Below are 64,989 nucleotides of genomic sequence, written 5' to 3' on the forward strand. Positions count from 1 at the left end.
CTCAGGACCTTTCTCCTCTGATCTTCATTTTCCTGAGTATCCTACAAGGGAATCTGTGCTGTGTTCTTCCTATACCTGTTTTTAACCTTTTCCTCCAGCCCACAGTGACAGATCTGTTTCACACTACATCTGTGGCTGGTTTTGTCTTGCTGATTGTAGCAAGTGGAATTTCTATTATGATTGGAAAGTGAAATTTCTTGTGGTTGCTATTTAACAGATGAGAATGTAGAGAAAAAGGGATGCACTGTAATTGAAGTGTTGGTTTCTGAATATATTTATTCTGTGATTTCTGAATATATTTTATGTTTACTGGTAGGATGTGCATGAAGAGGTGATGGGAACAAGTAGCAAATAAATACTGTGCCAACTCTAGTGGTTTATCAGTGAGCTAGCTGCGTGATACTTGGTGTTCTTTGAGCCTCAGCTCCTGAAGTCAGAATTTGAATATTCTTAAAACACAAGCTTCTGTCCTTCAAGGCTGCAGAACATAGCCTGCATGTATGAAAATTCAAGGTTAAAAATTGTTGGGGAGAATCTTTTTAAAAACCAACAAAAACAAAAACCTACCAAAAACAAACAAACAAACCCAAAACCCACAAGAACCCCCAGGCTTTTCTAGATTAATTTTGAATGCTTCTATTTTACTCCTTTTTTTAATATTTGGAATTGATGGACTCTGGGTGATGTGGAAATGAAAGGGGAAAACAGGAGAGAAATGAGGACAGGGCTGCAAGAGTAAGACAAGTTCCTTCCCTTCCAAGTCCTTCAGTCAGATAAAATTGTCAGAATGTGTAGAAAAGCATTAGTGCAGAATGTGAAACTGAAAGTCAGTGCTGAGTTTACAACTGTTTGGAGAGTCATAACCTAGACTGGTTTTACTCTCTTGCCTTTCATGCTGTCAGGCAGAGGCTCTGTGGAGCCTAGTGTCTTCCCATATACCTTAGAATTTTCCAAAACGTAGCCTCTAACACTTAGTCTGCTCCATTGAAGGGTGCAACTGCTGCTTGGTTTGAGTGAAACTAAGTGAAAGAGAGAAAAAGAAATGATACTGATAAGAATTCCTTTCTTCTTTCTTTCTTGCCTGAAGCCTTTCAGAAGAGCAAAGCTCGTTTTTACGTGGTCGTGGCAATCTCTTTTTTGATGACTGTTTCTTACTTTTAAAACTGGAATTGCAAACACTTCTAGTCAGCTTCATGCTGATGGTGACTATAATTGATGTAAAATTACGTTTGTTGTAAAGTTACAATTGTAAAACTATGCAGTTGAAAATTTGGTGTTCTGAAGGGTTTTCAAAACTGAGTGGTAGAATACAGATCTGAGCAAAAGTGTCACCGTTGAACGTCTGGTGCCAAGCTTGAAACTGTTATTTTTTTAATTACCAGATACCTGTACAGCTCAGTTACTTGATATGCTTTGTTCTTGCTTCATGATGTGGACGACAGATTTTTGATTTTTTTTTTTTGTGTTGGGGTAGAACTGTTCTGTGGATGTGTTCGTAGAATATCTAACACTTGGCCTGACTTGATTTTTAGTCCCTTTGCCTTAGTTCACTTGCAACTTCAGGGGATTTAATTCAAATTTTAAGGAGTTTAGTGGAAAGATGAATTGGTGTTTGGAGATGACTTTCCGTTCTCTTACCAGACTGATGGGTACTAGCCCAGTTGCTAACAAAGGAGTAGTTTGACTTAACTCTTTGGAGATTCACTGAAAGCTTGGAATCAAATATATATGATCTTTACTTTGTATTAATTCAGTACTTAAGACTATATTTTAATCACAAAATGATGCAAGACCGAGAATTATAGAAGGTACCTAAAATCAGCTAAGCATTTATTTTTAAAGGCTCAAGTGTCTTTAAACATGTATATGAAAGTGGTAGGCGTGAGAAACCAACTTTTTATGGTTTCTGTAAGCAATATTGGTATGGTTAGATATTTGCTGATGATAGCAGTCACAGTGGTCACTTTATTTATAACTAGCAACATGCTATTTGGCTGTTGGCTCTAGAGTTCAGCAGTCATTCTGCCTGTTCATATCATTGGAAATAATAGGGTGCCAATCTAACAGTCCCCTCCTGTTAACAAGGGAAATACATCGCCAGTCTGTACTCTTCCCCTGCGTGTGGGCTTGTATTGGCACTTCTTGGGTTCCTCTTTTAGCCAGCTCAATTTGCTAGAGACGAATTCAGGCTCCCCCTCAGCCACCAAAAAATAGCTTCCTGCTGTACTAGGGAATGGAATTGCCCCTCCGGAGCGTGCGGGGGACGGTTACCGCGGCGGAGAAAGGAGAGGAAGACCTCTTTCCGGTAGGTGGCAGCAGCAGTCTGTTCAGCTGGGTGCGATGGCGGGGGGGGGGGGGGGGGACGGACGACACGGACAGAAGAATGAGGACAAGTATACCATAAACAGATGAAGAAAGTTCACTTAAGAGAACTTGCTGGCTTTTAATAAATGATGTGTCGTTAAAGGATTTATCTCAGAACTCTGTCTGCGAAAGTTGTGATGCAGAATGCTTAACTTGAGGGTACTTGCCAAAAGAGCTCTTCTGTAGTATTTAGAAAGGAACCCCTTCAAGTGACAGCAAGATGATGTTGTTTGCGCAACTAGCTGTTGTAGGATCTTCTGAGAAGGTATATTAATTTAGGTGCATCTATGTTACCGTAATGATATGGTAAGACTTATGTAAGAGGAAACATACATTTTTAAATAATACCGTTTACTTTTTGTGCATAAACAGGTAATACTTGTGTTGAGTGATGTATTCGGGCACATCAAAATTCATGACTCTCACCTGGTCTTATACAACTGTGATAAGATGCTAGAACAAGTACCTAAATAAAACTTTATGTTCATGGGCTCCCACAGACTACAGTTTAGTTTAACTGTGAGTTTATCAGAATTTGCACTGTAACGGAGTAGTGCAGTGAAACCTGACCCCTGAAGAGGTGCGTTCAGACCAGATGAGAAGCCAGCCTACTGTCTCAGGACTTCAGTGTGGTGTTTTCTTTACAATATAGACTACTGTGGAGTTACACTGCAGGACGATCAGTAGTTTGAGATCGTTTGGTGTAGGTCTGAGAAATACACTGCTTATCATTACTTTGTGCCTCTTAACTGCTGAAGAAGTGCACACTTCTGGCTAGTATTTTTATCTGAATAGATTTGGAATTGTACAACCTTAACGCCTAGGAGGATAAGCATCTATGGTACGATAAGCTGTATTCAAGATAGAGGGTAACTCTGTCTTAATCTGAATTAAGCCTGTATCAGTATTTCACACTAAATTCCTTCCTGCCTGAGGTTTAAAAAAAAGTCCCAAGTCAACAGGTGTTCATGTATTATTATTACTGGTTTGTTATGTTGTAATATCTGTTGGAAGTTTGTTAAAAGATCAAAATACTAAACAAGATTGGTTGCTCATGATACATCTCTGAGAAGTGCCCTCTTGCCCAGTGATGGCTGGAAAGAGTACAGTGTATTCTTAGCATTAATATTGATGCAGAATAATTTTTGTAAGACTCTAATTACAGTATTCCTCCCTTGAAATTCTAAACTGTGCTTTGAATTAAATCTGATGATAAACAGCTGAAGTTAACAGGTGAAAAAATGTTTATTCCCTTATTCTCTAAGTTGATAGCATTAAAATGTCTCATGAATGCTTTGAAGCAAATTCATAGAAAGAAGCTACAAAAGTCAGACTTAGCTGTTTGATATTAAAGATATATTTGATTCATTAACTTTACTGAGATGTATATAGAAACTTGCCTAAGTGTGAAGCATGTATGTGTGAGTAAGATATGAACTTAAATAATAGACTGATCCCAAAACTATGGGTTTTTTCTTTTAAGTTAAAGTAAAAGCATATACTTGGGTATTAACTGCAATCCTTTCAAAAACTGTGCTGTAACCAGCAAGAAGATTATGTGCCAGGGATGCTGCTTTTGAACATGGTTGAGACACAGGTGTGTGCTCCCTGTGTCTTGCATGCCATGTTAATATGATATAAACCAGCTTCTGTCTGGAAGCCTTATCCATGTAGTGATAAACTTGAGCAGTTTGTATACCGATAACTCTTGTCCCCAAGAGTAGAAAACAATTATATCAATAGAGCACAACCAGCAAGGGTTCGTACCTTTTTGTGACCTTGTAGACATGTTTATCCAATAGTTCCTTTGGACTGAAAAACTTGAGTAAAGTAGATCACTAACAGAAAGGCTTGTCCTATTGCTGCTGAAGGTTAAAATCTTATCAAGGAGGTAGGGTGTAGCCCTTACACAAACAGGGTAGCTAGTATTGTGAGATGAGTTGTATTTTTTTAGCCCTGTTGTTACTTTATCATAGCACAGAAAATGTGCTTACATATAAAGGTGCTGTAAACATACTACTGTCCTTGCTTACAGTTTATTTTCCCCTCCTTTTCCATTGCCCAGGATTTGTTAAGAGAACAAGTGCAGTAGCATCTTGCCCATTTGCCTGAAGAGCAGAGATCCAATATCAGGTTTTGTGTGTGAACTAGTGAAAGAAACAGTACATGATAGAATACACTTGTTCGCACAAACAGGGAATGATGATGGCGAGGGGGAAGTGGGGCAGTTTGCAATTTCTATTTTAGAAGATAATAGTTTCTAAGATAATTTCTTATAACCCTTGCATAGTATTTCCTGAAAAGTGAGTGGAACCCTCCTGCGTGTTTTTTTTCTACACATTTGTGAGGTACCATTCTTCTCCTTTATTCTGCACTATTTGGATAATGCAGTTAATCAGGGAATGCCAAAACATTTAAAGACTGAGGAAGGGTGTAGTTTCATGAGCATTTCTTTCCATGTCAGCACTGGCATGAGCTGCCCTGACCTTAGCTGCTTATTCATGCCTTGCCACTCAGTTGCACTAGTATAACTAGTTAATGTTCCAGGTGGCTATGCAGCAAAGCAGATTGTGGAATTTACCATCAGAAAAATATTATTTTTAACCTGGATTGATTCCCTGTCCAGCCTCTCTGCTCAGCTGCACAAACAGTTGTGCCAGCACAGCTGAGGAATGAGGACTGCTTAAACTGGTACTGCAGTGGAAAAAGCGTTGTGAAACTATAGCCTATGGCTTAATCTGTGTATTCTAGGTGTTTTGCTGGTACAGTTATACTATGCTGGCAAAATATTCCTCACACACACAGATGCAGCTTTCACCAGTACAGTTTATTTTGATTGTGGAATGGAGAAAAGGGTAATTGTGGGGTTTGCTCTGATAGTTCTATGTTGTCAAAATGTATTATATATACAACATGTCTGTCAATTCTGTATAAAAATTATTATTTTTTACATATAAACTGATTTGAACTACTATGGATCATTAGAAAATGGAAGAACTATAAGATCAAGGCAATCCTCTGTTTATTTGTGCTGTCTACTTGGAATACATGTGATGTTGAGATAGTTGCTTCCATCTTTAACCGTGTCGGTATTCCTGCAGATGATGAAAGATTAATAGCAATCTTTATTTTTGAAGGTGAGGGCAACAGGAAGTCTTACAAGAAATTATATTCACAATTCTTGAGCAAATACAGTAAGAAGCTAAAAGCTCTAAAGAGGAGGTTTAAGATTTCGGGAGATAATATGGGATTTCTTAAGAATTCCTTTTTTTGTCACTACATGCTTAGAAAGGTGGTTATGTAGCTATAGGTCCACTTGGGAAAGAAAGCATCAAAATGTTTTGATTCTTTGTCCAGAAGCTTGGGCTCTCCTATTACTTATCAGATTTCCTGCACCCAGGCAATTAGATTCTTCAGTGTCTTTTCTGATCTGGTTCTTCTAGCGTTTTAGGTGTCAGTTTACTTCAGTTCTCAGTCTCATGCTATAAATGGGGGCAAAAAGGCAAGAATTCTCCCTTACTTAGAATAGTTAAGAATTTGAATTTTTTTTATGCTTTGCTTTTAAAATTTGTAATTCTGTATATTGCTACATATGATATACAGTGAAGAAAAATTTAAAACTGTTGTTACATTTCTTTGTATTCAGATACCATTCCGCTAAGATGAGCTTTCTTCAATCATATTTGACTAATAGCGTATTTATAGGATTTTTAAAAAATGCTACAGTATTTCATATTTTTTTACTCTCTTTAAGTTGATAAATATCTAAACTCACATGTGGCTATAGAAGAGTTTCATTTATTTCATTTGGTAATTAGTGTTTGGAATGCCTTCTGCCCAATTCAACTTCCAAATATCAGTCTGGAATGGGCTTTGTGATACAGATACAGTGAATGAGAAATTTCAGGTTTTGAAACAAAATAGTATCTAAACACTTGTGAAATTTTACTTACAATCATGTAATGTTAATGCCAAAGAATTACAAATTGAATGAGAAATGTAAGGTAGCGTTACAGCAGAAATTTGTGCTTTGCGTATTCCTTTAAGAGTTCACTATCCCAGTGGCAGCAACTGGAAAGAGTTTTTTCTAATCATGCAAAGTTTAAGGTTTCGTTAAAATGGAGGTGGGGGTGGAGGGAAAGCAGCTCCTAAACATCTACATTTTGTGGCTTGGAAAGGAAAGACAAATCTGTTCTTCATAGACAGTTTTTTTTGCTGACTCTTTGTAGCTTTCATAAGTACTGAAGAGAAATTTTAATATGTGGGTAAACTTAACTGATCTGCGCAAGAGTGAAATTGCTAAAATCACTGATATTTGAGAAAATCATGCAGTAGTTCAGAAGCTATAAAGAAAACTCATGCAGAATTTCTTCTAAAGTTGGAAAAAGACATACGGGCAACTCATTTCACCGTAATAGTACTTTCCCTTGTTCTTGCAACTATAAGAAATATATTTCTTAACTTCCAGTGTTGTTTGTAAGGGAATTTTCTTTACAGAATTTTAAGTTATGAGAAGAACTGTCTTTCATCTCTTTTTATGGTATAAATTGAGACACAAGGAATACTTTTTTCAAAAGGCAAGTTACATTTATTGTTGTAGAATTCAAGTAATTTATTGTTAGATTAGTTTTTACTATGAAAAGTTATAGTGTATAGAATATATTTTAATCTACTATTTATACATACTGATTTTACTCTTAACCCAGGCCTAGGAGCATTTCATAATTATTCACTCTGAATTCATGTAACTGAAATGGCAGTGTTCATGGTAGATTTTGTTGTTCTAGAGTATGTTGGTTTGTTTTCTTCCTGAAAGAAGGCCTGTAGCTTGCCTCTCAAATTGGTGGTATTGGAGTTAGTTTTGATTTGGCCGGAGCAATCGATCTCACTGATGGTAAAAAGAGATTGAGTTTACTGTAGCTGAAACAGTGAAGCAAGTGTGAATATTTCAGAATATGTTTTAACATTGTGAAATGGAATGGCTGTAGGTTTATTAGCTTTAAATTATCTATGATAACCTGTGTTGCATTATGGTAGATTCAGTGGATTCTGTGGAAGACTTGCTTTGCATTTTACTTGGCTTCCTTGGACACTGTCTGTGGCCAGTGTCACCAACCCTCTCTTATAGGGACTAAAATTAGTCACGTATTTTAAACCTATATATACCTCTCATTGATGTAAAAGGGGACAGTATGGTGCAAATTCATGCTGCAATGTCTTGAAAATTTGTCCAGATGTGATTTAGTTACTTAATGTTACACACCAATCAACCAAGCATCTATCCCCTGTGGCTCCCAATGAAATAGTTGAGATCTCTTGGTCAGTGTCATTAATACTGTTATATAATAATTGGGGGTGAGAGGCCTCATCATCTGCAGACTGGGCCAGGTTCCAGGGATGCCTGGAATTTTACGCTGTTTGATTCCCTCAGTCACCCAATCACTAGAACTGCTCCTTTTTTAAAAAGTGTATAAGGGTACCCTGACAGTGTCAGAATGAGGATGTGACATTTCCAATGGCAGGTTACTGACTTCTTCACAGCTTGAACATAGCTTTAAGGGTAAGGTAGAAAGACATTTAAGCTCCAAGGAGGTGTAGCCTTTCAATATTATTTCATAGCCTGTTGTCTTTGCTTTTGTTCTGAGGACTGATGTAATGACCAAAAGTGGTTGCATGTCTGTCTGTCTTGAGATTAATCAGTAGGCTTTCTGGAAGATCGGTAGGATAAGAGGAAGCCACAGCATTTCAAAATATTTTTAATTGGGTTTTTTCCACATAAGGAATTAACTATACCACCTCATTTCAAATAACTAGCCATTCATTTGCAACATGGTGGTAACTTTTATTTCATGGAAAGTGTAGCAGTTTCCATTCCTTCTGGGAAACAAACTGCTTTTCAAGGCAGTGGCAGGGGGGAATGAAATTTAAAAGTCCATCTGACACCGTTTGGTTTTGGTTTGGGTTTCTTCTTTTTCTTAGTTTCATAATATAATGACTGGTGTCAGTGACAACTCATAGTAGCCCTTTTTGATATTCTTTCACTTACAAGGCTTACTGTTCCCTTAATCAATAATAGATGGCCATCCTGCATTTAGCCACAAAGGCAGAGAAAGATCTGCCAGCTGCTCTGACATGGGAAGATGTGGGGCTTGACAATTTTTTCTGAACTTCAGTATATGATACTGAAAAAGGTTTTCCACTGTCTATGCTGGCATCTAAAACTTTCCTACTGTGAAAATACTGTTAGTAGTGGCTTTGATTTTTGGCATTAAGAAGTTTGGCATTTTAAAATTTTAATTTAAAATATTTAAATGGGTTCTCTGTGATGCCTAGAGAGGACATCTGTCTGGGTTAGAAAGAATTAAGTCTTACTCAAATGGAACTAAATTCCCCTGAAACATGTAAACATCTAGTTAGTGGAGAGGGATCTAAAGGTCTCTGGAAAAAAGAGTTGGGGCTCACATAAGCTACTGATTAAGGATCTGCATAGAGCCCAACAGTAGCAGATAAATACTTGGCACAGAGGTTTGAATTTAATTTGGGCTCAGTGTCACAAAATGCGTTGAGGCTTATAATTTTTCCTGTAGCTCTTCATCATAGCATATTCCACCCCATAACCTTCATTTTTCTCTGCATGTTTTTCCCCACTTCAGTTTCCTAAGTATGCAGCTGTCAAACTGAATGCTCTTCTTCAGGTTCTGCAGGTTATGCGTGTGTGTGTGTTCACAAAATAATCAGAAGTATGTTCAAATGTTGAAAGTATTACACATGGAAAAGTACTTCTATACTAATTAAAATATTTCTTTAGATACCTATTTTTACTTCATTTAGAATACAATTGCTGATGAAAAAGCACTGAAAAGTTTCAAGTTAAACTTGCTTTAAAAAGTATTTCAAACAGCAGCTGTGAATCTAAATGGGCTTCAAAGTACTTCCCAATGTGTCAGTCTTCTCAAAGCACAGGCAAAGGGGCTTTTCAGACTGAATGTAAGAAAGAGCATAGCCAGGATGTTGAAGGATGTGATTATTACTTCTATTCAGCACTTGTGAGGATGCATCTGACAGACTATCTTGAGCCTGCCATTGCAAGAAATGCTGACAAACCAGAGCAAGTTCAGCTGAGGGCAACTAAGATAGATGGTGATACTTGTGGAGTGGCTGAGGAAACTCAGCATCTTTAATGTGGGGAAGAGAGGGCTAAAGGTGGACTTACGTATAGTCTTAAGTTCGTTTAATAGGAATTGTAGGCAAGATGGGAGAGGCATACTCTTCTCAGGTGGTGAGCAAAATGACAAGAGATAGGTCATAGATTGCAACAAGGGAAATCCTAATTAAACGTAAGGAAAAAGTTCTTCTCAATGGGGGTGATTAAACACTGGAGGAGGTTTTCCAGAAACCTAGTGGAATCTCCATCCTTGGGGATTTTCAGAATTTGGCTGGCCAAGGCCCTGTGCACCCAGTTTAAACCTGAAGTTAGTCCTGCTTTGAATAGGTGTTTGGAGCTGTTGACCTCCAGAAGTCACTTCCAACCTAAATTTTTCAGTGATTCTATGAAAATGGAGCTGGTTTTATTGCGGAGTATTCCAGAGTTGTAGGTCCAAGTTTAGAAAACATTCCAGTTCAATAGTCTTTTAAATGGAGGTGGTTTGACACAGAGCAGTCTTAGGTTATATAAATCCAGTCTGCTTGAGGCTGCATAAATCGAGACTAGTGCTTCCTAGAATATGTTTTTACACGTTTCTTAGAAATGTTTTTGTTCTGTGTTGGTTTTTTTTTTTAGGCAGTCACTGCTCTTATGCACCTACTCTAGTTGTAGAATCAGTTTAATATGCGATCCCACAGGAAAATAATAGGAGTGGAATATACAAATGGTGTGGTCATACCGCTGATCCAATGCTGGCTGCTAAAATAATGTAATACACGGCTCATAACTCGCTACTCAAATTCAGCTTTTGGTCTAGCCGTGCTTACAGGGTCTGTAATTCAGATTCTTAATTATGGTTCTTGGAAAGCAGGTGTAATTTATGTAAGCCTCTTTCATTGTTCCTCTCAGTTTAGCATTGAAATCTTTGATTTCAGAATAATGCAATTCCAGGCTTTCTGCACAGTAGGGTCTTCCAGTGTGCCCGTGTGTCTGCTGGCTGTGATACGGGTGAATGTACCCAAGACAGTTTGAGCTTATGCAGCACCTCATTGCTGCTGAAGCATAAAGAATAATCCAACAAAAAGAAAGGTATTGTCTTTTAATAGGTTAATCGCTTGAATACGACCCAGAGAAAAGGTCAACAAATACCATGGCCAGAGCAAGAAAGATGACAGAACTGCAAGGTCTGGGAGCAGAGTGGAGGGAGAAGGAAAGATATGTTCTCTTCATGAAGCTTTCATTCTTCTCAGCTTTCTCATGTAGTTTCACCTTAAATCTCTAGGCACTTAATTAGTAAAGGAACATGCAAGGTTGGCTATTGCTGCCAGGTTATTAACTTGCAGTGCAGATCTCGCATCTCATAGGGGAGGTAGGGATCTCAAGTCTTCTGGGATCTCAAGTCTTCTCATAGGGAAGATTCACTTAACAATCTTATTCTCACAGTGAGCGAGAATAGCAATAGTGGACTTGCTGAGTATTCCTCATAAGCACCCTGGAAATTGAAGCAAAAAAACAAAAAAAACCCCAAAACAAATCAAGATGGTTCTGTCCTTTCCTGGCTAAGGTGGCTTGCACTCCGGACTTGTGCTACAGGAGGCAGCTGACAGATCTAGTAACATTAATGCTGGAGCTTCATTGTTTGTATCTGCAGCAATGAGTGGCCTTTGTACTTGGTTTGAAAAGGTTCATAGATATTTTGGGCATATATATTCAGAGGATTTTTTTTCCTACTCCTTCTCCAAAAGCAAAGCAGGCTAGATTGTTAATTCTGAAATTACTTTGAAGAGTTTAAAAATCAGAAAACTCTTAAGTGTCTGACTAGCCAGCTTTCATTTGTATTGAAGCCAGTAGATTTTAGCTAAAATATTTTGGGGGGTGGGGGTGGGGGGGTGGAGAATTATGAAAGGCCTTAAATACTTTTTTTTTAAAACTTGAGATTACTATTTTGCATTAGTACATTCAAATAAATGTTGTTACTTAATTAACAAAGAACAGGAAAGTTACGAATCTTCAGGAAGAGTGTGATGAATGTTACCTGTGGAGTCCTTCATCTGAATGAGCACAATTCTCTTTTTAGCAACTGTTTTTTTTTTCTTTTTCCATGCATAATGTTTTTGCCATAAATCATTCTCTTAGTTTGGCAGTCTGAATTATAAGAGTCCTGCTGATCAGTATTGTTACCATCCTGGACCAATAATTTACGTTTAGATTATTTTAATTTATCTGATTGGAATTATTTGTTCTTGAAATATGAATATATAAAATAAATCACTTTTTGTATACAGAGCAGGGAACTGAGAGCACTTTCTGAAAGGAGTATGTGTAAAGTAAAGGGAATACTTGGAGTTACTCTTAAACTTTTTGGATTCCTTGTGGCTTTTTGCAATACATGCATTCACTACTTGGTGAATGGCAGAGAAAGTGTAATTTGATCATTGAGCCATGTTTGGTAAATGCTAGTTTTGTGGGCACAGCCTGTTTTGTCCATAGGGAAAAAGCTCCCTGCCAAAATCTAAAAGCTTTCTCTTTTATTTGGTTCTCTATTCTTTTGCTCTAGACTACTGAAATAAAGATACATGTTACTTATGACACTAACAGCATCTGTACATGCTTTAGTTGTAGTGGTTGGTCAATAAATTTTCAAACTATACTTCCGTTGAAATCTAGCTAAATAGTTACTTTAATACACTAAAAACAATTAGCTAGTCTTCCACACATAATTTATACTGTGGGTAAGGTTGAAAATACTAGCTGAAAGCTCTTTAAGTGTTAAATTTATGTTCCTACCATTTGGATTGTAAATAAGAATAAAGTACCTGTCTTGCTAGACATACTTTTAAAAAACATTCCAAAAGCTTGTTTCTTTGGCACTAAATAATATTTTTTCCTCTAGGGAAGAACATCAGGGAAGAAGGCAAGCATTAGCATTCTGTGAAACAGTTTTTCATCTTCATATCATAGTTCTGAGAATGATTTTAGCTGACACAGCTTCTACCAGCCTCTATTACTCCAGTTGGCACAAGCATTTGATTGGCAGAGTGATAAACAAGGCTGGGAAACTGATTTAGGTTAAAATTAACCTAGCCCAAAAAACCAGGATTACTAAGTAGGATAAGATGTATTCTGAGTAAGTAATCTAGTTTTTTTCATACAAGTCAATGCTCAAGGGAGAATGGGGACGTGTCAGCCCAGGTACTAATGGAGAGAAAAGCAGGATCTTACCCTTGAGAGAACCCAGGCCTCAGACTGTCCTAAATGCCTCTTGTCCTAACCATCATACTGTGCCTGGTATAAATCTACTTAAACTACACATATGAAGGATTTTAATATTAGTGTTTCATAAGGAAACTTTGATATACAAGGAGTGATAGTTCCACAATGTAATCTTAATAGGTTGGTTAAAGATACTGAGTTGGGAATACAAGTCAAGAACTTCATTTACATCGTCATTGAAACGTGAGTGACAGGATTTGGTTTGTGGTAATGAAAGCTTAAACTGTGGATGTGAATTCAGTGGCTTGAAAAGCAAAAACTTGTGTGGCAAGGACTGTGCATGACAACTAGGAGAAGTAAAATAGCTTGTTCCTTCCTCTTCTAGCGCAGTGCACTAACAGTCCAAACACACAGCTATGGGTTGGTGATGATCCATTTTAATGCTTTGAGCAATGGCTTTCATGTAAACGGGATTACAAATGCCACCAACAGAGCTTCAAACCACAGTTGTGTGTGGCACATAACGTATGTTTTTACATACAGATAACTGCGTGTTTATACTGTATGGAAAAGAACACTGAAGGTAATATGTGATTAATTTATTTTGCTCTTAAATAACACAGTTTGTAACTTGTAATAGCTTGCAGACTTGCTCAAAATACTATTGCTCAAGCTATGCTTGGTATCTTCTTGCTTTTCTCTAAGCAGATAACCTCTCTAAAGCTGGTAGTACTGCAGAGGAATTTTCACTTCCAACACTTCTCTTTTGAGTGTTTTTTTGTATAAACCAGGCATTCTCAAAGTAGTCTGTGAATCACAGTGAAATGCTGCATGAACGTGGCTTCATCAGGCTGAGTGGGGGCTTTTTGTGCGCATTATATACCAGTGCTAACAGTTCCTGGTTGTATGACTGCCACAGATATGAGAGCCCTTGCTATAAATTTTTGCAAGATGTTAGTATTCTTCTCTAAGTGCCTGCTTAGCATATAGGGAATCAGAGGTTTTGACCCTGTGACCTGGGAAAATTCTTGTTGTTTCACAAGCTAGAATTGCTGCTATGTTTTAAAATGAGATCAGCAAAGAGACTGCGTTGATAAGACTGTTCAGAAGATATCGTAGTTCAGAAGCATGGCATTTTGCCTAGCGAAATATAAAAGAAAGATGATGAATGAGCTGGAGTATGATAAGAAAAGAGAAATTGTCTCTTTGGTTGCGTTCCGATGTGTTAAAACCGGAGTGTACAAGTCTATTCCTGGCATTACTGTGGAGTTATGGCATGATGTTAGGCAGGACTTGAGTGATGTGTGTGCGAATACACGTCATATGACTTAATTGTGATGTTACTAATTTTTTGATTCTTCTTCCCAGTGCTTGATTTTTTTTTTTTCCAAAAGGAATGTTATTTTATGTGGATGTATTTAAAGTCTTTACTGAGTTAAGTCACCATTAATATAGTATGCTCTGCAGTAGATGTGTAGTCTTCAATAGTTGATACATCAATTTACGATACAAATTAAGAATAATTAATTAAAAGCAAGATATATTTAAAGTAGGTACTATTTCTGGAGTCTGGCTGTCATGATATGACTGAATCACCCTTAAATTTATAAGTAATACAAAGTATCACAACTACATTTAATTTCCCTTGGGTACACTCATGCTTTTTTGAGGCCTTTTATTTAGTTATTGTGTTGGTCTGACTTCTCATTTGTAGAATGTGATAAGCAGTACGTAACATGGCTGCAAGGGCAAAGACCCAGCAAGGATATTCTTTATAGCAATTTTATTGTTCATAGTAGCCTTATTGTAGCAGGAAATGAGAATTTTAAAGACTTTTTTTATTGTTGTTATTCTAATATACCTACTGTCAGAAGCTCATTTTTAAAATTTGGTGATAAGAATTCCTCAAGCTAGAGACTTCTTTTGCTTACCCTGTGAAATGTTATTGCATCTCATTGGCTGAGTGAGAAACTTAATAAAATAATTTTCCCTCCTAATTGTATGGCTTGAGATCTTGGCACTGTGCCATGACAACTGCATTCAAAAGCATTAGCATCAATGTTGCCCCTGCTGCAGTAGGAACAATCCTTAGAGCAACAGAATAAATGAAGGATGGAGAGGTCTCTGGCTGGTTGACTCTATTCTAGGAACATTACAAAGAAAACAAGATTCTTAAGACGTCTTAGAGCAGAGGTGGTAGTTCCTGCCAGATCAGTTTTCCAGACCTAGCATTTTTTGTTTCTCCAGCTTCTGCTTATGGCAAAGGTTAGCCTTACATCCTTTATATTCCCTTATACCCTTACAGTTATCCTTATACTTCATCCTCAGTAAGAGGATTGAACTGTCAACCTTTAGACAGCCACTTGCCACTCTTATTGGTAACTCATAGGGGGTTGTACTAACACCTTCTGAATTTGTTTCATCTGCTTGTCTAAACCACAGTTAAAGTTACCTACTTACCTGGTTCAATCAGATTCAAGAGACATAAAGGCAACAGGGGAGGAAAAAAAAAACCAATTGAAGACCATACTTGCCGAAGGAGAACATCTTCCAAATCAGAACATGTAAGCTTTGATTTGAATTTTAAAGAACTGGAGAGAGTGTCCAAGGTGCAACTAGTCCTGAACTTGAAATGTGTGCTCACCTTTGTTTCTTTCTATAGTCATATAAACATCTGAGACTTAACAAAAAAAAAAAGCAGTGAGATGTGGAAGAAGAGGATAAATCATAGCCTGTATTTTGGAGGTCAATGGAAATACATTTTATATATTATGGCTTCACTTTTCTCCCTCTTTCCCTTCCCCTCAGCCCCATGCTGGCTATGTGAATTTCTTAAAGATGAGACTAGGTTTTGTTGGAGTAGGACTTTCAGATCTTTGCTTCGTGTATCTTTGTTTCCTGACAATGGACACCACTGTCTTACTGGGCCATGTTGCAGTGGCCACCTTGTGCCAAAGTGAGTCACTGTCTAGACTGGGGTTACACAACTAAGGAAATAGAAATTTAAGTTAATAAGTAAAAAATGGAGACTGACTTAATGAAGTCAGGGAAATAATTAGAAAAACTTCCTCATAAAACCAGGAAATAGCCTGTATATTATGTATGCCAAAGAAAGAGAGAGATGCAAATTACTTACGAATTTTTTTTTTCCATAAATTAATGTTTTCAGTCAAAGCAGCAAGAAAGCTTCATCTTAATTTTCAAAAATACTTGGGGTGAGCATTTTTTGTTTCGGAAAATCTCATTGTTGATACACTAGGTGTGCTATAACAACATCTTAGGCCAGTATTATAAGCAAGCTATTTCTTTCCTCTAAGGAAAAATACAATGCACAGATTAGAAAAAAGGATACAGCATATAATGTGAGTAAGAAAACAATTGACATACCTTCTTACTACCAGGATTTTTGTGAGTATGTTTTTCTAATGTAATTGTACGCATACAACTTATACAGCCTGACTTCAGCAACATCATCTAATTGGGGGGGGGGGCGGAATCTTAGGGCATTACTTAATGCATTGGATTTTGATGCAGTTAAAAGAATTGCAGTTATCTTTGGTTTGTATGTCACTGATATAGATTCGTAGAATGGTTTAGGTCTGAAAAGGGCCTTTAAAGATTACCTAGTCCAAGACCCCTGCTGTGGGCAGGGACGTCTTTTACAGGATCAGGTTGCTCAAAGCCCCATCCAAGCTGTACACTTCCAATGAGGGCCATCCACACCTTCTCTGAGCAACCTCTTCCAGTGTCTCACCACCCTCATCATAAAGAATTTCTTCCTTATGTCCAATCTAAATGTACACTCTTTCAGTTTAAAACCATTACCACTTCAGAGTTGTTTGTCTGTAGGTATTGGCAATTATTGATATACTTTGATTCTGGAATGTTGCCCCTAAAATGCTGTCATGTCCCTTGATCTCTGATAGCTTAATTTCTGGCTTACAGTTGTAAGATAATGGAACTTCTTAGTATTTTTTAGGGGTACTTGCTTTAGTATCAGTATGAAACACAGAAAGAAGTTTTTCAAATACCAATCTAGTCATAAGCAAAACCGCTGTAAGATTGGCTTGCATAATGGAAGCTTTGAGATTTGTAATGCTGTGGCTGACTTCTGTGTTGCACTGCTGAAGTTCGGATATTTGCCTGGGTACAGAGGCTTTCCAGAGCTTCCTGCTGTGAACTGAATAACCCAAAATACATATCAGAAATGGAACTGCTGGGCAAGCAGATAAAACATGGCACAACAGGGCTTGTCTTGTTCTCCTATGAATTTTGGAGAAATACGGTAATACTGTCAGCAGGAACATACTAAAAGGGCACAAAGTTCACTCTCAGACTTCCCACTGTTGTGAAAATGTGACAGCAGGATAATTTTACATCCAACAATTGCAGGTCACTATAAATGAGAGCAAAAGCATTCTATATCATGCATGTAACTTAGCACTTCTTCAGCCTTTTGCATTCTTTCATCTTTAAATTGACAATATAGGAAAAACAGTAATGTATTTTCAGTTATGAAATAAAATACTTTTTCCAAAACTTTTTTCATTGATAAATCTGACAGTTATTTCAGTTTCAAACCAGTTAGGTTTGAAGTGCCTCTCTGATACAGTCTTCCCACTGAGGAGGGTGCAGTAACAGTACTTTTATTTAGCTCTGAATTAAAGTGATGACATTTCTTGCTGTTCTGTTTAGAATGAGAGCTAAGATATGCAAAGATATGCAAGCTATGCATAAGTTGGATTTGTGAGAAACTTTGTAGCAATGCTGTAGTAAAGGATGATCTCTGCAATGGTTGCGTGTTAAGGCATAAATACATTGTTTCACAGAATGTGTTGGCTCCTCAGTATGAAACCCAGCAATTGTTCTTTACTTAAGTATTTCAGTGTGGATTTGATTCTCTTTGTGCTTTTTAAAATCCAATTTCAAACTGTTTCCATCTAAATTTATTTCTCTGATAAGTCGTATTTCTGTCTTCTAAAACCAAATTGCTTATGTATAATTTTGAAGAGAGCTTTACATTGAGGAAGCCTGAGATATTCCTGGTTGTGTGATCTTTTAAGAGCAAAAAGCATAATGTTCTTCCTATGTGCCGCCTCCTATACAGTGATGTCCCGTGGTGGCTTTTCAGAAGGTAATCATGTGCATCAGTCACTTCTGAAAGGTTCCTGTTCTGATTTTAAACTGGGAAATCACTATCAAAAACTACTGTGAAATATCTAGGGTTATGGCTTCCTAGAAATCATGATTCTTATTTCATCAGATGTCTGTTTCATTTAACTAAAGATTTTTAAATAAAATACAGGCTTAGCAAGCATAAGCTGAATCTTACCTGGATTCAGTGAAACCACCATGGGACTAGTGAATCTAGAGTTCAGATTGACAGCTCTGAAGCAGCCAGTCGTGCTGGACTGTGGTTTTCAGTGGTGGAGCCAGAAGTCTGAAAGCTCTGCAGCTCTAGGTCTGATTGCACAGTGGTTTCATACTATTGAGAGGGTGTTTGGAGCCAAGAGGTTTTGAGATGGGCTCCTGTGTACTTAGGCTACAGGGTAGTCCCCTTTTGGCCCAGAGTCAACTATTGCAGAGGCTCCTGAAGCTACTGAATGAACTTGTCGTTCATGTCCATTTTATTGCTGCTGTTGGCAGTAGGTTACTGGCAAGTTCCCTGAACATCTACAGCTTTTTAGGGGGCAACTTGTTCAAGGAAGACTTTGATCTGATTTGGACTGAGGTCAGATAGAAAAACTGGAACTTTACAAACTGCTCTGGAGCCAGCCCTTTTTAGATTGTTCTGTGTGTAGAATAGTGATTAAAATTCATGAAAGCAGGGGAATAGAAATAAACTAACACTTTCAGGTGCTTGTTACCCTATTTGTTACTGTCATAACCAGCATATACAACAGGCTTTGTATCACAAGCCTAACACTTTTCTGACTTTGAAGTACTAAGGACTTTGTTGACTATGACTCTGGCTCTTCTTTCTGTTGCAGCTATTACCAAGCTATCTCCTTCTCAATGAACTAGGAAGTAGTAAAACATTGGAAAACATTTTAGGCTTTCACAGCTAACGATGTTTAATGATGTTTATGGAGAAGGAAGAGCATGGCTGGGAGTGAAGGGTAGAAATATGTGATTAAAGTTCCAGTATGCAATCTTGCGGTGTGTAATAGGCCTGATGATGCTTACATGTACTGTATTAAGAACTCTCATTACAATTCAGAAGAGAGATCCCGGATTCATGGAAGTTACCTGCAACTATTGGTTCAATGTTCAGCAGCAGCCAGAAAAGCCTGCAGAGGCATTGGGCATCATCAGAAAGACACTGAGGACAGGAGAATTAGTGTCTTTTTGTTCCTGTGTAAAGCCCTGGTGAGCCCTCCTCTTGAGTACTGGGTGCTATGGTCCCCGTATTTCAGGGAGGATATATTGGTATTACAGAATGTAGCGAGAAGATTTTTTTGTTTATTTATTTTTTAAATCAAGATGATAGCTCTTGCCTTTCAAGGAGGGACTTAAGACAGACTTACTAATCTGGAGAGGCGAAGGTTGTAAGAGGACTTATGAGTGAGGCTTACAAATTCATGAAGGTGGTGAACGCAGAACTGTTACTCACCAAAGCCTGCAACCTTAGAACTATGTAACACTCCAAGCTTATAGGACACCTGGTTAGAAAGGGTCTGAGGATGATTTTTGGTCAATTTTTGTTGATTTTTTTTTTTGTTACTACTTTTAAAAGCACAGTGTAGTAAAATTCTGGAATCCTCTGCTACAGCGTATTGTAGAGGCAGGTGATTTCAGCAGGTTAAGAAAAGGAATTTGACGAATATGTTGTCAACAGGCCTCTAAAGAGAATACAGGGATCTGCTCTCTAATTTCTTTAATTACACAGTTGTATATACTGAGAGAATGGGAGGATTGTACTACAAAAAGGCTCAAGCTTACATGTTCTTCCTGAATATTGTATTTTGTTGCCCCTGTTACACACAATACTGAGCTAAAATGCCTATTTGTCTGACTCAGTGAGATATTTCTTATGTTCTTATATTAGTGAGCATTGTGATCAGAGAATCAGTAAGAGATTATAGTATTTAGTTAGATTTAAGCTAGTTGTTCTAAAATCATCACTTCATTTTAGGAAAGCTTTTAATTTTTTTCTACTTGTCAATCATCAAAAACAGATTTTAAAGGAAATCTAGTCAAGTGAGTTGAAAAGAAGAGAAAAATAGCAAGCTTAATTAAGCAGATATTGCTTCTCTGTAGATTATGTCATTGTTTTCAAACTGTTTTTTAATAAAGGCTGGTCATGTAGGTGTGTGTTTTCCTGCCTCTTTCTCCAATTGGCTTTTTTTGTCTTAAGTTTTTTTTTCCTCTTCCTCCAGATCTCAAAACAGTTGCACTAGAAATAATGCATACTCTTCGAAATAGCAATACCTACATTTGACAGTAGACTCCAGGGAGTTCATAGAGGATTATCTTTATGAAAGCTTTATGTTGCAGCCATAGTAGAAACTTGAGGGTGAGGAAGGAAAAAAAATGTGGAATATACTTTACAGCTTTCTCATGTTGTTAATCTGTGGAAGAAATCTGATACAATCACAGTTGGGGATGTGAAGGTTAATACTTGCTACTTGAACTTCCCCTGAATTAATAATGGATTTTTCATTCACTGGGAAGCTGACGAATATGTAGATGCATAAAAAGAAGGGAATAAATCTGCTTAAAGGAGAAGAGGATTGATTACCTGGGTAAAATTGACATGAAGGATGATGAGACTGGAATCTTATTACAGGCAGAATTTAGAGTTATTATGGAGTTCATTAATTAATAAAAATACCCTGACTGGGTTAAGTAATGCAATTTTTACTTTGTCTACTTCATCTCCAAATGACATCCTCCAGTTGCCATGAAACAGGTACTGCAAGACACATGCAAAACGTATGGTTGCTTCTGAGGTGGAGAAAATGCTTCATCAAGATAAATTTATAAGATTCTGAGATTTTAAAGTTTGAGTTTCATCAAGTACTGTATTTACGATACACATGGCATTCAGTCATCTTGGAGTTTTTTATCTTCACATATATTCCCATTGTAACTTAATGGGTAGAACTCCTATTTTCAGATTCATGTGAATACCTAACAAATAGTTGGTTAATTGGTAGCAATTAATTGCACTTGCACTGTATCTTTCAGGGAGTAAAAATGAAGAAAAATAGCACGCTTAGATTTTGTCCTTGTGACCTTTTCATTTCAACTTGGTGAGATTAATTTGATTCTGGGGCATGACTGGTATGTTCCCTTCTTAACCAGAAGGCTAACTTGTGATGCAAAGCTTTTAGCGGTTTTGGAAGAACTGTGTGGATAGGAGAGCACATGAGTATTGCTCTTAAATAGTTGGGTGTGCCCTTGAGAATAAGTGTAGAAAAAATTCAAAATGCCTTCTCAGCCATCTTAGAGATGCTTTTCTTTCCTCACCTCTACTTCATCTCCAGTAAAAACAAATTGAAACCCTTCTTACAAATTTCAAAGCTTTCAGAACCAGATATCTGTTGTTAACATGCTGTGCAAAGAATACAGGTCAAATTTCAAACTGTCAACTGTAACAATAGCTTGAGGCAAGCTTGATAACTGTTGTGATAGATTTTTCTCTAATGAAACCATGCTCCTGAAGAATTACTTATAGTGATCTGAGAAACCTCATTTTTAAGGTGCTCATGTATGAGGTTTGCTAACATACTGCTGAACTATAAAAAAGTCAGCTATGTTTTGGTAGAATCCACAGGATGGGGCCTGCAGTAAAGGAAGATAGCCTTGGTTTTAATGAATTCTCGAGGGGTAGGGGGGGAATCCACCAAACCCAAGTTATGTAAAATCCATTAATAGAATCCCTCAATGTGCATGGCTGACCTAGCAAGAATTAAATAATTCACAGTAAAAAAAAAACCCACAAAAAACCCCAACACTATTTTTTTTTTTATTTGCGCAACCTGAAAAAAGTACAACCCCAACTAACTAATTTTCCTTGAAAAAGAAATTGTATAAGTGCTCATAGTTTCCAAGGAAATACCTGACAGATTAAACCTCTTTAAATGTTTTATATGTATACACTTTTGCTGTGGGACCCGTTACAGTACATTGTTATTCAGGCCAGGAGTTAAAAAGGCATTATGAAATGTGTTAAATGAAAGTTTATTTCTGGAAATGAATATTTGTAATGAATTTGGGGGAAGAAAAAATACCAACTTGTGCTTCAAGGTAGGAATTGCTTCCAGGTATGGTCACTTAGAATAGATTTTTCCATAGGAACAGATTATTTCTTTGAACTGTTGTAGAGTTTAACATCTTCCTCTGATCTTGCTCGTCATTAGTTACTTGATAGAAGTCTTTCGGTGTACTCCAATAGTGTGTTTGGGGGAGAACTCCTAGTCATGCTTATTTGTAATTTTGGGTTTTCTTCAGTTTTGTGGTCATGTGATGATATCAGGTTTATATCCTTTCTGATATTCTTGTTTGGATTCAGAACAGTGCATAGTAGAGATCTGGCAAATAGTTAAATAGAAGTATCACCGTTTATTAAGTTGAGGGTAAGACCAGAAACTAACTGTAATGAGCTGAATTTTTTATTATTATTATTATTTATTTAGGAGATGGATGGTGGTGAGTGGAGGATAACTTGTGGTTTTGATAAGAAGATTATTCTGTTTTAAGTAGAGAATGGTTCAAAATAGCCATGGAAAAGCTGAGTAATGTATTAGAACAATTAAATTCTGCTAGGAATATTTAATAATCCTGTTTCCATCATCTAGTTCTCACACACTCTTTAAAAATATGGATTTAAAGCATAAGTGATGTTAGTGTGAGCTTTTATATTCTGTCAGTTCACTACTTAATCTTTTTTGCAGAGAGAATATGGGACTTTATGGTAGAATGTTCTTGTTTCTACATTTTCTCCCTTACAAAATTACTCTAGATTTTAATTTTAAGAAAAAAGTGTGTGTTCAGGCTGCCTGATATTTGACTCCGTGTAAGCATTCAGAAAAAGTGTATTAGGGTTAGATGGCGGGCAGGGAAGACTATTTCACTATATCTTGCTGTTTAATTTCTAAATGAATTTTGTAGCTTCTCAGAGAATCATACAATTTTGGTTTTATTGTTCTTGGGTTTTTCTTTTCTCTTTTTTCCTGCCTGCAAGTGGTCAGTTTTATAGTTAAAACTGTGCAGTCCTCCCTGGAGCTAGGAAGCTATTTCTTTAAGAAAAGTTGGCCTTACATGCAGTGGGATCTCTTGATTTTTTTTTTTTTTTTTCTTTCCTCCATTTGCTAGGTGCACGTAGTATGAGTTTCTAGTCTCACATTTAACAAGGACTTGCAGGTATAGGTGAGGAAGGAAAGGAAGGACTAATAGGTGTGGAAATCAGTATGTAGGAGGTTGGAGAGGCAGGTTGCAAGATGAGTGTGGCACTTACAGCACGATTTTTTTTTGTTTACTTTTTTCCCCAAAGCAATAGGCATACAAAAGTATATCCCTAACCTAATTCTAAGGGAGATTGTTGACACATAACAAGTAAGTATAAACTAGCAATGAACTTGCAATGCTTGTTACTGCCAGAGGAATGAGATCCCGCTTAGGAGGGGTGTTTTCTGGATGGAGATTCATAAGCTTATAATGTAATTACCAGTCTTAAGTAGAAACCAGGGTCATCATTATATTCTTGAAAGAAAGCTGAAAGAAATGATAGTAATGTCTATATTAGGCATACTTTATAATTTGAGCTGTTTGGTGTAAGGAAATCCTCAATGGAAAATGACCTAAGGTTGGCCTGCAGGTGAATTAGCAACTTGGAGTGATACCTTGGAATTGAGGTCTGACTGAAAAGCAGGGTCCATACAAGTGTTTTAATATTTGCTGACCTGGTGCTTGGATAGGTGTTTGGATAAGATAACAGGAAAAAAGTAGCTAAATATATGGGGAATACTGCTCAAGAAAGCATGGAGAGGGGAGGCGAGAAGACAAGTTTTCCTTTCTTGAGCTCTTCAGCGGATAGGTGAATAGTTTGGGATCATTGGGGAACTGCTTAGTCCTGCTGAAGGAACCCGAGATAAGCGTAGAGGGGTTGGGTGGTTCTTTTCAGTTTTCTGTGGGGACTTTTTTCTGTCATCTTTATAATTGCTTCTCTGTTTCTGCTGTCTTTCTGTACCTCTTGGATCCATCAGAAGAAATGCCAGAAATCCCTTGGCTGCTGTCTCAACAGGTACTTCAGCAACCTTTACTACTCTTGCATTGCAACTTGTTCATCTGATTTGCTGTCATTACAGCAGTCTTTTTATGTGCAACATTTATAATCTGCACCATTAATGCTACAAGGAAATTTCGTCTTGTTGTTTTGCATTCGCAGCACCCTTTTAATAAATATTTACAGCCAGGTTTCTAAAATAAGCTTTTTAGATGGATTGCTTTTATAGCATTTTTACCCATGTGAGTAAAAAACAGATCGGATGTGATCAGATTAAAACTACAGAAAAGCATGAGCAATTTATTTATTAGATGTAGCTGAAGTAGAAAGACAGATATAAAGGTTTCATTCATTTGATTTTGGGGAGGTGGAGGGCATGCTGTTTACTGTTGCAGTGTTCTGCGTATTTCCAAAAGCTGTTCTGTTGAACTCACAAAGGCTGTTTCCAGAGTGGTAGCTGACCATAAATGGGACTTCAGTCATTATGAGTGCATCCTAAGTTCAACTGAAATTGTTCGATGCAGCAGTTATGCTAATATTTGCACAATTACCTTTGATATTTCTTATGGCATGGACTTTATGTGAAGTTGCGGTAAGAAAAGATTAGTAATGAACAAGAAGTGCAGATAACATTCTAGACTGTCAGCTTCTTTGTTTAGATTTTGTTAGGTATAATTATTTCATAAAATCAGTTTTGGCAGAATTTACTCTGAAGAACACTTGCATTATAAGTGTTTTGTGAAAAGTTAATGTGATGCTAAGCTTAAGGTTTGTATTGAAGAATTGTCTCTGATCTGTTGAACGGGTGCTCTGTCAGAAGAAAGGAGATTTAAAAAATTATTTATTTCTTAACTAACCATTGGTCCAGCATTATAACAGCCTAGTATTTGGCATCTGAATCATATTTCACATTAAGTCATCTTTGAGTTTTTTAATAAACAAGATAAGCAGTTTATTTTGTGTCTCGTACTCATGGTTCTGAGTAGCCTTTGGGACATGACACATTGTTTACTTTCATATCAATAGTTTTCACAGAAAAAAGCTTCAACAGGAGCTCCATCATGTTCTAGTTGCCAGGCCTTTTAAGTTATCTGGGGATCTTGCCAGTAGTCTTTAAAAGAACACAGCTAATTAATTCTTCCAGTTACTTCGTATTTCTGGCATAAGTGAGCACTAGGGTCTTTGTTGTGCATGCCTGTCTTCAACAGTATAAAGTCACACTGAAGGGTTTTTTGAAATAGCTAAAAGCGGTATTTAAAAGGGTTAGTAAATGGACATTACTACAAAAATAACTTTATATTGTACTGCACTCCAGTATTTAAAAGTTTTCCTTTGTAAGTAAACTCTGCTTTTAATGGGTTTAGGAAGAGTTCTTTCTCCTAGTCACCATTGCTGGATTTCATTTCTGGTGATAATTTTCTTGAATAGATTTTTCAGTTTACTTCTGCAATGCTGTATTGCCCTCATTTTATGCCTGAGTCTCTGAATGAAGCCAAAATGTTGCTGCCAGCAGTTTCCCTTACCTCCTGTTGGTACCCTTTTCTTCTACAGTCTATTTACTGGCAGTCTTGGCTGTTCAGTCTTGCATTTGTGCCTTTTATTTTCCACTGGTATATATAACTTTCTAACAATATTCTGGATGTCCTGCTGCCAGGTTCTGAGTTCTGTGGCTGACAGCAGTGCTACATTTCTGTTCTTTAGGCATGTATCTGTCAAAATAACTTTCAGTTGCTTTAAGCTTTCCTCTAGCAAAATGGATGCTCAGTCTTTTTTATAGTTCCTTTGCAACATCAAGGATTGGGGAAAAAAACCTTTTAATCTGTCTGTACTAGAGAGGCCTCATAAAGCTTCTGGCCTGCCACTTCAGACTTCCTTAAGGTTAATTTGAGTTTATTAATAATCTTTACATATCTTTGAGCTCTACAGTAGGTTTTCCTTTTTTAAGTGATGATTGGAGTGAGATCTTAATATTCATATGATACAAGTGCATTTTTCATCTGCTATATTGTCTGTGAAGCCATATTAGTTACCTATTGTAATTGAAACTGAAGAAAAAAAACAACTCAGGTTTTTTTGTGAATGTGGTAGATATATACTCAGTCCTGTAGGCAGTATTTCTCTGTGAATGAAGATAGTGGGAGCAGAGCCTATTGTGTTTATTTTCTCCCATACTACAGTAAATATAATCATGTTCCACCATGTTGACACATTTGATGCATGTGTACAAAAGTTCTTAGTACCTTCGGTAAAATGATAGAGTAGATGATAATTCTAGCTCTTCCTGCACTAACTGCATACATCTTCTTGGTGCTAAGCCACTGAAACTTAAAAGTACAGTAGTAAAATAAAAATAAGTGGTCTTCCAAGTATTGCATGTTACCAACAAGTAATTGGAATTTACAAACATTGGATGATGCCCCATAAGTCATTTTATGCTTCATGAAGATGCAGAAGAGCTTCTCTGCAGCACTTCTTTGAATTTTAAGGTAGTAATTATAATACTTTGCCATTTCAGAGTAATAAATGGAAATTGTGGTCATTCTGTGTTTTATCAAGACTACAGACACTGAAAAATGAGCTAGAATACAAAGTATTTTATTGAAATGAAGCACTGGGCTGGTGATGTGGAATGTTTGCCTTGTTTTAAATGTTTTAAATAATATTTTTTAATCTATTCTCTGTTTTTCATTAAACGAGTGGATGCATCAAACTTTTTCCATGCAGTTTTTGCTGTAAGAGCTGTGAAGGCGCTGTTTTGCCAATCTGATACATCAGACAAAAGATGGAAATTTATGTAAAGAGGAAATACAATTTTTTTAGTACTGTAGAGGGAATTTGAGATGGAGAGTATAGAATTTACTGTTCTGGTAATGATATAGTGTATTGTGGTATGGGTTACTTCAATGTAGGTTAGAGAAATTGGAAAAAAAAATTAAGAGATCTTAGGAGGATTGAGGTGGGGTTAACTGTTTATTTAGCAGTAAGTTTAATGGGCTGCTCAGTATAAAAGGGGTGGGGAAATGGCATTTGATACTGAACTAAGGTAAACCAGTTTCCTTCTTGTTTATAGAATCCTGTATTTTTCTGGACTTGCTGTGATGTTGCCAGCTTTGAATTTTAATTAGAGAAGCATTGGAGTACAGTTATCATTGTTAAGCAATTGAATTACTTAATTGCTTAATTTGTTGGGTTTTTTCCTCTTCTGAACAGTGTTTTTCTTAATAGTTGCTTAAAAGAAAGTGTAAGATCAATAGTGTTTTGTCACTGCTCAGATTTGTCTAGCATTCTAAACCATTGAAGAAATAACAGGGGTGTGTTTTTAGTGAGGCATGGATTCATTCATTTTTAAAATTGCACTACCACAGAGTTGACTTTTTCAGAGTTTAAGAATGTAAGATTTCAGAGTAGTGTCAACCCAGCTCATGGTTTCTTGTCTGAGGGCATGTATTTTAAACGATTGGGAGCAGGATATCCAGTCACTGTTAATCCAAGCTGAGGGCAGATAGCTGCTAAAGCTGCTTTCAGGGGAGTGTGTGCAGCCACGCGCTCAAGGGCCTGTTCTCTGGTCTGGCTGAAGCTTGTGCACTCTGCCTGGATCGCCAGCTCTTCCGTCGGGTCTGCTGTAGTGAACAGCCATTTGCTCCAAGACTTCAGGGACTCCTACAGTATTCTTTGTTCCCAAACCCTTATGAATTGCTTGCTTTAAACCTGAGTAAATGTAAACAGGCTTTAGCATTGTTTTAACAGTATATGTACATATTGAACATTGTGTTAGCCGATGCATGGGAGGGAAAGGAACTCTCTAGAACTTGGATTTGTGTTTAGAGACTGTTTCATGACTTCATTTTAACTTTTGCAATTCTTATCCTTTATTTTAACCATATTAATGTTATGTTTAATGTAGCTTTTCTCTATAACAGAGTAAAAGCCTGACAATTTTTGTGGTAGAAAATACATTACCGCTTTTTGTTTCAGTTGAGGTATTTACTTGTGTTTCTCTCTCTGGCCAGGGTGATTTTTCTCAATTGTGTAAGCCAAGATATGCTGCTTCAGTTGGCTTTTGAACATGGTTGTTTTTCAGATGTATAGCTTGAGTTGTTCAAAACTAAGTATTTTGATTCTCTGCTTGTCCAGTGTTGCAGTTTGAGGCCTCTTAGGTGTGTCTAAACTTCAGGCTAAAGTGTGACCACAGCTTGTTTAGGCATGTCCATGCTACCTTTAAATTAGTGATCTTGTGTACTGATAACAGCAGCCACAAGGTGCCTTACGTAGCAGATGTCTTCAATATTTCTCTACTGCTTTGAAATAGCACTCCTGGTATATGCGGAGTAAATTTGTGCAGGATTAGTGCAGATGTATATCTAATTAAACTGTAATCATACTGTGACTGTTAGTGTTAAATGTGTGCTCACTACTTTTAATTTACTTGTGTAGGGCTCACAAATCCTGTCTTGCCTGCTGTTTTCGCAGATCTTCGTACTGGTCACCTCTTTTCAGATTGGGTTTTTTGTTTTGTTTGTTTCTGGTTTTTTAATCATACAGGTCTGAAGGGAACTAGACTTCCTAGCTCCTGAAGAGTTGGGCTGCTCTGGCTCCGTAATAAAGTGCACAAAGAGAAGGGAAGCTGAACTTGCACAGTTGGATAAACAGAATGTGTATTCTGGGAAGGAATACCATAACCTGAGTTTCCAGTTCTTGCAGTCATGGCTGGTACTTGTCATATGTTAAGGTTTTTTGAAGTTGTGGTACTGTTTTCAGTAGTGGAGTATTGTGTTATGTATACTAAACGCTGTGGGTAGGATTGTGATCTAAGTTTTATCAAAACATCTCTGACTGTTCTAACAAACATTTCTGTTCTTGCTTGTATTTTTAATTAAGCATGTATTGTGATTATATCAGAGAAGATGGGATTTATGGGACTAAAATAATGAGCAGATGTTTACTGGAATATTCTTAGGACTTTCAGTCTTCACTATTTTATTGGCTAACAAGTTGTTTTTTCCCATGTGTAGTGCGTATAGAGATGGAGTCTCCAGAGTAACATGTATTTTGGGTTGTTTTGGGTTTTTTTCTTTCTTCAGAGCTATTAAGTTGTTGGCAGAAAGTTGAACTGGTTAATGTGTTGCTTTTCAGATCATGTTCAGCTATTATTGGAGGTGTTCTGGCTCAGGCTGGTTACCAGTTGACTGGTACTTGTATCACTTCAGACCAGAGAAGACACAGGAGTTGAGAAAGTCATATAATAGAGTGGTTCAGGACTGGTATATAATATAGTGGTTCGGTGGTCCTGGAATAGTATTACACCTGTCTTGTCATCCCTGCTGAAAATGATGTGCTTTATGCTTTCCCATCAATTCTTTGTGGGTTTTTCTCCATCTTTGCAGTGTCAAGAGAAGTTGTAGCATTGCACTACATTACATTTGAATCACAAGTGGTGTTAATGCTCTAGAAAATTGTGATTAATGCTCCCCAATTAACTTTCCACTAGCCCCCTTTAGTGCATAGAAGTACAGAAACACAAGCACATAGGCTTACTTACAAAGTGAGTGTGCCAGTGGGATTGTTGGGAAAGAACTTGGGCTGACGGGATCTAGGGAGCAACACATACAGGTGCCTTGTGGTACTGGTGGAGGCAGTTCTCTGCTGCAGGTTGCTGTGAGTCAGCACACAGGGTAATAGTGCATGTTGAAATATGAAGCAATGAAAAAAGAAAAGAAAAGCAGGTTAGTTGAAGGAAGTTGAGTTGTTACAGGGTTATTTCCTTCTAGTCATAATCTCAGAATATTTCTTAAGTATGTTGGGTGAAAAACAAAGAGACTATTGCTAGTAAATCCTGAAACTTAGAAACACTGAACTTCTAGCCACAATATCCTGGTAGTAAATGATAACAGTGATGGTAAAGGTAACAGTGTAGGTACACTCAAAAGCTGGATTAACACAGTCTTCCTATTTTTCATGTGGACTTCTTCATGTTTACTTGTGTTTTTAAAGAAGTAAAAATGCTGTTCTTAAAAAATACTTAATTTATCAAATTATTAAAATTCATGTGTTTTATTCTTAACATATTTTATAATGTCAATATAAAAAACAAGATAGAAGGAGGCAGGTCAGATGTGTCTATAAATGGGCAGTTTTCAAGGTTATGAGTGTGTGAAGGACAATTAGTTCGCCAGAGTTGTCGCATGGGGAAAACATTGGTGTAAAATCCATACTTGTATTTCATAACTGGAAAAGGGTTTTGTGTGTGTATTTTTTTGGTTTTGGGGGTCATTTTTCATTGGTTTTTGTTGCATGAAAAGTGCCTGCTTTCAGTGTCTAAAAGCTTTCCTTCCTCTTCCAGAAAATGCTGGGGCAGAAGAGATGAGTACTCCCTTTACTAAGGCCTAAAACTGCCTGTTGAAAAATCCTGACCAGGCAATATACGAATGGCCCAAGGAAGCCAGCAAATTGATATTCAGGTTTTACATGACCTGCGACAGAAGTTTCCTGAGGTACCTGAAGGTGTTGTATCCAGATGTATGTTACAGGTCAGTGTTCTGTTAATGACTGTACGAGTAAGCAGTGTTGCTTATTTTAAGCGTTATGTATGGGCGTCTCCTTTGAAAGCAGATTTTTTTCTTTCTATTTTCCTTTTTGAGTGAGACAACTATACACAGCCAATTTCTTTATGTTGCACAGGAAGCTAAGTTTTAAATTGGCCTCTCTTTTTCCATGTCTAATCAGGGGTGGCCCAAGGTAAACCAGCCTGTAAATCGGTGCGTGCACAGAGACTACAGTCTCACCAGTCAGTATGCTTGTGCCTTTTGGCCATCTCAAGAGTCAAAACTAACTGTGGCAAAAGGAGGGGCGCAAAGCCAGCTTGAGTCCAGCAGGGACAATTTAAGGCAATGCTACAAAAATGCACCTTTATTTTTTTTGCTTTGAGGGTCAGGGCAGGTCCAGAAGTAACTTTACTACCAGGCTTCAAGGTAATTAGTGGGCCCTTTCCTGCATGCAGGTTGGCCCCACTGCTTTCCACTCCCAGCTCTCTTGGCCTGCAGAGCCAGTGCTGGTGGCCTTACATATCTTCTGCAGCAGGGAACCTAGGAGTGTGATGAAGGCACACAAAGTTCTCCGTCTGAGTCAGCCTGAATCAGGCAGGACTAGGTGGTTGTATCCTAGCATATCCACCGTGTGAGACCCGAGTGGCTGTGATGCACTGGTGTGCTTCTGCCCAGTGCTTCCCAGGGCTTTGGCTGCCAGCTGGGCTTCATTTGTTTTGTTGTAGCTTTGGAGTCCATGCTGCTAATCTATGGATTTCTGTTGGGCTTGAAGTAACAAACCATTTTTGTCTGGTACTGCAGTTAGTGCTAAGGCTATGGACTGCCATATCATCAACTTGAACCTCCAGCTATCCGTTTTCTATACTGCGACTATCAGAATACTTACATGCCCATATTTTGTATCAACTTCTGCTCTGTAACATCACGTTAGTTAATTCAGCAGATAAATTAATATGCCCATCAAAGCCTGACATAGGGACACCTGAATGCCTGAAGTTAACAAATGCTGAAAGACTTACTTAATTATGTTGCTTAAACACTGTTGCTTTGCATTTTCCAGTGATCCCAAAGCATCCATACTGGTTGGATTTTTTTCATTATCTAAAGTATTCACCCTTTGAGTACTCTGGATAATAAGAGGATTGTCTGAATATTTATACTGATCGTCAGTATACACAGCTTGATTGGAAAAAAGATGGGTCATGAGTTCCCAGAAGCTAGCTGTTTCTGGACTATGGCTAGGACATCTGTGGTTGTGATTCAACATTCTTTATATCATAATTGTCTGTCTTGCTTTTTATATGTATTTTTATTTATAAAATACATATATGTGTATACTTAAATATTTATATGTAGTCACACACACATGCATCCAAACACAGCTTTTGTACTGTTGGGAGTAGAAGTGTGACTGTGCCAATTTAATGTTCATATTTTCAAGACTTTATCATGACTCTCCGTTCATACTAGAGTAAGAAGCTGTGAAAAGTGCAGTTCTTTGAGAGAATTGTTTTTGATTTGCAAGAGGGCAAAATTCTGCTTGGTGCTCATGTGGTTTCAAGCTTTCCCCAACCCTTTCTCTCTAATTATTTAGCTGAAGAGGAAACTGAACCGGACTCTGAATTGCCTGTATTTGTTCTCAGGATTGCGCACTGCCATTTTATACTAGTTCTCTGTAGGACTAATCTAATTCTTATACTACAAGTACAGTTTTGTTCTTCAAACATAAGAACTGCTTGTTGAGCAAAGTCAATGGACTTGACAGAGTGAATGCATCAGTAATCACCTTTTGAATGTAATTCTTGATAAATGTAAAAGCTAGTGCTTGGCTCTTGAGACACTCACCAGTCTTCATAATACTGAACACAGTGGATTTTTTTTTTATGAAAAGGAGCCTTATAACTGTGAAGAAAAGATACTGTACATCCCATACTTTGACAGAGATAGGGGAGAAGGGTTTAGATTTTGAAGGAGTGTTTTAGGTCAGCTTTCATAAGAGGATTTTTCAAAAATTCTGTAGGGTAATTAATGTTCTATCTGTGCAATACTATTACACAAATTTGTTACCCTAGAAAGCTAGCTTTTTTTTTAACTGAGGGCTTCTAAGACTCACCAACAAAATCCTGGCATATTGGTGGTTCTCCGAAATTTCATGAGCTCTGGTTTCTCTGAGTCCGTTAGCTTCTAGCTATGCTACTCCTCTGAGATAATGGGGGTTTTTGGTTGGGTGTGGGTTTTTTGTTTTTTTTTTTTTTTAAAAAGCCAAACATGACCCCTTTAAACCAACAAATTTTGTACTTGGACTGGTGGTAAAGATTGGAAAGCAGAATTTGAGAGTACTTTTGCATGTGTTTGCAATACTGCTGGAACGGTGTCTGAATCCTGAGTTCTGCCTTCTTGTAGTTGAGCATAGTGGAAGCAATTTCAGATAAATGCAGTAACTATGGTTTAGGTCAGAGATAAGTACTTAAGGACGTTATTGGGTATAAGAAATGGCGCGTTCGCCTTGCCTCCATAATACATGATGTGCAAGAATAGTGTGTCAGGGTGAAGTTCTTAAACCAGGAAGTATAAGATATGCCATGAAAGAGAACATGACAGAGTTTAAGCGGTTATGCAGTTTATAATGATATTGACAAAAGACTACTTTGACAAGACAGGTTTCTTCATATCACTGTGGATAGTGCAGGAAGACTATACAGATACTTCAGCCCTCCTCTTTGCGTTTTTTTAGCCAAACACTTTCAGCTTGTTTTTAGCATTATATGCTTATAATGAAAAACTTAAGGATAAACAGAGTATTCAGATGCCTTGAGGTAAATAGCCCACTGTTGAAATATCTAAACAATATCTAGTATACTGAAAACAGAGGACCACCAAAAATCTAATAGGTTGAGATTTAAACCTGTGTAATCTAGGGAGTAAAAAGTTTTATTGCTTTCTTGGGCTGACAGCACTGAATGTTCCTGGAAAGTTTTGCATCCATCCATTCTTCCCGACAAGCCTCCTGCATTCAGCTCTCCCCTTCTCCTTATTGAAAGGAGTCACTGCAGTGTCCCTAGTCTGTGGACATTGTCCCCTTTTGTTCTTTTTTGTGTCTGGAGCGTTCTATAACTACCTGCTCCTGAAGTCTACGTCCTCTCCTTGCTTCCTCATTTCCCTCCAACATTCTTATTCTTTCTTTTTTTTTCTTTCTCTTTCAGGGTGCCAACATTTTAAACTCAATTGGGACATGGGCAGAGCTAAGATGAGGGTTATTGTTTTGCTGGAATATGCTCAGTTCTGCCATCAACCGGTTCTCTGGTCTGTAAAGAGCTAGAAGCGGTTGAAACTCTGCCTCTGCCAGCCAGAAGATGCCAGGGGTTCCATGTGCCCCCGTTTCCCCTTTGAGTTCTCCAATTTGCTCATTGACGTCACTGAAATTTTGGAATTGATTGGATGCAGTCTTAAAAAAGAAAAAAAAAATTGTCCAAAGAAATGCATTCAAGCTGAATGTAAGGGCCTTGCAAGCTTGGCCTGTTCCTTTTTGGTTTGGTATTTTTGGCCTTTCTGTTAATAATGTTAATTCACTTAAGTCCATGCAAAATCTGTCTTTAAGATCTTACTAGCTTGTTTTTCTGTGGCATCCTATCTTTTTTTCCCTTTTCTGGCTCCCTTTTCTCCTTTGCAACAAATACAAGGCTGTTGTTCTTATCTTTTCTTACCCACTGTTCTGTCCATGTGCGATTCCTTTCTTCACTACTAACTTCATTTGATTACTTTGTCCTCTGGTGCTTATTCCAAACTACAGCCGATATGCATACCAATAATTTCACACAATTTAGTATCTCTTAAGACTTTTCTGCAACAATCCTTATATACAGCTGGCTAGTTAGATAGCTTTTAGGGAATCCTGTTTAAAAGGTTTTGTGGCTGGGGTTTTTGTGGATTTTGTTTTATTAAGAATTCAGAACTGCATCTGGCCTGTATGAACACAGAGTTTTGGTTTTGTGGGTGGTGTTTAGCCTTGTCCTCCCTCTCCCACTTCTGTTATGTCCATCCTTTTTTTGTTGTTGTTGTAAATCTGTAAGGTGGAGACAGTCTTGCTATGTCTGCACAACACTCTCTGTGACCTCTCATCCTGGTTGAAGGATGAGAACTACAGTCTGCTAGTTTAACAAAAATAACTTGATACAAAGCATGTAGCATGGGTCAATTTATCTTGCTTGTGTTATTCTTTAACTGATAGTATTACTACTTGGCATATGCAATTTTTGATCATATGCCTTCTTTCTAGTAACTCTTTTCTATGTGCTGGATGAATTTGACACCTGTTTAGTTTTAGTAACATCTGGGCCTCAACAGGTGCTCTTCTGGCTGAAAGTATTAACCTTTATTTCTTGGGCCAGGGGTGAGTTCTGTAAGAGAAGTGATATGGACAGAGCACAATATTAAGAAATTATGCCACTGATGCATGTTCACTTTTTTCTAAAAAATCCTTATAGGAGACTAAATTGGGAAGATCAGAGTACAATATTACTAAACATGTGGGAAAAGAGAAGAGGGATTAGCAGTTTGCTTCTGAAATATTCTTAAAAAGCAAATTAGCTAGGTTGTGGGTTTTGTTCTAAGTCATCCTATTAGAGGTTTTATAAAGTAACTTTGTACAAATGTAAGTATTTAAAAACTTTGCAAGCAGTGGTTTTAAAATGAAAATCCAAATGTTCCCTGGATTTTTCAATTAGTAGTTTCATCTTGCAAAAGAGTAATCCTGCTCTATTTGTATAAACTGAATTTTTACATTTCTTCTGAAATCATGTACAACTGCTTGAGTCAGCATGTTTCTTCTCTGCATAAGATTCACTTTCCATTTTCAGCAGGAGGTAATGCATTAACTGGTATTGAAGTGTTTGGGAAAACATTTAAAATAAACATGTATTTTGATTTTTGGTTTTAAGTTATTAACCAGTAATATGCAGGTGCTGTGAATCCATTCCTTCTGTCATTTCCCCCCTCAAGCCAGAGACTTGGCCGATGCTGAAGATTGTTGTGAAATTGAGAAGGAATAATGAAAGTATTCATCCAAGGTGTATCATACCGTATGGTGTTAGCTTGTCAAGGTCCAAGATCTCCCTGTCATTGCTTCAGCAGCAATGCAGACTTTCGCCCTTGGTGCCAGTGACTTGAGTCACTGTTCTCAAAATACGAGAAGCCCCTTCACATGCAAGCCCCTTGTGCATTTGTAGCAGCTATGCCAGCCAACCCCCTAAAGCTTTCTGTTTGATGCTACATTGTTAATTTTTCAATGATGATTGGATGCATATATATCTAACTGTGATGGTATTTTATCAGTAATGTCAAACTTTCGTCTGTCTTTTATAGAATAACAATAATTTGGATGCCTGTTGTGCAGTTCTCTCTCAGGAGAGCACAAAGTATCTCTACGGTGAAGGAGACCTAGGTTTTTCGGATGATTCTGGGATTCCTGGACTACGAAATCACATGACATCTCTTAATTTGGATTTGCAGTCACAGAACGTGTATCACCATGGCAGAGAAGGAAGTAGAATGAATGGAAGTAGGACTCTAGCTCACAGCGTTAGTGATGGACACCTTCAAACCAGTCAGTCCAACAATGAACTGTTTCAGCAGGAACCACAGACAGCACCTGCGCAGGTTCCACAAGGATTTAATGTCTTTGGGATGGCTAATACAGTTAGTACTTCTAATCCGGGGCAGCATCTTGGATTTCACCTAGGCAGCAAAGGAGTATCTAACTTGTCTCAACAAACACCCAGATTCAACCCCATTATGGTAACTTTAGCCCCAAATATTCAGCCTGGTCGCAATACCCCTACATCTTTGCACATACATGGTGTACCTCCTCCTGTACTTAACAGTCCACAGGGAAATTCAATCTATATTAGGCCTTACATCACAGCTCCTAGTGGTACCGCTCGACAGACACAGCAGCAGCCAGGCTGGGCATCTCAGTTTAATCCCATACACCCTCAGCAAGTCTACCAGCCTTCGCAGCAAAGTCCCTGGACTACTCTTCCTACATCCAGTACTACGCCACATACCTCATCGCAACACTCAACACAGCCAAATCAGCAAGGCCACCAGACTTCTCATGTCTATATGCCTATCAGTTCTCCTACTACTCCACAAGCACCTATGATTCATTCATCTGGTAGCTCACAATCCTCTGCTCATAGCCAATACAACATTCAGAATATATCCACAGGACCTCGCAAAAACCAAATTGAAATCAAACTTGAACCACCACAAAGAAACAGTTCTTCTAAGTTGCGTTCAACTGGCCCTCGCACCTCCACTACTCCCTCTTCCCTCAACAGCCAGACATTAAGTAGAAGTCAACCCACTGTTTACATATCGGCCAGTCCTCCAAATACTGATGAAGTGATCACACGCGGTCAGCCCAAGGTCTACATTTCAGCAAATGCCACAACAGGAGATGATCAAGTTGTGCGGAACCAGCCCACGCTTTTCATATCAACAAATCCTGGAGTATCTGCCACTTCTAGGAATATGTCTGGTCAAGTAAGCATGGGTCCTGCATTTATTCATCACCATCCACCCAAGAGTCGAGCAGTGGGCAACAGCACCACTGCAACCTCTCCTCGAGTGGTGGTTACGCAGCCTAACACAAAATATACTTTTAAAATTACAGTTTCTCCAAATAAGCCCCCTGCAGTTTCCCCAGGGGTAGTGTCCCCAACATTTGAACCTACAAACCTTCTAAACCTTCCTGATCACTATGTTGAACCAGAGGGTATCCAGCATCTTACTGACCCTGTTTTAGCACATGTGGATAGGATCAGTGATGCACGGAAATTGAGTATGGGATCTGATGATGCTGCCTACACGCAAGGTAATATTCTTAATATAAATAGTAGAGATTTCAACCAGGTTGTCAGTTCAGTATGTAGACTACAGAGCAGGAAACAGTTGATAACCTTTGTGATGTTAATACAGTATCTTCAACTTTAGCATTCATGAGCTTTTCCTAAATAAATAAAAAAGCATTATAAGCAAATCATAGATTTCTTTTTATGGCGAAGACATGTAACTGAATACTTGGGAGATAATTCTTCTGTTTGTCTTAAGTAGATATGTTATCTGTTTAATGAAGTGGAGTCATAGCACCTTCATTTTTATGTTGTTCTGAAAGAAATACCTAAGCTTGTTCAATTTGTCCTAATGATTTAAAGTTACAAGTCTACTGGCAGATTTTTGAATCAGTTGAGATACTGTTTCCATTGGATAATGTTCCCATTTTTTTCTTTTTGTGAGTGTTATGTAAAAAGCAAGAAAAGCAGACTTCAAAAGCAATTAGTGGGACGAAGTGTTGGCCTCCATGTTTCATAATCTTTGCCTGACAATAAAATACTTAAAGTTTTGATACTTACTAATGTGAGAAGGAACACCACGCCAAAGAAAGCTATTTTAAAGGATCAGTGGTAACGGGAGGGTAAAACTTAAAATACATGATACGGCAACCCAACCTGTTCATCTTTTTCTTCTTTTTTCATGTTTTTGTATGCTTTTATTACCAATTTGACGGTTTTATTAACCTTCCTGTGGACTTTTTCATAAAGATGTTGAATGAGTCTTAGGATATTTCAGCAATATTCAGTATAGGTTGTCAAAATAATTTCTCTTTGACCTCATTGGTCCTCTTTGGACTTAGCAAACAATTCAGCATTGAAAAACTGGCTTGTTCCAAGACTACTCTAAATGTTCTTCAGATTAATTTAGCCATTTTGTGTAAGTAGTTACAGTGATGAGGACACTGGAAGCCTGGTCTGCATCTGGAGAACTATAGTAATGAAGTAAATAAAAAACTGATTATAGCTTGTGCACTACTTCTGAATCTAATTACATCTTTGAGAGAATAATCCATCCTAACTCAAGTGTCTAAAGGTTAGGTGTCAAAACAAAAAAACTAATTATCCTAGACTGTATTTTACAATCAGCGAAGAGTTAAAGAACTTCAGAAAGATTATTCATCTGTAGATAAGCAAAACAAATTGCCCTCTGGAAGTGGTATTCCCTTTCCTTACTCTGAAAGGAGACTTGGCTGACTATTTTAGTCCTAGAAGACTTTAGATACCCAGAAATTAAGCAGTCAAAATCTTGTCCTTAGGCTCTGAATACTCTCCTAGATCATGAGCTTGCTTCCCAAGCATTCTGCATTTTAGGTACTTGTTGGGGAAGGGTGTCATTTTCTCCTGTTCTGCCTTTCTGATGGGACTGACTTCTACCAGGTCTAGCTCTTCATCTCTTTTACCCCTCGTAGTGATGGCTACTGTAACCTGACTTCCTGCGCAATCTCTACAGGCTGTGGGTATCAGCATCCAGTTTATCAAGCTGAGGCAAGCTTGCGACGCCTGATTTCTGCTATGCAGCCTAGAGTTCAAAAGCACTGACTGGCTCGTACCTGCTGGGGAGCCTAGTTGTTCCTGAAACCAAGACATAGATGCAGCGTAGATGCATGATGTGGGCTGGTGCAGTTTTAGGGACCTTGGGGAAACGCCATCCTTCTGTATCCTTCAGTTGTTCATACAGAAGCATTTGGGATTTCTGGCATGTGTTGCTTCATTTCTGCTGCAACAAGTGAGCATTTTTTTAAATTTCTGTTATTATTTAATCTTTGGAAGGTTGAAGTGTGTGATAGACTTACTTGTATAATCTTGATATCTGGAAGTCCTAATTATTGCTTTTAAATGTGAGTCTTTTATTTAGAGGTGGAGTTATTTTCTGTTACATACTAAGAGGGATTTGAGTTACTTGATGCGTTCCGTTGTGAGGCCATCTTCTAAGCTGCTTGTAATTTAGCCAGACTGTGCAAAAAAAACTTCCATGCTGGGTGCTAATCTCATTTTAATTTTAGCCAGAACAGATGACTAGTTTCTCTGGCCATAATTAGAGAAAAAGGTATTTTCATTAGCTTTTCTGTTTCTGCCCAGAATACCCCTTATCTTGGTAGGGAGAAGTGGAACTGGCTTGGGGTAGAAGGGAATGTAGAAGGTGGAGTTGCTTTGGTGTCAAAGGAGATTTCCTTTACTTTGTTCCAGTGAAATACATTTATATGCATAGTCCAACCCAGGAGAATAGAAGGTGTGTTGGACCTATCTGCAAGTGCTGCTGCCTGCCACCTGAGAAGCTTTACTTCAGTTATGGTGTGTGTAGGCACTCCAGTCTCCTTCCATGATCACATGTCTCTTTTTCCTCCCAAGTAAGTCGCAGTGGGTAGTAGAAGGCTGCCATGGATCTCTGTCTTGTTTGCTTCTAGAACTGGAGCTTATATGACATGAAAAGGAGTAGGGTACTGCTCAAGTAAAATCAGTGTAGTTACCCCAGAATGCTAGGTTATATCTCTGCCACTGACTTTGTGATGCAAAGACACTGTCACCAGACTTTTCAGAAGTGGTTGCTGATTGATGTTTCTCGTTTTCTGGGATTCCAGTTTGAGATACTGTGGACTTGCTTGTAGAAATGTTGAGACCACTCATCCACTACTGAAGTCAATGAGAATTAATAATGCTGTGAGAAAAGTAATGCTAGGTGCATGCCCAAAAGGACAGCCAAAAGAGGATACATTTTTATGCTAATCTATTTAGTATCAGTTCCTTGTGTGTACAGGAGTATCAGTTCCCATTACTTAGCAGAGATTTCAATTTATAGTACAATTAGTTTTATTAATATGAAGTAATTACCTGAGATTTCAATATATAATTTATTTTAGTATAAAGTGTCTTAGATGAAAAACAGTGAAATCCTGTTAGAAACTGAAAATTCTGTACTCAGAAATGTTTTTGTGATGTATGCTCACTATGCATGCAGTTATATGTTGAATAGTGAAGCTAAACAATTACTTAATAATTGCGTATTCTGTGTATAGCTTTCCATCTGTATAATGGGCAGACATCCTATCAAGAAAATACGTAACTGTGTAATAAAATCTTTAGGTTGATGTTTCCATACTAGGGAGCTTAAGTCTCTTAGTTCACTACTACCTGACTTTTGACTATCTGACTTTTTCATATTATTTTCTTTCGGGGGGGGGGGGGGGGGGGGGAGGGGATAGTATGCATAGTTAGAGTTAATCATTGGTACCAACTATAGGTATGTAGGTGGATGTACGTTTACTTAGCAATTCTTGCCATTGTGTTTTTAATGTAAATATGTTAATTGATAAACTAATAGTAACTTGACATTTTGCACCGTTCTTGCTTTGGTTTCTTGGAGCTTTTTAAAATTAAAAAAAAAAAAACCTGCAGGAAACAAATTTCTTAAAATCCTAACCAGTCCTTCCTTGTAGATGTTTAAAAAAAATACTTGAATGAGGTACAGCTGTGCCCCATGCTCCAAGGGGCCCATTACATCATGTGATTTAAGAAAAAAATACAGCTTTATATTTGGCTCTGTATATCAGGCCCCACTTTCGAGTGACGCTCTTTTAAAAAATCAAATTAAAAGAGTATTGGAAAGGGAGAACAAAAAAAAAATCAAGGTGAACTGTTGAAATTGCATTTTAAATGTGTGTTAAATGACTGAATTTTATGCAACTTCAAATACAAATTTTGAAGATTTGCACAAACGTGTGTCCTGAGAATTTCACGAACCTACTGCCACAATGCAAAGTAATTGCATTGCCAGAATTCCCCTTTCCTCCGTATTTGGCAAACAAAGAAATTTCAGAAATTCTGGTCTGTAGAATAGGGTGAAATCATTGTGTTCCTAGATTAGCTTTTTTCCTTAGAAACACTTATAATAACAAAAGTCACTTTAAAGCAGTAATTGTTTAAAATTCAGATGCGCAGAGGCTTTGAGAAAACAATTATGCATACATTTTCAAAGTATATTCAGTACCTGTTTGAGTAGGTCTCTAGTAAAGGAAAAGTGAACTTTTGTGCTCCAGACTTTCATGTGCCCTGTAATTATAATGATTTACAGCCTTTTTGTGGAAAATGTCACTGTTTCCTTTGACATTCAAAGTGCACATCTGCCTGAGTATTGAAGTGTACTGTTCTTGCCAATCCGCTGAGTGTGAACATGCAAAAGTTGAAAACAATGAATGTGCACAGTACCCTGTTTGCACATAATTCAAAAGTTGAACATGAAATCTGTTCTGGTTGTGGTGCAATAATGACGAGTCAAGGAGGCAATCTTTGTGCTTATTTTGCTAGGATGATTATAGTAAATAGCTGCTTTTTAAGGATGTCTGAATACACAAGTGCAAGCCTGAGGCTTTCTGGCTTTTACTCCAGGTTAGTCTATGTAGAGGAAACTTGGGTGTGCCTATGCTGCCTGCATAGATAGAATCGCCTTCCTGCAAGAAGCACAGGATTGTCAAAAAAACCATTAAGTGTCTCCTCGTGGACTTTGTAAACTAGATACGGTAGCTGAATTGCGTTAGATTCAGAGATGCACTGCAGGTTTTTAATGCTTTCAGCTGCTGTAATCAACACTAGAGGGAGCCGAATACTTAAATTGCTGTTTTCCATTAATAAATACTGCACTGGGATACGGGGAGATTTTGTCTTCCCCACCCCATTTTTTCCTACAGCTGCCAAATTGGTATTTAAACAAAATTACCAAATGCCATGTGAAAGCCACCACTTAAACTGCCTTGCCAGTCCCTTATCCAACTTATTTTTAATAGTAGAAGTTTAGCATAGCAGTATCCAGTGATTCTTCTTCTTTTAATCATAATGGTAATTTTGTAATGAGTGTGTTTAAAATTTGTTGGGATTTGAAATTGTAAAATGGTAAAGTAGTCATATAGCTGCTAGGAGAATAAATTGGATCATGTCCAGAAAGTGATGTGAAAATGAAGAGCATGTAATAGCGCTGTGGGCATTCATCAGTGCCTTCCCGCTCCCTGTGCGGTTCCATAATGAAAGCTTAATTTCTAAACCACAGAAGTGGGAGTACATTGAAATGAGTTGCTGTGGGATTTTTTTCCCTTTATAAGAGTAGCTTAAAAAAAGGGGGGAGCATGGGGGGGCAGGGCAAAGTCCTCCAGAGATGCAGTCTTGCTCATAGTCTTACCCTTGAGGCCATGCCATGCCATGTGTCCTAGAGATACTCTGGTAGAACTTTTCCTCGCTTACCACGTCCAGTGTACTGGCTGCTCACCAGCAGCCTGCATCCATAGTTTGACAGGTCTGAAGAGTTCTGAGTCTGGTTGGTAGAGCACAGCTGTGTTGCTGCAGGTCAGGTACCAGTAACCTGGGCTCTGAGGAGTTGCCTCAGCAGTAATAGCGAGGCAGTGAAAACAGAAGAGACTAAAAGTGGAAATAAAGTGTAGAAGGCAAAAGGGCTTGTACTCTCCCTGCAAGAGTAGAGGCAAAGTAGTCTTTGATTTCCTTTCTTTGTAGCTGCAGCTAGATTTGTAACTCCTGGAGTTCATAAATGGGAAAAGGTTCCTTCAGCTGTTTCTAAAAGGCTTTTCCAGAGGGGAGGCTGTCTTTTGAGACTACCTGATGATTCCAAGTCTTCAACAAAAATCTTTATCTTGGGATTTCAGTTACTGTGTTTTTATATTACATATGAGCACAGCTGCAACTTTAACTATAGTATGACTACTGGCTACCCCAAATAAAGGTGCTTATTTATACAAACATCTCTAAATTGAACCAAACCAAGCAGAAGCTCAAGCAGCTTTGTCATTTCAGTATCTTTTGAACACATGTGACTCAAAAGCCTAGGCTGAATCTCAGTACGGCCTTGCAGTTCTGTAACACTGTACAATAGTTTGGCATGGTTCCTCCTTTTGAAGAACCTCTGGAAGACAAAACATGATGGGTGAATGAATGAACAGGCAGGAATTGCAGCAGAGGGCAGTTCTGCTTGCTGAACATGTGGAAAGTTGCATCTTTTTAATGTGCTGTTTTTCCCTCTGCTACTACTCGGGAAACCTAACCAAGCAAATTTGAGTGCTTCTGATTTTTCAGTACTTGAAGAAATCTTGGTGAATTAAACACCACATTCCAGCCGGTGTTTTGCTTAAACACTTTGTGAGGCAAATTCAATCTTTTAAAAATACCTTGTTATTGCTAGTTTTTTTTATAATTTCCACAGCGCTATGAGGGTATCCATAGTCTGTGAAACTGATCCTAGTTTATATGCAATAGTAATTTAATGGATGAATGAATGGCTCTGCAGATATTGAAATTGTTGTTGGGTTTATTTAATTAAATACTTTTTCATTTTTACAGAAGGTGATGATTGCTTTGAGCAGTGTTACCTGCTCATGTGGTGATATTTAATAGCATACCTACCTTTAATGAAATGAACTCCTTAACTTGTATGAATTTGATTGCATCTTCTGCTACTTATGTTCTTTATAGTTTTAAAAAGCTGTGGTTTAAATGTTAACTTCATCGTTTCTAAATTAGGTCTCCTCCTGCCATTTTCTTTACAAATAGTAAGCAGTGTTAAAAATTAGAAGCTGAGCTAATGTTTTTGCACCATAGTTTAGGGAAAAATGGCATACAATCCAGCCTCTGTGATAAATATAACTGATGCTTGCCAGTGGTATTCCTTGTAGTACTTTCTGGTTTATTTGCATTTGGTGTCTCCTGCTATGACAAGAACACTGGATTACGTTCCAATCCAAATAGCAATAAAAATCAAAATCTTGATCTTATCTAGCATATATAGTGCTCTGTATTGCAGCCATGTCTCTGAAATCCTCTTCATAATACCTGTTTTACAATGGTTGGGCTGAATACAATGCAAGTAAATGTTTGCTGTTGGTTTCTGGTAGTCATTCTTGTAGATTGGTTGCGTTCTTGAAAAAGATTTTTACAGATTACAGCTAAATTTTGCATGGTCATCTGTTACTTTGTATGACTTTCTCATTGTATTTGCTTGTTGTTTGTAATTGATTTGTGCTGTTTTCAAAAATACTTTCTGTCTTATGGCAGAGATTTTCTTGTGAGGAGAATGGAAAAGCAATCTGTAGCAATGTGTTTGTATTTTCCCAAAAGTATACTAACTTTCATATTTATCTGATGTTGCCATGTGAAGGATAATAAAAGTAGATAAAATGGGACTTTATGTATTGCAGCTTTACTGGTACACCAGAAGGCCAGGATGGAGCGACTTCAACGAGAACTTGAGATTCAGAAGAAAAAGTTGGATAAACTAAAATCAGAGGTCAATGAAATGGAGAATAATCTAACACGAAGGCGCCTGAAAAGATCGAATTCTGTTTCCCAAATTCCATCAGTAAGTTGAAACGCCTGTAGTCTATAAACCTAAACCACAAGTGTGGTCTGTCACAATAAATTAAAGGAACAGTTGCTCATATATTGACAATATACTAGTGACAGGCAGTATATCTAGAATTAAGCTGGTAAGCAGTGTAGTTTAGAGTAAAGACTAAACACATGTTACTTAACCACAACCTTTCAGTTCACTAATTGCTTTGTGAAGTGTTGCTTTTAAAGGCAGTCACAAAAAGTTTGACCTAGTAGTCCTTCTAGATGTTCTTAAAGGCATGATCACCTAACGTTTCAGACTACAACTTAATACTTACACTGCTTTCCACACCAAGTATTTTTTTGGTCTTTATGCATATACCAATCTAAAAGAAACTGATTAAGGCACCAGTTTTCAGTGCCAGAAGATCAGCCATTGATCTGGTGGACCATTGGCTGTGTCCTGACCACAATCTGGAGTTCTTCAGTCAGCTCTGAAATCTGATGAGAGAGAATTCAGTGGGTCTGAAAGCTTTTTGTAAGATTACGCTTGGATTAAAAGAAAGGTCATTATAAGGGAAGATTCTTTTATCTTTACTTCTGACATAACTAAATGCTGTCTTCCTATGCATGAATGATGACTGATAATAAAATGGGAAGATTTAGTCTAACAGGCAGATTTATTTTTTCAGCTGGAAGAAATGCAACAGTTAAGAAGTTCTAACAGACAGCTGCAGATAGACATAGATTGCCTAACCAAAGAGATTGATCTTTTTCAAGCAAGAGGTACAGTACATTTTAGTACATCAGCAACTGTAAATGTTGATTTACTTTTTTCCTTTCTTCTTTCACTGTCTGCATGTATCAAAAGCATCTGTGTTATAAATGGTGGGTATACACACTATTTGCAAAATCATCACATTAGTTTGAGTGAAACCATGGAAGTAATTGTCTTCTGAGCCTGTTGGTTTTTGTTGGCTTTATGATTTTCCTAATCCTACGGTCATTCCTATCTCATACTTGGCTCAGAAGAGAGAAACTTGTGATGCCGTTTATTTAATAAATGCTGGGGGGAAAAATCTGATTGGTTTAGTATCAAAGAAGAGGGAGAAGATGTTTTCTATATGATACAGCCATACATATGTGTCCATCTCTCTTCTGTCTTATATTCAGCCTCCCAATGTAGCAAATATAAAGTACAGTTGTAACTTCCAGTGTGCTTTCCTCCTTTCCACTTCCCTTGTCTGCAGAGACACAGCCTTTGGTCATGAGGGTGAAATTATGAGACAGCTGAGCCAATTCAGGAGCTGCCAACAAGAGATCCCTCTCACTTCCTGCTTCCCACTCTTGCCACTTACTGTGCTCTGGCTCTGTATTAGCTTTTTAGACCATTTGCAGAGCTGATTCTGCTCACTAGCCAAGCAAAAAATGTTGCATTGCTGTTACAGCTGGTGTGAGGGAGAGGCACAGGAAGGGAGAACTGAGATAGTGAGAGGCAAGGGACTAATGCTTTCCACTTTCAGCAGCAGCTAGCTGGTAGATCAGTTCAGTCATGAGCCGTGGAAGTTCTCCTTCAGACAATGTACCTGCAGATAAGGAGAAAATAGGTGTACTGAATGTAATGCTGCACTAAAAACTTGATCTTAAATAGAATATTCAAATGGCATGCCATTTTTTTGTATGTTTATTACAGTAAATTGGAGTTATGAGTTCCTCTAAGTATTAAATCTAAGCATATATAATACATTGCATAGTAGATAGCACGTCTCCTTCAGTGTAGTTACAATTTAGAAAACATCTGAGATAAATATTTAACAGCATTTTATTAGTAAATTTTAAGTGGCAGAAAAAATGTATTTAAGGAGTTTGGTCTGCTGGATTCCATTTCTGACTTGACCTTATATTGCATATTTTGAGCTATAAGTTTCTTCAAGCGTAGTGTTGACATCACTAATAACTCATTCGGGTCTGTATTGACACCTTGATATAAAAGGTGATAAGTGAATAACAGTACTGTTTTCAGAATTACTGCCAAAAAAAGCTGATACGCTTTCCTACCCAAGTTTATTTTTAAAAATGCTGTGCTTTCTTTTTTTTTTTTTTTTAGGACCACATTTTAATCCCAGTGCTATTCATAATTTTTACGATAATATTGGATTTCTTGGTCCGGTGCCACCAAAACCCAAAGGTACTGTACTGGTGAAATTTTGATTTAATGCTAATATCTGGTTTGCATCTAATATCAAATTCTATTCTATGAATCTAGTTTAAATTTTGATTATGAAATGGATTACTTCAAAAGCATACAAACCTTGCATTTTATTTGTATTGGCAGTAAATATGCTTCTGTTTTGCTCATGTCCTCTCTATTCATACATTCAGGAAAGAGAAGTATATTAAATGGGGTATATTTAAAGGTGGATAATATGTTGGGAGGTAGTTAAAGTAAATGGAAGCATCCATCTTTTTTTTTTTTTTTAAATGAGCATGAGATACACTGCTTAGGGATGAGTGAAACTCACTTAGATTACTTCATCGTTGTCCTTGGTGAAGAGTGGATTTATTTACATGTTACAGTAACTCTGGTTACTCTGACTGGACTTCCTGGCTACAGTAGAATTTGTATTAACAATTTACATAAAAGCCTCTTCTGACTATTGTTAAATATAGTTTTTGATAGTTGAAGATGAAAGGAATGCTGCCCAATAGGGCAGTCAATATTGCTGTATTTTATTAGTCAGTCTTGAACATTCTGCCTGTCATTGTTTTGCACATTACTTACTTTTTTTTGCCCTAATGGGATGTCACACAAACCAGAATAATTACCTCTTGTGTGTTGCATAAAGCAGAGAATGAAATTAACTTGTTTGCAACAGCATCATACTATGAGCTATAGGCAGACCACCAAACGAAATAGATAATCCACTAATGTTTCTGTGCAGTCTTTCTGTCCAGGAAGTTCTCCACATAATATATGTGTGTGTGTGATTGGTCCTTGTAGTGTGCAGTAAGTGTTGTCACAGAACCTCATCTTACAGATTTCTGACCATTCTGTATTTCAGAACGGTCTAGATAAATTGGATTTTTTGTCCTCCAGACTGTTTGTAAATCCTCCAAACTGATACTGTTCTTCATGCTTTATAAGGGTTTTTTATCCTTCGTTATCTAAGCTGTTAGTGAGAATCCTGAGTATATCCATACGCAGTCCTATTAGACACGTTTTACAGCTGAACCATGAAGAATTTATCAGAAGTTCTGTCAGTTATGTAGTTCCCTTTACAGTACATAAAAATTAACCTATCAAAGAAGAAAATTAATTTTCTGTCATTAGTTAGTTAACATTTGCATTGACTCATCTTCTAGGAACTCACAAATATAAGTGTTTAATAATTTGGTACAACCTACCTTGAAAACACAAAGTTAACCTTGCCTGGTTTATAAACCTTTGAAGTCTCTCACTCGCTCTTTTTCTCGCTCACTCTTGCTCTGTCAATATTGCTACTGTATCTTAGTCCTTCATTATCTTCAATTTTCAGTTCATTTTAAGTTTCAATTTAACTATGATGTAGACTGTGACTTAAAACAGAATTGCCACTGTTCACAAAAGCATGAAAAATAATTTTTTGCAGTTGTGATCAGTAGCACTGTACTTCCTGAAGCTCTCGCTGTCGTTTTGCAGTAGTTGCAATTGCCTAGTTGCTCATGAGATGTTCTCCAGTGGAAAAAATGGGCTAAAAGGCTTTGCTGCAGTTGCCTAAACTGGGAACCCTTAACTTCAGAAGTCACTCTTCTCTCTCTTCATCTTTTTCATTTCTTTTCTCTTTTTATCTTTTCTGTTTTAAAATAGTTGAAGGTTGTTGTCTAACACATCATGCAAAAAGGTATACTTGTATGCTTGGGGGAGGATTACGCTATAGCATAAGAGAGCTAGGCATAGACTGCTTAGCTGGTTTGAGGAAGAACTGCTGATAGTCATTCTGCTGATACTCATTCTAGGGTCAAAATGTTAAATATGTCAAAAGGTTACAGAGCACTTATTTCTTATCATAATGAATTTTAGACTGCTCCATAGACCTCAGACTTTTAAATCTTGTGCATGTTTCCTGTGCTGATTAATTTCTAAATTTTATCTCCTTTTCATGCAACAGCTTTGAACTGAGACCAAAAGGGAAGAAAGCAGAGTGAAGGGATGGGAAACTTGCTTTTTATAGTTTCACCTTGTGCCATTTGGCTGACTTACAATCAAGCTGTAGTCAAGGGGGTGGTAAAAAGCTGCCTCTGACACTTGTAATAACTGTGCTGTTCTCAGAGGAACAAGATAGTTCTCAGTTACTGAAAAAAAAATCATCTCAAAATTCTTTCCATGCTGTTCTTGGTTAGTAACTGCTTATCTTATCTCTTTCATGTCACAGATCAGAGGTCCATTGTGAAAACACCAAAGACTGTTCCAGACACAGATGAAGATGAGGGAGCTCAGTGGAGTTGTACTGCCTGTACTTTTTTGAATCACCCAGCCTTAAATCGCTGTGAACAGTGTGAAATGCCCAGGCATTTCTGAGCCAACAGGCCCGTTACCTTTTCTAAAACCATAGCAAACGTACAAGGAACTATCCAGTCATTGGGGGGCAAAAAAAGCATTTATGCGTAGGATTTTGTAAAATTGAAGGTGTGATGAGATGGTATTTTGCTAATGTTAAATGTCAGCCCACAGAGCTAGTAATACCTCAGTGTTGTGTCACAGGCAGTTGAAATTGATCGGCTGAAAGGTAATCTGCTGAAAGACTCGGTTGCCGGCTGCCTAAACCACGTGCAGTATTACCAGTATCCCAGTACCACACACCATGTTCAGTGCTTGGGTGTTGCCCATCCTCTTCTCTGCCCCAATGTCACTACTGAATTTTGACAGGGGAAAGGAATAGAGTGCTAGCGTTTTTGTTTTCAGAGCTTTCTATGAAACACTACATGCACAGAGGAGATCTAAAAGGAACAAGGTTTAACTGTTTAAACTATTTGCTGCCAGATAGTGCCTTCGATAAAGGGAAGAACTTCACAAATCAGTGGTACTCATTGCCTTGTCTTCCCTGAAAACATCTCTGTGAAGCCAGAAAATCAGTACAATCACATCTAAAGATGAAAAGGAAAAAACTGCATGCGTTGTCTGTACAATACACACAGTGAAATACCCCAAAGCTTTTCCTACTGTACATAGCTCTAGAGCCTGCTTTAAGTGATTTCTTTTCTTCACCTTTATTATTTTCTTGTACTTCTGTATGTATAGTGTAATAGTCTTTTTGTTAACTTTCTTTTTTTTCCCTTTAAGTGATTAAGCACGATCATGTCCCTTTTTTTAAGCTTTTATCTGAGAGAAGTGATGCCTTAAAATGAGAGCATTAATAAGAAACTATGCACAAAATAGCTTTCCTCTGCTCATTCTGTACATTGCTCTTGTAAATGCTGATGATCTGTGAAGACCTGCAGATGCAGCGTGGTAAAAATGCAGGAAAAGTTGGAAGATTTATGCATATAGTTCACTCTGTACACTGAGTTTTACGGTGGGTGACACAAGGTAGCATTTTGTCTGGCGTGAGGAAACATTATACTAAGAAACTTTCAACCCACCAACAGATCAGCATCCAATTTAAGCTTGCTTCATCTGCTGGGTATCTTGCAGACTCCTGAAGAGAGATTCGTTGGGGAAGTACATACAGTGCCAAAATCAACAGCAGCAGCATCGTACAGCTTTGTTCAAGGACTTTTAAATGCTTTCCTGTTTTGGCAGCCAGTTTTTAAACCTGACTTTGTGGTGAAGTCTCATATTTATAGAAAACAAGGATAGCAATACTTAGGACAACTGAAATAAAGGCTGGAAAAGAGAAATCAAACAGACTTGAACACTGAAGCAACCTCAAGCATCTCTTTATTTTGATGATCTATTTTTTTAAGGAAGATATTCACATGATCGGGGATGTATGTAACCGTGATCAAGAAAACGGAATTCCAGTACAGTATGCATGAAAGACGGCACACAAAGAATTATGTAGCAGCACTTAGCATGAGGCTGGAGGGAGTGCTAACAATGTAGCAAGAGACAAAGTAGACTGTCACCCACTGTAAACATTTGCCAGTGGACACTTTTATTAGGAGTTCTACAAGTGATCTATGTGAATGCACAGAGGCCTTTGTTTTGAAGGCTTTGCATTTTTTTTATGTGGGAAGAAAATGCCAATCCCAGGTAATTAGGCGGCAGACCCAAAGCACTTGCATTCAATGCATTTTGTTTATAAAATGAGGCCTTGTTTTTCAGCTTCATCTGCAGTTCTATGTGAAGATTGACAAATCAGTTTTTACCTGTTTATTAATAAAACCTAATTTGGATATCTTGAGTTGATGGTTTTGTGATTTAGCTGGGTAAACTGCCTTTGTAACAGATAAGTTATTTATAAAAATTAAAAAAAAAAAATTATATTCTAATGTTTGGTTTTGTGATTTGTTTGCTTTTTCCATGCTGTGGAGCAACAGAATACTCAACGGAACAATAAGCACTAACAGTATTAAAAGTAAGCTGATTTCTTATGACCAGGGATTTTATTTAAGGCTTTGTTGTGTTGAATCTTGTGTCTTCCCTCCCATGCATTATTCTGTTTAATTCTAATTCAGTCAGTGTAAGGAATGTATTCCATAAAGTTGCACTGACAAGATTGTGTCCTGACCAAAGAACTGTTCACTTACTCATAAAGTAATAAGCCAGACACAGGCCCTTTTTACTTCATGCTTTAAGGGTTTATGATTTTTAAAATATTCTTCTAATTCAAAATGGGCAACCACTTTGTCCAAGGTAATAGATTATATACTTTGTGTACTGTTAATATAAGCACAGTTTAATGATTTAATATGGTCAAGCTGTATTTTGCTGCTATGTATATTACAGTGCTATGAGATGTGGAGTGTTCCTGGACATGTCTTTCCCACTTGGACCCTGTCTAGACAGACATTTGGTATGTGGAGTTGGGCTTCCCTGAGACACGGTGATGCTGTGTAAAAGCCCTTCAGGAGGCATCTATAAACAGATTGACTACAGATCAGCAAAAAACATTCCGTAACAGATCAACTGGAGTGCCTTAATCTGCTGTATGAAAAATAGTGTTTGGAGTGAGGAGGGCAGCTGTAGTTAAAAAGCATACAACAAACTCCCATCAGCTGTAGGGTAGAAAAAGCATGTTTGGGGAAGTAGGTAAAATGGAATTCTGCTCATCCTATCAAATGCATAATTGATCTTTTCCTTGCATTTATTTGAGTGTTTATTTTCTGAAGGAAAAAGAGTGAGTATTTATATCCTAGCTCCAGCTAGCTATGCAGAGCCAACACCACATTAGTATGAGAGTGCATCAGGCAGTATTTTCAATAACTGATCCTGGAATAGCGGGACAAGAGAAATTACATCTCCAGTGTCGTCTGTTCCAGAGACTTTTACCTTCATCTTCAAGGGTTTTATGTTCTTCCTGTATATCAGGTCACGTGTATCATTAGCTCTTCCTTCCAGTTGATACCAGTATATTGGCATATCACTATTGTATGTTTTTAAGGGTTTAAATTTTGAAGGATGAAATAGAACTAGATTTCACTGCTGAATTTTTTTCTTTTTCCTCATAGAAGATAAACATAAAAATTAAACATTTGCAGTAAGGTTAAACTTTGTATTGTGAACATCAGTTACTTGTCTTGGATGCTGATTTATGACTTTATATTTCTATATTGTCTTTGTCAGGGATCTCTATTAAAAAAAATTATGATTTCACTCTTTAGCAGGAAGGGAGATGTCTATTACTTGGCTTCTAGAGATTTTTTGTGAATATGTGAAATACTCATCACATGGTCAAGCTTCAGAATTGGGATAACTTTAGAAATGCAGGCAGGAAACTGAGACAAAGAGCTGGTGACCAGGCTGCTGTGTTGTGTCAGCTCTGTGAAACTGACTTCAATTCACATTGCTAGCTTTCTAGATCCATCGGGAAAACGTTGTCTTCTGCAGTCTCCAATCAGTAGAGCTATTCTGTTGCTCAGGAGTATGGTTATGTGTGGCGCCCTGAAATTCAGATTAATTGTGAGGTTTGGTATCTTCAGTCTCTGGCTAATGATAGATTGATTTTAGAACTGCATGGTCAATATTTGTGCCTGTCTGTGTGTATTTGTTTTATTTGTGTGACCTTAATCAATTTTATGGTCTTGAAATGTCCAACTTCAGTGTATTTTTTAGATCCCCAGGGAGAATACATTTTTCATTTTAAGAAAAGTATCCTTATCAGTACTGCATTTCTTCAATCAAATTCCTCTACCTTGAATGTAGATTGGAGCCTGGACACAAATTAAAGGAAGACTTTATTAAAGGTGTTGAACAAGCATTTTAAAAAAAAAAAAGCTGAGTATTGAAATCTACTGAGTATTTACCCTTTTCTGTACTGCTACTTTGATATTCTAAAATGGGCGTGTTGCTATAAAACAGTGGCAGAAACTTTTCAATACAGTTAATAGCATCTATAGTGTAGCTTGTAATTTGAACAAAAAATACAGATTAGCTTTAAACTTCTGATACCTTTCATTGGTACAGAGCAGAATGATTACAGTGCATTCCTTTTTCAAGCTTGACTGCTTGAATTGCTCTTTTATTGCTAACTTTGAGGAACACTCTTTGATATTATGTAGTCCAAAATGCCCCGTGAGGCTCATATTTTGTGTAAAGTACTTAAAAAAATTATTGGAGAGTGGGAGAACAGGTGGAGTTGGTATGAAATATTTGAGAGCTTCAGGCTTCACGATGAGCTTAAGTGCTGTAGGAACACTTGGGTATGATGATGAACGTTGAGAATTATGAAATCAGACTAAATTTCAACTTTTTTTTTTTTGATAGAATTCTCAATGTTTCTTATTTGTTTTTCTTTGAGCAGTTCTGTATCAGTGATACGCTTGCTTCTATAGTAGAGCTTCTCAAATAGTGCCACCTTCAGAGGCAGCACTGGTAGAACTCTCAGAAGTGCTTGCTTCAGTCAGACTTTAGGCATGTTAATTCCCAGCAGTGTAAGTGGATATAATTACGGTTTCATCAAGTATGCAGATATTTTTAATATTTAACCAAAATGTAACAGTCTCCGGCCAGTGCAGTGCTGCTGCAGGCATGAGTTGAGCTGACTGTTTTTCCCAGTGTCCCATTCTCTTCATTGATTTAAGTTGCACATACCTATGTGTAGTTACAGAGGACTTTGCATCCCTGTAGATAATCATTTTGTCTCAAACTGCCTATTATTTGCAAGTTTATTTAAAATAATAAAACACTATCATATTGCATGTGAGTGCAGATTTTGAAGGAGAAAAGTTGCGTATCAATTTGGGTACTACTCAAATGAGCAATTTGAGATGCTTGTATAAACCTAATTCCATTTTTTACGGATGTGCGTTGTGTTATGGCTTTAAATTCTGTGACTGCATGCTGTTTTTCCACACTTTGTAGGAGCACAGTGCCAATACAATTTTGATGTAGTTGATTGGGTAACAAATTAATGGAGGAAATGTATGTTAAGCATTTTTAATGTGGTTTTGTCTTCATAGATATCAGCTGACCACATCCAGCCTGTGACTGATACACTTTGCCTAAATTCAAGTTCCTATTGCAAGTGATTGGGATCCAGGGCTGAGAAATATGGTGATGGAGACATAGAGGAAATGGACTAAGGAATGCTCTGTCCTTTGTTCTTCATATGCAGGAGCAAGCAGCGTTGTTTTTCTTGCACCTCACTGTAACATGCAAACTAAAATGTGGCAAACATAAGGCCTCAAAGCTGAAAAGGCTGTAAACATCAGAGTCAGGAACTTAGAACGTAGCATCCATAGCATGCCTGGCCGTGAAGACTTGCCATGTGCTTGCTCTATGGTACCTTAGAAGTCTGTTGGTACAAGTAAATGCATTTATCAGCCATGTAGCCAGTCATCGGGGGATTCCTTGTTTTTGTGGTGAGTTGGTTGATGTGTTATGTTCCTGGGCATGATGACCAGATGTCTTTCTATCCCATGATTTCTAATGATTTCTTTGCAGACTTGTACAATACACTGCTAAGTAAGGTCAGCAGAAGAACAGTAAGGTCAGGGAACAGCAGCATCAGAGTATTCTATTTACATGCGTTTTGATAGGAAAGGACAGCTGACTCGTCAGGCTTGCTTCAAAGGTAGTGGGAGGTGCAGTCTTTGTAGGAGGTACCCAAACACAGTTCAACAGAAAACTCATTTCCCGTTACATGAGAGGAATGTGGGTGTCGCTGCTGTGTATCTGCTCACGTGACAGCCGTGTCTCCATGGTGTGTCAGGCTCTCACGCTTGGCACGTTTGGTTACCAATGTCATCCCAAACAAAGGACGGTGGAAAGCAAGTCCCTGGAGTGCCTTTTCTGGCTGGTACGTAGCTGCTTACCTGCAGCAGAGGAGACGCACCTGCAGGTAAAATGGGTTATTCTGCCTCTGTGGAGATTGGACATTTACTCCTTGAAATAGGCACTTTCTAGTATCAAAAGGAAGGCCCATGCATCTGTAATTTTGGATTAGCTTTTCACCATTATACTATGATAATAAACTCTTAAAAGTAGTGTTTCCTACTTAAGGTAGTAAATCTAGAAGTGAGTTCAAAACCAGTTAGTGAATATTGATAGCTCTTCTGATGTGACAGGAAACGTGTGTTTTGGATGAGGGTATGAATGTTGGAGTGAAAACTTGATCACAAAAATTATTAGCCCAAAAACTTCAAATAAAGAATTAGTTTTATAGTGGCTTTAATTCTGTTGATCTAAGATTATAAGCAAAGCAATGTTTGTATGTACGGAATCTCTCATCAGCTGATATTAAAAAAAAATTACTTCATTTACAAATGCTACTTTACTCATGGTAGCAACTCTGTTCTTTATAGTTAGCTGTAAATTGTAAGCTGGGGAGCCTTTTTTTGTTTTTATTATTTTTAATATTTGGCATTTCATGTGTTGTATACTGGGTAGAACGTAATTGGATGGATGGATTTATTTTTTACAAAATCCTTTCTCAGTTTTGCTTTTGCTGTTTGTTTTTGTTTTGTGCTAAGTCAAATTTCCAGAATGACTTGCATAGTGTCTTACCGTATTGTAATGGAGGCTCACTGTCACCCAGCCTGGGGAGCTGCTGTCTGAAAGAAATGTAGAAGATACTTGGGTGCGTTGCGCCCCTTCCCACTCCTCTGGTTACTATGGGGCTGCAGCTGAGTGGGAGCCTGTGGTCAGTAGTGAAAAAGTGTAAAATGTCGCTCAAAAGGCATTTCGCCAAAACTAGGTTTGTCTAAAGGGACCTGTTAGAGAGGACAGGGAAGGCAGATCAGGAAAGTTGTAAGAACCACCTTCTTGTGCAGCAGTTGAAGCAGCAGCAGGTCCAGTGCTTCTTTCTGCTGGAAGATTTATGGCATCACTTTAGGGTTTGTACACTTCCACTCATGTATAACCTGTAAAGACATCCAGAATATAATAGATGTTTTCTCACAGTCTTTATGTTGCAATAGTGTTTTTTGCTGCTAATGAGGGCGGAATGGGGCGGGGAAATAGTCAAAGGATCACAGAAGATTCTAAATAACAATTCTAAAGATACCACAGGTGCCAGTACCACCACAGCAATCGTTTATCTCGGCAATATTACTGTGTCACTGGCTCACTTTCTAAAACATGCTGTGCCCTGGTGACGTGGCAGCTCTGCTCCGAGCAGTGTGCAGAATGTGAAGCCAAAGTTCTGCTATTTCCTGTGCCTTCATTCATCTCTGTCCCTATCTCTGCCTCTGTCTTTGTCTTTCCAGCTTTCCTTTTTCCCCTCTCTAATTAGAGACTTGAACAACCACTCAAGACAAGTTTCCTACGTTTTATTGCAGCTATCCAGTAGCTACAGTGAAAATTTGGATTAAAACTGGGGTGAGTCCCTTGTTTTCTTTCATGAGCTTTTCCCTTCCCTCTGTGTTTTGGGGCCAGAAATCAAATTTAAATGCGACCTGAGGAAAGAAAATACCGTCTTCCGTCAGATACCTGACACAATTATGAAGAGATTGTCACGAGGCGTCTTTTCTGGCTGCAAGAATCACTTTTTCGTAGCCAAAATCTACAGATTAAAACTGCTGTCAGAGAGAGGATGTTGGATGCTGTCGTCGAGCATCCAGCTTGAAGTCTGAATGTGGTTTGATGCTGTGTCAGACTTGTTCGGTGGTTTGGAGAAGGCTGCCCAGGTCCTTGTCTGTCCGTTCCGTGGCAGCAGTGTGATGTTTCTCAGTTTTGCAGTGTTTCTTGTGCAATTCCCCTGTGATTGTGAAAGCATGTGGAGGTGCGTACCTCTTTTCATGTCTTCTATCTGTCTTCCTGAATGTTAATGTTTTCCAGAAGTGGGACTGTGTACTAGAGGTTCATACTATGCCAGTGCAACTAAGCTGCTGCTGTACTTAAGTAAAAAAAAAAAATAAAAAAAAAAAAAATTAAAAAAAAATTGAAAAGGCAGTGTAACTCTTGGCTTTAGAAACCCTTCCTAATCCTTGGCACAGCTGCCCTGTACATGAGAAAGAAAATAATGTCATGTTCGTGTTTTTTGAGCTGAAGGACATGACAAAAGCTTTCCCTCTTTAATAATGGTTCTGTAACGCGGGGGGTTTCTGCTGAGCTTGGTACTTTTTAATTAAATTGCTTAGGCGTTTTGAACCCCTAAGGAAACCAAGTGCTCTGCTGCCTGGCCAGTGTTCTGCCCCTACGAGCTTCACTTCTGTCCCTGGGACTCTGGACTAGATGAAACAGAAAAGCCAGCTAGCAAGGGCTGAGACTACATTTCTTTTTGTTAATGGACCCTACAGCTGCCCCAGAGGATCTCACCAGGGAGTGCTCTTCTGCCGGCCCCACAACCCTGGCCATCAAGCTCCACCCTCCACACTTACCAGTAGTTCTGCTCTGAAGAACAGACTTTACCATTTTTCAAGGCAACTGTGACGCATTCCAGTTCTCAATGCTTCCTGAAACAACAGTAAAGTTGGGTGACAGGGAGAAATACTTTACTACTCACATGATTTACAATTGCACGCAGAACAACTGTCAGGCATAGCTGTGCCGTGTGATGCTGTGCTCGGAAGCTTCCTTCCCACTTCAAGAGCCCAGCTGTGTTCAAAGTGGATGTAAGATAAGTAACATGCAAAAGTATGTCTTGCATAGTTTCATTGAAAAGTATATCATCCATCTCCTGATCAATTGCTTCATGTTGGTTTTCATTTTCTTTTGCTTGATACTCTCCTATCTTTTCATCCTATTCTTTTCCTGGACCAATACCTGTATCCTGATACCAGGATTGAACCTATTAATTTTTGATTGCATACAGCAGTTTAGTTCAAGACTTGAATCAGCATCTAGATCTCACTTGACCATCAGTCTGTCACCCCATGGCAACCATGCTTTTCTCTTGGTTTTTAAAACACTGCTTTGAGTTCTGGTGCTGCCCCAGAAAGTGGTAGGCTGCTGTGTGGCAATTTCAACTCACTTAATATCTTTTAATTTCACATGTGACATTCATCTCATGAGACTTGAAGACAAAATGCGGTAGTAATGCTTCGGAGCAGGGATTGCATCACCGCCCCCAGCTGGAAGTGTCCTCGTTAGTAGTTTACAGGGTTGTACTCTGTGATGCTCCCATTTTCTGTGGAGCTATTAATGAGCTATGAATCCCGTGTTCTGGCATCAGAATGACACACCCTCCTTAGGGGTGAGAGGGAATGGCTAATCTCAGCATTGCCTGCTATTTGGTCACAGCTGCCATTTGCTAACTAGTGGAAGTGCTTCTAATTCTGAGGCCAAAAGGAAGATGTTATCAAGTGTTGATTAAATTAATTTTTTTTCTGAATTTTGATTGCATGACTAGCCAGGCCTCAGAAAGGTGACACAGCTCATTTCACAGTGCAATTGGATTCTGCTGTTACTACCATAACCTTTTTTCTTTTCATCTTTTGTTTAAAAGCAGAAGCATTTAACTGCAAACTTATAAAAGATCGACAAGTAAAACACACCAGTGAAGAAGTTATGGACAAAGGCCTGAGGTAGGTGGCATAAACTGGATTGCTCAGAAGCTTGGCTTGTCTGTCGTCAGTCATCTGTCAGCAACCCCTGCGTGATCCTCTAAAGCAACAGCCATTGCTCATGTTTGAAAGAGTTGTTTTCTGGGGTCGTCTCCACCCTCAAACCCTGCTGTATTGTATTTAGCTACAAATCAGCTCTGTACCCGCAGTTTCTGTCGGCTGCTTCTGCGTATTGTGTATTTGGTGGTTTGAGAGGGTGCCTGCCAGCTGTCAGGACACAGGCACGGTTAGTTCTCTCTGCGTGTCCTCAAGCAGTAACGTGAGCCAGTGTGATCACTGACCTTTTCCAGATGTTTTTTCATCAGCCTCTGATGGAGTTTCCTTTCCCTGCCTTTTTAGCCCTTTCCAGTCTGGAACAGGTAAGCCTGCTGCAGTGTTGTGAGGGGTTATACCATGGTATGGTTGCGGAGAGCTCCTAAACCGTGTATTTTGTCGTTCCCTCTTGACTTTCCTGCTAGCGTGTGTGACCGTGCTGGGCTTCATGTAATGCACACGAGCTGCTGAGTCAACCCTGAGTTGGCAATGTTTTATTGTACTCTTAACCCTATATAGAGCTGTCTGGTCCCTGAGCGGGCAGGAGAGGAGACGGTGTTTCCAGCTTCGTTTAGAATCACGTCAAAGCCAGCCTGTGGGAACCTTTGCTTTCAGCTGTGTGCAGCTTCCAGCGCAGATTACCCTGCACTTCGGGTGCCGTCTACCAAAGAGCGGTGTTTCCAGGCAGGTCCACAGCGGCACCGCTGGAGATGTTCCAGCGAAACCCTGCGTGCAGCCTGGGTTGTGGGTCTTTGTGGGACCCAGCTCTGTATCAGTGCAACGTAACCTGACTTTGTGCAGGGGATGTATACATCATAGCATTGTCTGTGTCCTCTAGAAGATTTGCTCTGGAGGTTTCCCAGCGGAAATACATAGCTTAGAATTTAATACCCTGTACAACTCAGCAGTTTTTCAACTTAACTGTTTAAGAAAGTTATAATTGAGGTGTATTTGTTTCTGATTCCTCCTGCAGTCTTTGCTTTCACCACGGCAATCTCTTGAGAGCAATTTTACTAAAAATATGTAAATGTAAAAGTTTCCTGTTAATTAGATGTGTGCAAAAAGGATGGGCGTGTCTTTTGTTTTTACAGATTCTTGTACATACACATGCTTTATAGACTTTATTGTAACTTTTGTATATTATTACAAATGACTATGATGCAATTCTGCCTTGAAATGGGAAAGAAATTGCATTTTCCAGCACGGAAAAAACCACTATATTTTGAGCTCTGCTGGGTACCACAGATGCAGTATTTAAAGCAGGCCTGAATAAATGAAAGTGAGGATGGCGCAGCGTTCGGAATCAGCTGCCAGCCAGTGGGCAACTACGGGCTCCGTCAAGAGGCTCAGGAAATCCTGCCTTCAAGCCAGCATTGCTGCTGCGCCAGGGATGCGACAGCAGGACCCGAGGGGGTTATTTGTGCCTCTGGCAAGGAGCTTAGAAACAAAGCTGCAGGCAGATTTCAGATAGCTGTGAGGTCAAGCTTGTATGTGCCCTGTTGCACATCCAGCCTCCTCCTGGCTAGCAGGAAGTTTTATTTTCGGTTTCACAAAGATGTGGGCGCACAACCCAGCTACCTGGCCTTGGGCAATTGTACAGCTGCGGTGACCCTGCTCCCCCAAAATGCAGGGAAAGAAGGCATAAGGAAATTGTGGCAGCCTGAATTACTTTGGAAGAAGCTTTCTTTTCTTTTTGCCCTCAATGGTGCCTTACAGTTGCATGCCTGGAATACTTGGTGTGTATCTGCCTAACTCTTGATTGACACATATGCGAGAGAATAAACTTAATTAGTTAGTCCCCTGTGTTCAGATTGAGCAATAATGTCCAAAGTACACCTGGGAAGTCTTTAAAGATAACATTTGCAAGTCAATGCTTTCTGGACTCAAAGTGTTTTTCCAATTAATTTCTGTCTAAGAGTTGGCTGTGATACTTATCCAACTGGCAAACCTAGTTTCAGATTTCAGCTTTAAAATATAATTGGCAGCTCAGCAAATTCATAAAATTGATCCCCATTCACACTTATTTTTGGCTTGCGTTAAGAATGTGCCAACCTGGAACTCTAAACTTAACCTCGAGTGACTTTCCCAGGGCTGCTGCCCTGAAAGGGAAGCCTGGCAGCAGCCCCTGGGCCCCAGCCAAGATAAACCCTGAGCTGCCGATGTCAGGGCAGCCGTAGTTTGAACCACAGGTGAGGGGAGAATAAAATGGTGGAATAAAGGATGGATTTCGTAAAATGCCCTCTTTCTGAAACCCGTTATTTGAGTGACCCCACGTTTGGTTCTCCCTGCTCTGTGGTCTGATGTGGTGCAGCAGCTTGTAAGACCATCTGAGCTGCCATGTGCACTGGTAGGGCTGCTCAAACATAACACATGCTAAAGTTAAGATGCAGTGTAAACGCTTAATACTGCAGTGTGTTTCAGCTCCATGTATGACGCAGCAGCTAGCAGGAGGTGGAATCAGTTCAGCCAGTGTGATCAAGCCTTGCCTGCAGGTACACGAAATTTCCTTCAACCTGGGGGAGCCTCTCTGGCTGTCTTCTTGCTGAGCAGAGCAGAAACTCTGCTGCGCGGCCTTCCAACACGTGTTGTGCCGGTTCTGTTTGACATACACATGAAGTGTGTGCAACCCCTGCTGATGGGATTTATGCGAGTGGATGGGACTGGCTTGTGAAAGTCAGCCTTGGAGCAGCAAATCCTGTTTCTAGTGCTACCACATTGACACCTGGTGGTGGAGTTGGCCATCATGTTTTTTAAAAATACGTTATTGGTGTATGTCTTACAGATGCCAATTGCTAGACATTTCCTAGGGGCATTCTACTTGGCTGTTTATACTTTTTCTTTCAACAACTCTACTTAAGCTCCCTTGGACAAATACAAACATTAGAAGATCAAAGAGTAAAGTGCAGAGGCTGACCTAAACCAGTGTCTCCCAAATACCATCCCCAGTTGCGTATCAATATCATAAAAGATGAACAGAAATAACCACTGGAGAGTATTTTTTCTACTCATCTAGACCTTGGATTCTCTGCCCCTTTTTTCCATAATATTGTTATTTTGACTTCAGCTTAGACTGATACTCACTTTTTTTCCCTCTTCTGCAAGGCTCAAATATGACCTATGTAGCCTAAGAAAGATGCTTTAAAGGTCTAAAGATCTTCCATCTGCTTCTTTAAATGAAGCCAGGGCTCCAAATCCACCACATGTCATATATTATGTTATGAGCAAAAGGATATTCAGATGCTGAAGTTCTTCTCCGAGAATGTTTCCCTGCTGGAAATAACATTTTTACAAGCTTCTGTATTCCCTTCAGTCTCTTCCTAACAGAACCTCCTGTGGGGAGAACTCAGTATTTTTCATTCTGATGATAGTTTTGAGTAACGTTTATAATTGTCTGCCAATGGCTGTGTATTTTTTGGCAATAACAAATTGTAGTCAAATTTGCTTCCCTGCTAAAAATTTCTTTAGCACCGCTTTTGGAGCGGTGATCGGATGGACTGTAGCCATTGCTAGGCTATCGTGGCATTTATGTTTTCAGTTTCCCTGGAGCTGCAGAATGTGGTTTTATTTACGAAGTGCATTTTGCCATTTACCATTTCGAGTGGTAAAAGCCATCACCTTCCTCTGCACTTCTCCTGCTACCCCCCCCTTAGCAACTGTTGGTTGCTCTTTAGTCCTGTTAGACAGTTCTCATCTCTCTGCAGCTCTTCTGCTGACGATGCGAGAAGAATATTATTCCTGTAGTAAAACTAGGTCTAATCTGGAAACCAGATCACCAGATGGTGATGGTATCTTTGTCTTGTCGTGGTGTTCAGCGTTGTAGTTCATTCAGTTACTATAGTTGATACTGATTCTTATTTAGCGGTTTTCTCAGTTGTTTGGTGTTTCTGCAGATACTAAATTATGGATATTAAAATCAGCAAGCTGACAGTCACAGGAGAGCTGGACCCCGCTTTCCTCAGTGTTGCAAGTGTGCAGATGGATGGCAGCTACCCTTTTCAATTCTACTTTGCACAGCAGTACCTTTCTGAGGTTTATCATACCATACCATACATAACATACAGTACTTGCATCTACCAGCTCTACATTTCTTTAATTTTATTTAATACCTCTTCGGTTGTGTTTGAGAAAATTTATTTCCATTTGTCCAGTTTGACTGTTTTTTATGCTATCCATGTTTTGCTGCCTGCTTCTAGTTTATGGTTTTGTTCTGCCATTCGGTGTCCTCATGCCTATTTGTTTTCTGTATGAAACCAGCAGTGTTAGTAACTCCCTCAAATGCACAGTCTTGGTGATGGTAGGTGAAGGATGGATGTTGCTTTTACAGTAGGATTTAAGGTAGTTAAGAGTGTATGGTGGCTGTGTTTCTGCTAGCATCCCCTTTGATCCTTGGAGAAGAGAAAGCTCTGCAAAGCCAGCACAAGCACCTGTGAGGGTAACTTTGCCTCTGTTTCCTTCCCCGCGCAGCTTTTGCTAGGAAGACTGCTTTAAGGCACTTAACAGCCTGAGCATATCAGGTCTCTGCCAGGCTAGAGGTACCCAAATCAAGGTTTTAACAACAACAAACACCAAGACCAAACAATATTTAAAAAAGAAAAAGAAAAAAAAAAAACCAAAGAAAATAAAAGAAAACCCCCGAAAATAAAAGAAAACCCCCAAAAACCCTTCAGCTGGAGGGTGGGGGTGAAGGGAGAGATAGGGCTTGAGCGGGAGGAGTACTGGTCACAGCAAGGGAGGAGGTGAGCGCCCGGGTTGGGGAGGGAGCAGGGAAGAGAAGGGAACATGGCACAAGAGTTTGGGGCAGCAGTGGGTGGAGGCGTGTGGTTTCTGTGGAGCTGGAAGGAGAGGGGCTGGGACAGGGAAGCATTTTCTAAGTTGCAACCCACTCTGTAAAGGGCGCGATGGAAATTCTGAGCCCAGCAAGAACAGGGGGAAAAAACTGTGGAAAAACTAGGGAAGCTGAGGAAATGGTGTGACACAGAGGAAAGCCAAAGAGGAGGAGCTGGCCGTGTGGTTACAAAGAGCAATTCTGATGCTGCCATTCATCGGCAGAGGCACACCATCCGATTTCCTTACCACGTTCAAAGGCCTGCCGGCCCTTCCTGCATTGTCCTAACTTTCTGGTTTGTGCCTGCTGCCCCTGCAAATCACTGTGTTCACAGCTTTGCTCCATTCCTATGTCCATTTTGATTGCATTTGCCAAGTCAGCACATCAGTACATCTTACTAAAGAGTTCCTCCAAGCCTGCTGCAATACCTCAAGGCACTGAGCCCAACTTGGAGTGGAGAAGGGATGTGGCTAAAATGCTATAGAAATCCCTTCACTATCGATTGCAAGTCATAGCGCTTTCCTAATAATGCTAACGACAAGTGGTGCTGTAATACTAAACTGTTCTTCTCAAGAGTTCAAAGCATCCCAGTCCCACCAGCACGTAGGAGGTAAATGCTACAGCGGTCTTGTATGTATGTGAGTGAATGCAGAGCAGCCGTACCCTGAGGCAGAGAAGCAAAGGGCTTACAGTGGCAGAGGGAATGAGTTACAGCTGCAGGAGTAAAACTGAGATGTTCCCACTCCTGGCTTGAGGAAAGGCTATGCAAAAGGTGGAAGATAATATCTGAATTGTTATCTTAGAGATATGTAAAGTACCTGTGTCCAAAGTAGGAGTCTTTCTGTTAAAGGCTTTCAACAGAGGCTTTGGGGGTTTTTTGACTTGCAGAGGTGGTCTGTCACACTTGGTGATGTACAGGGCTTGCTTGTTCTTCCCTAGCAATCCAACATTTTTCAGGAGGTGAGAAGCTGTGAAACCTGTCTTGTTCTATTTAGCTGTTTGTGATCAGTTCAAAAGTTCGCTTATGAATTGTGCCAGCTCTTACGGGAAGTGAGTTAAAATATTAGCAAAACTTCTCAGAACAATTGGCAAATGCAAGTGTTCGATTCAGAGCAAGGTTATTATCTACTTCATAGACTGTCTCATGGCATTAATTTTTGTGGTATCTAAGCTCATCAAATTAGTAGACTTGTCATCAATGTTCAGTGAGGGAGAAATTTCTGTATTTAAGAGGTGGGAGGGAAATACTGTGAGCTACCCAGGACTGCATTGGGTGC

At 38.6% G+C, this 64,989-nt stretch overlaps 1 protein-coding gene across 1 annotated transcript; it reads left to right on the forward strand.

Moving 5' to 3' along the window:
• The first annotated feature begins 33,860 nt into the window (after positions 1 to 33,860).
• TAB2 (TGF-beta activated kinase 1 (MAP3K7) binding protein 2) lies at positions 33,861 to 51,086 on the forward strand. Its single transcript, XM_059832520.1, is given in 7 exon segments — positions 33,861 to 33,938; positions 33,940 to 33,987; positions 35,855 to 37,367; positions 44,577 to 44,737; positions 45,402 to 45,495; positions 46,817 to 46,897; positions 49,122 to 51,086. Coding segments are annotated over 7 exon segments (2,121 nt in total). The 3' UTR covers positions 49,268 to 51,086.
• Positions 51,087 to 64,989: the final 13,903 nt, after the last annotated feature.

This window comes from Gavia stellata, chromosome 2 (genome assembly GCF_030936135.1).
Source record: "Gavia stellata isolate bGavSte3 chromosome 2, bGavSte3.hap2, whole genome shotgun sequence".
NCBI lineage: Eukaryota > Metazoa > Chordata > Aves > Gaviiformes > Gaviidae > Gavia > Gavia stellata.